Below are 60,948 nucleotides of genomic sequence, written 5' to 3'. Positions count from 1 at the left end.
CCAAAGGTACGTGAGCTGCCGCAGAATGGACATGACAAACTATTTCACCAAAGATGCTACCCCTCCCTGGACATCCCATATATGGCAGATATATGGCAGATATATTTGTTTTCTTATATGGCAGCACCTTAAAACTTTTCATTAAGAAAGTGGGCTGTGATTTCATTTTGCACTTTTATTCAATGCAGATTAACATTATTCACTCCTACAAAGAGCCCACTAGCTGCTTCTAAAACTTGAAATAATTCATGGCATTACATTATTTAGTATTTCATTGGATTAACACTGAGGCCATAATGCATCTTTTAAAATAAGTAGGTGTTTTCTCCCAACATGATACTGTGTGTATTTAAGAACAATTTTCAAGTACCTTGATTCAATTTGAAGCTTTTTATATAAGGGAATAATAAACAGACAACTGTGTAAATCAGAACATGTTTAAACCACATTATAATGATTTAGTTATAATCTTATTGCCCAAATGCACTTCTGAAAAATGTGATTTTAGAATATACATTAAGCATGTACAAAAAATTAATTATGCAAGAGGTTAAGAATACACTAGTAGAAACATCTGTTGCCTTAGAATATAAATAATGCCAAACCTACATCTAGATTTTCAATAAAGCAACTGAAATCAAGTGCCACACAACATCCAGAGCAGAAACATTACTATTTTCATAAAAATTGGACAATTTTTACTTGTATCCTTATAAGCAAAAATAAAATGAAGAGGTAGTATTTTCAAAACTACCATACTTAACAAGTTTCTTTTTTTCTTGGCCATCATTTGTTTTTATAGCTCTAGGGTTTGCATGTTGAAACTTCTGATTTTAAATATACAAGTAATTTCTCAATTTTCTATTTAAAATTACCCTCCAGAGTTACCCAAAACACAGTCATCAGGAGGAGAATGCCGCAGATGACGTTACTTGGCAAGCTATGTACATTTTTTACAGTGCGAGCTGGATAAAATCTTCCATCATAATAAAGTGCTGTTACTGTGTGCAGTAGATGCTACTCGTTCCATGCCTGCAATTGACTGGAGGGAGTTCAAAGTGGAAAGTTCATACTGACACCTTCGCCAGAGGAACAGTATTTAGCCAGTAAAATGTGCCAAGTAAATAAACTGTCTGAATGAAGAAAGAAACTCTATTTACTGAGTTTTCCATTGAAGTCACAGACCGTGCTTAGCTGAAGATGTGCATAACCATGCAAATAAACAGTACAACTACTGCACCTGTAGAATGGTGATATCTCACTGATCCATTGTTGGACTGTTTGCTTTGATTGCTACCTTCCAATGACTCATCCAATCCATCTACAGATACAGCACACTGGATTAAAGGAGCTTGATAAGATGTAGCCCTTCTTTCTGGTCTGTCTGGACTGGATCCATCACTAGGTCTCTGTCCATTGAAGAGCAGGTATCGACCTTTAGTATCCTGTTCCATCTTAAAGAGTTCGTATTCTGTATGGGGAAGACCTATCCCCAGGGCCACACAGCCATTGGTGTGCGTAACGTCTTGCTCTACTCCAATGTGCCATGATCCCTCAGCCCCACATGCATTGCCACTAAAAACGTTCAAGAGTGACACAGTAGCTGCATCCATTGGAGTCACCTTCATGTGGTTCACTGAAACAAGATTTTAAATAGTTATAATGAACATTTACTATTAAACAATATCCCTCCATATTCACATCTATCCATGTTACATTAGCTGGCAACTCTTTTCAAATACTTTTCAAAAACTTAAAAAAAACTTTTCAAATAGTGTCATAAATATTTTCTTAGATGTATTTTTGTGCTCATCAAAATAAGGAATTTTAAGTGAGAATTGAAATTATTTCCTTTACAGGCTGACCCAGTAATGAACATCTGACCTATGGAACTTGTGATCAAGCTCCTTTCATATTATTAAATTCAAAAATCTCATGTACATTCAATACTATGAATGGAAAACCTAGCTTTCTCACACTCTACTTTTAGTAATTCTTCTTTCTTATCAGTTTTATGTGTTTTTGATGCCATTTCTTGCAAAATGTTGAGGTATGGTTACCTTACAGAGTGATTTTTGTATATTTTTGACATACAGATGACCATCAATATGAACATTTATATAAATGGAACCCATTGCTTACTGGGCTGTATTGAGTCAGCCTCAAGGAATACTATGATTCAGTTTTCAATTAAAATTGTGTAGGCAACGTCCTAATAATGGCAGTGAAGTGAGAATGCTTTAAATGGGAGGTTTTCCCCCTCAAGAATGTACATCTTTATTCTACATGCAAAGGCCAAAGCAAATGATATTCTGCAGATGGCCAGGAATAAAGCACAGTAGAATGTCTGTCTTTTCAAGCACAGAATGAGCAAACATCTTGTTTCACTTTTAGAAATATATTGCACTACAGGTAAATTTACGTTGTTAGCGATTGTGCATTCCTTAGCCTTCCTGAATGCAGACCCTCATCAACTATTAAGGCAGTGACTGACACAGAACAAACTCAAAAGTTGGGAGATGAAATAACACATCTCAGGAGTGCATTAAGGACATAAAACTTAACAATGCCAAATATAAAAATGGTGTCTTGCACAACTGGACACAAAATGATATTTTTATTGTAAGTAGGAAAATGGATAAGTTAGCAGTAAAGAATATAAATACTGCAAATAATGGAAATCTCAAATAAAAACAGGAAGTGCTGAAAAAACACACCTGCTAAGTCCATATCTCTGTAGAGAGAAACAGTTAATGTTTCAATCAGTAATATTTCATCTCTCTCTCTTCCTCTCTTTCTTTTCAAGAGGAAGAACCCTGAACTCCCAGCCTCATCACTATCCAGAAACCTGGGACAGTCCAAACATGTAACTTGTTTGTAACTTGTTTGAAAGATGTAACTTGGCTGGAACCATGCCTCCGTGTAAAGACTAAGCACTTAAGGTCCTGCCTAGTACTGGGAATGTTGTGATTGTCTACATTCAGGTAAAACAACAGTTCACTAGCTAGGATGAATGTCCATGGAGTATAAGTTTTCCTCTTCACCACAATCTTTGCAATACCTTGTTCAAGGATTCTATCAGAATACCTCGTGATCTTGATTTTCCATCCAGGCCATCTCAAAAAATACCAATGAGTCCACCTTATTGATGGGTGGATATGGCATCACACCATAATCTAACTGTGCAATAAGAAATTTTCTTTCCTGGCAGCCTTTACACAGCTAGGTGTACTTTTATAAATCTCAGATATTTTCATGATCATTAGTTACACTTGTTATTTTACTCGCTTGTTTTTTAGAATACCCTTCATAATGGTTGGATATGAAGTCAAGATACAAAACCAGTAACAACCAAACCACGCTGCTCCTGAATCCAGCAGATGGATTGTTCACCCAATTTATAGAACCCAACTTATTTTGAATTGATTTTATGACAGATGGGAAACCAGTTAACTTGTAAAGTGGTAAAAATTTAAAAAAACTTGGATCAAAATCTTGGAGGGTATTACTGAGACCTGCTGTTTTGTCTTTTTTCTTAAGTTCATGAAAAGATAGAGGCAAGAGAGCAATAGATGTCTGAAGCAGGTAACCCTGGGCTGGTTGACCTCTATCATCAATTCAAGACATTTACTGCCTTGCGTTTGCACATTATGAAGCAAATTAATTCACCAGATTTAGTTTCCTTAATCAAAAAAAAGTTGCTAGTTAATCAGTTCTGCCTTGATATTTTAACTTAGTTTTACCAGGTCATAGCTGTTTTAACAAAAGATAGAGCAAATAATAACTACATCAAATTCTATATCAAGGATGGAATGGTGACAGCTGTGTCATGAATGGGGGTTCAACAGATTCCATTAATTTCACAGAGTTATCCAGCACAGCAGCCGGCCCTTTGGCCCATCAAGTACAATCTGACCATCAACATTCATCTATACTAATCCATTCACCAGCACTTGGTCCAAAGCCTTCCATTTAAATGGCAGCTCAAGTGCTTGTCTCAAATAGTTCTTAAGTTTAATGAGAGTAGCAGCTTCAAATTACCTTTAAACACAAATTCTGTTCCTCCCATTACTTTTGTAGATGGAATTCCATGGCTGTATCGGCCTCTGGCATAGATGGTGAAAGTTGGGTGCTTGCACACCGGGTCTGAGAAATGATAGTAATGTCCTTCCCATGTGTTGTTGTTGTCATGAAATATGAAGTGACGGGTGAGAAAGAGCACCTCAGGCCGCACCTCACAACGTTGACTCACCCAATGGCCGTGTAGTCCCACAGGCAGGTCTGCCTTCGGGGGTAAAATAGGAGGGTGAAACTCATTGGATCGGTAAATTATGCGGCAGGCCACACAGGTATGGTCATGGTTCTGAAACGAGAGAAGCAGAAATGTCAAGCTGCATGTAGAGGAACAGAATTATGTATATATTAAATTACTGTGCACAAATGCAAATAGAAAAACATGTCTGGTAATTTTAAAATAAATCTGGATAAAAAAGAGGGTAGATAATACTATTCTTGATACAAATGTTGACTGTTTACTATTTGATAAATGCAGATGTTTTATTTTTGTTAAGTTTACCTTTAATGTTTTAAACTAAATAGCTTTAGTTCAATACATCACAACCTGACAACAGTTCTCCAGTATTTTCCAGTTAAGATAGAGTTAAGACACGGTTTTTGTTTACTGGGTGGCCTGGGTGTCTACAGAGTATTTGTCTGTCAGCTTGTCTTGCTGTAAGAATATACACATTTCAATTTAATCATAGACCCCATGTTTCATAGATGACAGAAGACCATTTGATCAATCAAAATTCTTTTTTTTCCCTTTTTCAATCTTTTTATTAGTATTAATAATATTATGAACAAAATACAATTGATATATTAATAAAGGGATTACAAACATACAAATTCCCATTACACATGAAAGAATACATAAGCAATGATTACAGTATAAATAAGTTTCCCCAAAACATGAACCATACAGTATATGTATGAACAAGGTAAATCTAGATATTTCATAATATATAATATAAAAAAAAGAAAAAAATATATTTGCAAAATTGACTAAACTACTAATCTAATATCTAAAGAAGAAAAAAAAGAAGCAAAAAAAGAAAAACTAAAAAAAAGAAAAAAAAGGGCTGTTTATAATATCTCACAAGAATACATAAACATCAGTGTCGTCAACTCCGATCCTCTCAACATAAATAAGATTAAAGCTGAAAAATCCAATAAGCTTGGAACAGGGTCATATTACATCATATGAAAATATTGAATAAATGGTCTCCATATCTTTTCAAATTTAATAGAAGTATCGAATACACCACTTATAATTTTTTCTAAATTTAAACATAACATAGTTTGAGAAAGCCAATGAAATACAGTGGGGGGATTAATTTCCTTCCAATTCAACAAAATAGATCTTCTAGCCATCAAAGTGAGAAAAGCAATCATTCGACAGGCGGAAGGAGATAAATGAAGTGAGTCCATCATCGGTAAACCAAAAATTGCGGTAATAGGACGGGGTTGTAAATCGATGTTCAATACCGCAGAGATAATATCAAAAATATCTTACCAATATTTTTTCAAAAGCGGACGTGACCAAAACATATGAGTTAAAGACGCGATTTCCAATTGACATCTATCATAAATAGGGTTTATATAAGAATAAAAATGAGCTAATTTATCCTTGGACATATGGGCCCTCTGTACGACCTTAAATTGTGTTAATGAATGTTTGGCACATATAGATGATGTATTAACTAATTGAAGAATTCTATCCCAATTCTCAATAGGAATAATAAGATTAAGCTCTCTTTCCCCATCATTTTTGGTCTTATCAAGGGGCACTGAACGTATCTTCATAATTATATTATAAAGTTTTGATATAAGCCCTTTTTGAAAAGGGTTTAATTCAAACAAACTCTCCAAAATATCTGAAGACACAAAATTTGGAAACGTAGGAAGTACCGTACTTAAAAAATGCCTAACCTGTAAATATCTAAAAAAATGAAATCTAGGCAAATTATATTTATTAGATAATTGCTCAAAAGACATAAAACAATTGTCCGAAAATAAATCAGAAAATCTTAATAAACCCTTAGTTTTCCAAGCCAAAAAGGCTTGATCTATAATTGAAGGCTCTGGCCTGTATTCACTGGAATCCAGAAGAACGAGGGGTGACCTCACTGAGACCTATCGAATGGTGAAAGGCCTTGATAGAGTGGACGTGGAGAGGATATTTACCATGGTGGGAGAGTCTAAGACCAGAGGACATAGCTTCAGAATAGAGGGGCATCCTTTTAGAATGTAGATGAGGAAGAATTTCTAAAGCCTAAAAGTGGTAAATCTGCAGAATTCTTTGCCTCAGGCAGCTATGGAGACTGTCTTTATGTATATTTAAGGCAGAGGCTGATAGATTCTTGTTTGGCTGGGGCATGAGGGGATACAGGGATAAGGCAGGAGAATGGGGCTGAGAGGAAAATTGGATTAACCATGATGAAATAATGGAACAGACGTGATGGGCCAAATGGCCTAATTCTAATTATGGTCTTATGAAAGGCATAGCCAGAATCTTTGTCCCAAGGTTGAAATGTCTGAAAGCAAAGGGCACATGTTTAAGGTGAGAGGGGCAGTTTCAAAGGAGATGTATGGGGCAAGATTTTTTTCACCAAGAGTGGTGCATGCCTGGAATGTGCTGCCAAAGTCTGTACTGGAGGTAGATATGATGCTTTTAAGAGGTTGTTAGATAGATGAATATACAGGGAATGGTGGGATAGAGACCATGTGCAGGCAAAAGTACTGTATTTAGTGTAATTAGGGGTGTGTGTGTGGGTGTGTGTGCTCGCTCTTAACTCCTGATGGAGTCGTCAGGGCGCTGTCATGACAATCTTTTTGGTGATTTCTCATCGTACAGTGTGTCTTGGGCATCTGATGGAGCCCATCCCTCTCCAGGTGTTTTTTTACAAGGTCGAGTTGCTAGCTTGACACTCAACCCAGCGAGCCGGCCGGATTCGAACTTGGGACCTCTCGCCCCACAGTCCTGTGCTGATGCTACTGCGCCACCAGCCTGTAATTAGGTGTCATTACCTTAATTAGTCGGGCACAACATTATGGACTGGTGGGCCCATTCCTGTGCTGTGTTCTTCTATGTTCTATGTCTAATGGCAGCTGATGAGGCTCCTTCCCCAGGTCATCAGCTGTCAACGCCACCATTAAACGTTACAACTAATTCAAAACATTGAAGCCAATGTTCCTCATTCGTTATTATGTATCAGATTTAAGTTGGAACAGGCCCAGTGCAGCTTGTGAGCTGGAAAGCCGGCAGAAGTCTATACTGACCCATGACCAGACCACATATATAGTGAATAAGGATCAAGTTTGTTATCACTGACAATGTCCTGAAATTTGTTGTTTTGTTGCAGCAGTGTAGCTCAGGACTTCAACATTACTATCATTTACAATAAAAAAATGTAGTGCAAAAAATAAATAGCGAGTTAATGTTCAGGAGTTCATGGACTGTTCAGAAATCTGATGGTAGAGCAGAAAAAGCTGTTGCTAAAATATAGAATGTAGATCTTCAGGCTCCAGTACCACCTTCCTGATGATAGTAATGAAAAGAGGGCATGGCCCTAAACATGAAGTCCCGTGATGGTGGTACCGCCTTCCTGAGGCACTGCCATTTGAAGGTGTTCTCGATGGTGGGGAGAACTGGCTGAGTTTACAAGCCTCTGCAGCCTCCTTCAATCCTGTGCAATGGAGCCTCCATTGCAGATGGTGGTGCAACACATCATAATGTTCTCTACTGTACATCTGTAGAATTTTGCTACTATCTTGGTAACATACCAAATCTCCTCAAACTCCTAATGAAGTATAGCTGCTGGCGTACCTTCTTCACAATTGCATCAATGTGTTGGGCCCAGGATAGATCCTCTGAGATGTAATGCAGGAAAAATTGGCATGACGGGCGACAGATTGGAAGATTGTGCCCGTGCTTGGAACTGGGCTTCCATTAAGAAACATGGGTGACTCCCAGCATTAATTCTCACATGGCAGAGGAAGTCCCTTAGCAATCCGATTGACCCTTGCTAATCGGAGCTATGATGTTTCCTCAGATACCCTACAAGCAAAGTTAAACACCAATGCAAAAAAAAATTCTATCTGTTTTAATCCAATGATTCAAATTATCAGTTGAGGCTTTTCACTTAACAAAAATTGACTTTGCTTGGAAATGTATCGCTGCTGATTGAAGCAAACGTATGAATGTGGGAGAGGCAACTGTTTGAACCTGCCTCCAAAATTAATTTCTACTGAAATCAATTAAATGACTTTCTCAGCCTACATACTAAGTGCCTCTGTCTGGTCAGATGAATTTGGAGGCAAGTATATCAAACCTAGATGCCGTTGAGTCACCACCCAACCTCTTCACCCTTCACCCCCACTCTCAATCTCCAATGCTAATAGACTGTGGGAAACAGCAAGAATCACTGGCTTTGAAGAGTTCTTTTCTTATCTAAATTAAAGCCTTTTTCTTGTGCACTTATGTTTATAAGAAACATTTTATCACAGGGTCTGCAGTGCACTGGATCTGGGAATAAGTTAGCATTCCATGTCCATAACTCACTCTGCTAAAGACCAGACTAACTAATGGCAGAACTTCAAAGTTGTGTGCCGGAGAATGTCAAAGGATTCACATGAGAATTTATGATGCCAGCTGTACTTAATGTTCATCCTCTGATTAATTCAGGATTTCCCAAAAGTTTTGCTCTTTCTTTATCCTGCTCATTTTCCTTCTATCAGTGAACCGATTGATAATTCAAGCCTATTTCTGAACTTCGTTGCACGATGCCCAGTCCTTTGGCAGCTCACCAGATTCTTCTGTGAACGGAACAAAATAAAAATACAAGAAGTGCCACAAAGTCCAGATTCTTTCACTCGATGAACACAAAGGTGAAAATTTTTGCTCCCTAATGCTGGCCTTGTATGACAGCATCTCTAACAAGGCCAGAGTTTATTTCTCACCCTAATTGCTTAGTGAGGCTGCTGATAGAGGTCACCCTGAATCCTACAGTTCTTATGAGGTTACTTCCTCTTTGTTAATGAAAACACTCAATTCTGGAAGTACTCAGCAGGTTAGGTGACATCTGTGGAAAGGGAAAGAGTATTGATGTTTCAGATCGGAGATTCTTTGCTGAAATTCTTCAACTTGAAGCCATAGCTCTTCTTTCACAGATGCTGCGTGACCTCCAGCTTTTTCTGTTTTTCTTTCAGATCTCTGAAACTGCTGGTGTTGGACTAGGAATCCCAGAATCCAGTCAAGGTGTCGATGAAGGAACAGCAATATTATTACAAGTCCAGATGGTGTGTATGACTACAAGAGAGACGCACACGTTATCTGTTACTCCTGCCCTCCTAGGTGGGGAAGATCATAGGTCTGGAAGACACTAACAGTAGCTTAAATAAGGAAAGCAATGCATTTTGTTGATGATACACATTATAGCCAGTTAGGGTGGTGAGGGAGTGAACATTGTGCATGACTATTAAGTGAATGGAGAGGGACAGTAGTGTAACCAGTAGAGCTTCTGCCTCATATCTCTAGTGATCCCAGGTTCACTCTGGACTTGGGTACTGTTTATGTGGAATTCACCATTGTCCTTGTGACTATGCGAGCTCCACCCCTCCCCCCCATCCCAAAGACTTGTAGGTTAGGAGAGGAATCAGTCACTTTAAATTGTTCCTAATGTATAGATAAGTGATTGAATCTTGGGGAATCAATTAGAATCTGGTGGGAATAAAGGATTCATACAGGATTAATATAAATGAATGCTTGAATTCAATGTGCCAAAAGGCTGTATGGACGAGTATACGAATTAGGAACAGGAATTGATCTCTCAGATCCTATGTTTGTCATTTAATGAACTCATGATTCATCTGATTATAATCTAAAGTCCAAATTCCTGTAAACCATGATAATATTTCATCCTTGCTTCAAAAACAATCTATCTAACACTGCTTTAAAATATCTAAAGGCATTTGTATCCTTAGAATCTCTTTCCTCGAGTCAAGATGTCAGATACTAGAGGGCATAGCTTGCAGGTGAGAGAGGAAGGTTGAAGGGAGATATGCAGGCAAGTTCTTTTACACAAAGAGAAGTAATAATTGAAGTAGTAATGCCACATTCAGTTTGCTGACGACACCACTGTCAATGGCCGAAGCAAAGGTGGTGACGAATCTGCATACAGGAGGGAGATTGAAAATCTAAATGAGTGGCGCCACAACAGCAACCTCTCACTCAGTATCAGCAAGGCCAAGGAGCTGATTATTGACTTCAGGAGGAGAAAACCAGGGATCCAAGAGCCAGTTCTCATCAGGGATTAGAGGTGGAGGGGGTCAGCAACTTTAAATTCCTTGGTGTTATTATTTCAGAGGACCAGTCCTGGACCCAGCATGTAGGGTCAATTACAAAGAAAGCAAGATAGTACCTCTACCTGCTTAGAAGTTTGTGAAGATTTGGCATGACATCAAAAACTTTGACAAACTTCTACAGATATGTGGTGGAGAGTATATTGAGTGGGTGCATTGCTGTCTTGTATGGAAACACTATTGCCCTTGAATGGAAAAGCCTACAAATAAAAAATAGTGGATTTGGCCCAGTACATCACGAGTAAAGCCCTCCCGCCCATTGAGCACATCTACATGGAGCACTGTTGCATGAAACCAGCATCTGTCAACAGAGTCCCCCTCTAACAAGGTCATGCTCTTTTCTCACTGCTGCCATCAGGCGGAAAGTAAAGAAACCTTAGGACCCACACCACCAGATTCAGGAACAGTTATTACCCCTCAACCATCAGGATTTTGAACTGGGGGGGGGGATAACTTCTCTCAGTTTCACTCGCCCCATCACTGAACTATTCCCACAACCTATGGACTTACATTCAAGGACTCTTCATCTCATGTTCTTGATATTCACTGCTTAATTACTTATTATTATTTCTATTTAGTATTTGCACAGTTTGTTGTCTATCGCACATTGATTGCTTGTCTCACTAGTTAGTGTGGTCTTTCATTGAATCTATTATGATTATTGGATTTACTGAGTATGCCGGCAAGAAAATGAATATCAGGGCTGTATATGGTGACATATGTACTTTGATAATAAATTTACTTTGTAAATTTTGAAGTGGCTGGAATGCGCTGTCATGAATGGTGAAGGAAACAGAGATGATAGAGGTGCTTAACCAGACACATGAACATGAAGGAAAAGCAGGGATATGGATGATGTGCAGGTAGATGGGATAAGTTTCATTCAATATTGCAGTCAGCACAGACACTGTGGAATGAAGGGCCTGTTCCATGTCCTAAATTCCTAAATCACATCTCATTTCTATTTTAGCAACAACTTATTTTTAAATACTTACTCTTCATTCTGGCCATGCCCACAATATAAACCACCCTCTCTAGAATGACCCTGTTAAGTCCACTTGGGATCTCATGTGAGTAAATGAAATCTCTTTACTTTTCTAAATTCTGCTGCTACAATCCTAGCCATTATTGGACAATCCTCCTTCTCCAGGTGTTTGTCCCTTAGAACTGCTTCCAAAATAGTAATATCCTTCTTTAAATAAATGGAACAATATTAAACCCAGCACCTGAAGTGGTCTTATCGATGCACTATATAACTGAAGTTTAATCTTATTTTTGTATTAATTTCCTCTAGCAATAAATAATAACATTTTGTTAGCTTTCCTCACTGCTTTCCATAGACTTTTGCAAATTATGCACCAGCACCCCAATGCCTCTGCACCTCTGAGTTCTGCATTCTCTCATCACTTAGATAATATGCTGTTTTACTTTATAACTTATTTTTTATTTTCATTTGGAATTTCACTTCTATACAAGTTCAGCTGTTGAAAATATGTGGTTTGGTAGCTTCTCTAAGATAACAGGGAGGAATGTTAGATGAAGGTATCAGTTTTGGTCTCCCATTCCTTCACACAGCATAATTTCAAAGCCACTTCTTCATATCTCTTGCAAGTAGAATTAAGAGCCACCACTGTTCACTTTGATGCGTTCACAATATACTTCATGTACTGATATCCACATTCTTGTTCTTATTTATTTAGGCCTGATGTGGAACTTTATCTCTTCAAAGCATCAGTGTTTCCTCTTTGATGTCTCTGCTTTCCCTTAATTCTTAACTCCTCTGTATGTGAAGAGTATTGTTATATTTGGACAAGCTTCTGGGACACGGCTTGTCTACAGCATAGTGACTACGCTGTGCTTTCCTTAACTCTTAACTCTACCCGTATGTGAAAAGTATTATTATATTTGGAAAAGTTTCTGGGATACTGCTTGTCCACTAGAGCAGAGTTGTGTTTTGTTTGTGGGGAGTGTTATACCTTCTGTGGTACATCTATAAAAATATCTCTGAGCTAGCATAGACTTGATAAGCCAGATGTATACATAGTATATACATTGCATATGGAAATATTGAACTTCGCTGCTTGTCCAGTTACCCAGCTCCTTATTGCATGTCTTTACATAGCAGTAAAGTTAAATGTAAATTTATTATCAAAGTACATATATGCCACCATATACAACCATGAGATTTATTTTCTTGCCAACGTACTCAATAAATCCATAATAGAATAGTAACTGTAACAGGATCAATGAAAGACCGCACAAATGTAGGCATTGAATCAGTATGCAAAGGACTACAAACTGCAAACACAAAAAGAAATAATAATGATAATAATAAATAAGCAATAAATATTGACACCATGAGAAAGAAAAGTGAGTCAACAGGTTGTGGGAACATTTCAATGATGGGAAGTTATCCTCTTTAGATAACACCAACATTCCTATAGTCCAGATCAATAAGCTATGGAACCTGGGCCTCTGTACCACCCTCTGCAATTGGATCCTAAACTTTGTAACTGGAAGACCACAATCTGTGTGTAATAATATCTCCTTGTTGACGATCAACACTGGCGCACCTCAGGGGTGTGTGCTTAGCCCACTGCTCTACTCTCTGTATACACATGACTGTGTGGCTAGCCATAGCTCAAATGCGATCTATAAATTTGCTGATGATACAACCATTATTTGCAGTATCTCAGATGGAGATGAGACGGCATATGGGAGTGAGATATAACAGCTAGTTGAGTGGTGTCACAGCAATGACCTTGAACTCAATGTCAGTAAGATCAGAGATCTGATTGTGGACTTCAGGAGGGGTAAGATGAGGGAACACAAACCAATCCTCTTAGAGGGATCAGAAGTGGAGAGAGTAAGCAATTTCAAGGTCCTGGGTGTTAAGATCTCTGTGTAACCTGGTCCAAACATATCAATTCAGTTATAAAGAAGGCAAGACAGTGGCTAGATCTAATGAGGAGTTTGAAGACATTTGGTTTGTCTAAGACACTTCAAAACTTCTACAGATGTACCATGGAGAGCATTCTGACATGCTGCATCACTTTCTGGTATGGGGGGGGGGGGGGTGGTGTGGCTACTGCACGGGATCGAAAGAAGCTGCAGAAAGTTATAAAATTAGTCAGCTCCATCTTGGGTACTAGCTTTTGTAGTATTCAAAACAGTGACGTCCATCATTAAGAAACTGCATCACACAGGACATGCCCTCTTCTCATTGTTACCGTCAGTACAAAACCCTGAGGCATATACTCAGCAGTTCAGAAACAGCTTCTTCCCCTATGCCTAAATGGACATGGAATGCTACCTCCCTTTTTAAAAATACTATTTCTGTTTTTGCACTATTTAAATAATATATACATACACACACACACACACACTTACTGCAATTTAATTTACTTATTTATTTATTTTTCTATATTATCATGTATTGCATTGTACTGCTGACACTAAATTAACAGATTTCATGACATATGCCGGTGATATTACACCTGATTCTGATTCTGGTTCAAGAAGCTGATGATTGAGGAGTAATAACTGTTTCTGAACCTAGTGGTGTGAGTCCTCAGCCTCCTGTACCTTCTTCCTGATGGCAGCAGTGGGAAGAGGCTTGAACTAGTGGGTGGGGTCCCTGATGATGGATGCTGCTCTCATGTGACAGCACTCTGTGAAAATGTGCTCATGGCTTTACCCGTGATGGACTGCCATCTCCACAACTTTTTGTAGGGTTTCCCATTCAAGAGCATTGGTGTTTCCATACAAGTCAAGTCAAGTCACTTTTATTGTCATTTCGACCATAACTGCTGGTACAGTACATAGTAAAAATGAGACAATGTTTTTCGGGACCATGGTGTTACGTGACACAGTACAAAAACTAGACTGAACTACATACAAAAAAACAACACAAGAAAGCTACACTAGACTACAGACCTACACAGGACTGCATAAAGTGCACAAAAACAGTGCAGGCATTACAATAAATAATAAACAGGACAATAGGGCAAGGTGTTCAGTCCAGGCTTCGGGTATTGAGGAGTCTGATAGCTTGGGGGAAGAAACTGTTACATAGTCTGGTCGTGAGAGCCCAAATGTTTCGGAGCCTTTTCCCAGACGGCAGGAGGGAGCAGAGATTGTATGAGGGGTGCATGGGGTCCTTCATACTGTTGTTTCCTTTGCGGATGCAGCGTGTAGTGTAAATGTCCATGATGGCGACCAGGCTGTTATGCAGCGAGTCAATATACTCTCCACCACACATTTATAGAGTTTTAGATTTCATGTCAAATCTTTGCAAACTTGTAAAGAAGTAGAGATGCTGTCATGCTTTCTTTGTAAGTGCATTAACATGCTGAGTCCAGGACAGGTCGTCCGAAAGGATAACCTCGAAGAATTTAAAGTTGCTTACCCTCTCCACCTGTGATCCTGTGACGAGGTCTAGTTCATGGACCTCAGATTTCCAAGCTGTTGAGGTTGTTTCATGATGCTTATAATTTGTGGCCTTGAACTCCAATTTCTATTGTTGTGATCAACGGACTGCATATTGGGATGTAGGACTGGGGAGAATGCATCATATGTAAAAATACTTGGAGCAAATTTGCAATTGCTTTATTTTCAATCAGAAATGATCACTTGTGTAATTTGCTCTGGGTAAAGTCAAAATAGGACTGTCTCCCCCGCAAAAGAAATAGGCATTCAGTGATCCAGGTTTCGGGTTCATAGGGTTGACTATTTGAATGGAGAGAAAATACGAAAAACTGAGGTGCAAAGGGACTTGTGCAGGATTCCCTAAAGGTTAATTTGCAGGTTGAATCTTTGGTGAGGAAGGCAAATGCAATATTAGCTATCATTTCAAGAGGACCGGAATATAAAAGCAAGGATGTAATGTTGAAAGTTTATAGAGCTCTGGTGAAGCCTCAATTGGGAGTATTGTGAACAGGTTTGGACCCCTTATCTTAGAAAGGATGTGCTGAAACTAGAGAGGGTTTGAAGGAGGTTCATGAAAATGTTTCCAGGATTGTCATTTGCAGAGCTTTTGATGGCTCTGGGCCTGTATACACTTCAGAATTCAGGAGAATGAGGGGTGACCTCATTGAAACCTCTGGAATGGTGAAAGGCCTTGATAGAGTGGATGTGGAGAGGATGGTGGGAGTACAAGACCAGAGGACACAGCCTCATAATAGAGGGGTGTCCTTTGAGAAAGGAGATGAGGAGGAATTTCTTTAGCCAGAGAGTGGTAAATCTGTGGAATTCTTTAACAAAAACAGCTGTGGAGGCCAAGCTTTTATGTATATTTAAGGCAGAGGTTGATAGATTCTTGATGGGTCAGGGCATGAAGGGATACGGGGGTGAGGCAAGAGATTGGGGCTGAGAGGAAAATTGGATCAGCCATGATGAAATGGTGGAGCAGACTTGATGGTCTAATTCTGCACCTACATCTTCTGGTGTTATGGCTGCTTTCAGAGTAACTGTTCTCCAGTGTATTCTTCTGAAGCGAACATGTAAATGGGAAGGCTGAATCATTTTTGGGCATAGTTCCACAACCATTACCCTCTCCTACTAAACCTCCTTTAAATGTGAAATTCAATGTTCTGTTCCACAGTAGAGAGAGACGGGTATGAGTGGAGAAATGGCATGTGTCTAATTCTGTCCTGACCCGCTATCTGGAAGCATACATTTTCCATGGAGGTAATTAGACAATGCTTAGGAATGAGATGTCTAGTTATTTTCTAATACAAAATCCACAACTTTGAAGTGTATCCAATTTTGAAGATAATGACAAGCGGCCCGTTTATGTTTTCACTGCCAGGGACTTACCGAACAGATGATACATGGAGTCACCACATTCTGTTCCCTGATGTTAATGGAATCAACTAGCTCATTGAAAAGATCTGAGCTTCTCATTCAATGTTTTGCTCATTATGACTCATAGAATGGATGGCTTCATGGAGGAGAAAATTTCCAATGATCAGAAAGCATTTATACCATATGTATTTGTCGTGCTGAATTTGAAAATACCCGTTGCTATGGGGATAGTCTTTGTTTGAATTTTATACAGAATGACTACAGGCAATGTGAATGCAGTACACCTGTCTGCAGAGTGGAAAGAACTTACTTCCTTGAAAGCACTCACAATGTTTCATTTCCAATCTCTGGCCAGCATTGGGGACTAGGATCTAATTAGTGCCATGTCATGTTGATGCTGTTTTCTGATCAAACCTCTACAGTTTTGGGGGTTTGTAAAAGTTATCAGCATTGAAAGAGTCCTTATCCTAGAGTCATACTCCATGGAAACAAGCCCTTCAGCACACCATCTCCATGATGACTATCCATAAAACAGAAACAAAGAAAACAGCTCCAAGAGTGCAAGGAATTGTCGAAGTCCAAGTCCTGTCCCGAGCCTTTCTGGCTCGTCAGGCCGGTGCTTCTGCTGGTTTCTGCGGCGCGAAGCGACTGAGAGTACGAGACTCTCCCCTGGATAGGATGCCAGCCTATCACAATATCCCAGCATTTTTTTGCCGGTACCCATTTTTCAGCTGGGTAGACCGGAGCATTGTGTGGTTAAGTGCTGTCTTGGCTGGGCTCGAACTCACGACCTTCAGGTTGCTAGTCAAACACCCTAACCACACGCCAAATGCAAGGAATTGTAGGAAGTTGTAATAGAACTCACTCAATCACATAAACAAGGCTGCCCTCCATTTACTCCATCTAAACTACATATGTATTGGGGAAACAGCCAACATAATTAAGGACCCTTTCCCACCGTGGCCTCTTCTACCCTCTCCTGTCAGGCAGACACAAAATCCTGAAAGCACGAGCCACTAATCTCAAGGACAGCTTCCATCCTGCTGTTATCAGACTCTTGAATGAACCTTTCATATGTTAAAAGGTGAAATCTTGATCTCCCTTCTACCTCGTCGTGATCGTTGCAGCTGCTTTGCGCTTCCTCCGTAACAGCAACACAACAATTTGTATTCTGATTTACTTTAGAATCACAATGTACCTATATATAGCACACAAAGCAAAACCTTTTCACTGCATTTCAGTATATGTGGCCATGGTAAACAAATGCCAGATTCTAAAAAGTGGTTCTGAGGACTGTAACATTTAAACATTGGACATTTGACTGGGAGTTCCAAAGAGAAAGGGCAAAGTTTAAAAGCTCTGTCACCAAAGGTGGGCAAAGGCTGCATCTGTCTAGATCTAGGAAAATTAAGCACGCAAGGAAGGGGTAAGAAGAGGTGGGACAAGCCTCCTTATTAAATATCCATAATAGGTCTCAAACTGAACAGCTTGTTAAGCAAATCGCTGTGCTGTGTCTAAGGTCACATATACGTATGATATTCTGGACAATGTAAGGGTAGCAGATTCCATAAAGGACATGAATAAAGCAAATGGGTTTTGCACACCCACCTTTTAACTCCAGATTTAATTATGTGAATTAAAATACCCAGCTGTAGTGTAGGGTTGTAAATTTACCTCATTAGATATTTAGTATTGTAATTTTATCATAATGCTACCCTTCTGGGAGATCAAAAGGTTGATTGTTAATTATAAGTTAGTGTTTCAGCTTCAGAACACTTTAGTAGATTATTTGTTGTTAAGATGATTGTCAGTGAACAATATTTATAAATAATTAGAAACAAGCTAGTCAGCCCAGGAGATCTCAGTCCCTCACCCAGACTGCCTGTAGATAACACCAGATCCTTAACAATGTGGTTGATTCTTATGTATCCTCTGAAATGGCTCTATTACCCTCTCATTTTAAAAGACAGGCAATAAATGTCTGCTCATATCCCATAAATTAATTATCACTCCCTTTAAAATAAGGACAAGGCAACTGCATTGGGGCATGGAGCTTTGCTAAGGAAATCTCTCAGAGCCTTCAGTGTGCTAAAACGTCATGTAGTGTTGTTAACTTGCTGGACTTCAATCAAGATAAAAGGCTTTGTACTAGCTTGAGGTTCTACACTGAAATTGGAAGTCAGATGGCATAATGTTTGCATTTGCAAGAAATCCATAAGCCAAATCAAATATTTGTTATAGAGATTCAAAGCAGAATTCTTGCTCAGTTGTTGAATGTATAACTGACGTTGACAGAAAGAATCCACAGATGTACGTTTCTTTGTTTATGTATCACACATTTCTAACAAGAGAAATATTAATGAATCCCCAGTCCATTCAGCGATTCCCAGACAAACCCAGATTCAGCTCAGTTATATGCCAGGCAAGGAACTTAGGATTTTCCTGTTCGGAAACAGAACAGAAGATGCTAAATATGCTCAGCAGGGCAGGCAGCATCTGTTGAGAAGGAACTGGATTTCATATCTGAGATCCATGACTCTTCATCAGAACTGGATAGGTAAGAAAACCAGCATACTTTAAGTTGCAGAGAGGGCGAGGTGGAGAGAACAGAGGGATGCACAGGATAAGGCACAAAGTTACAATTACTTTGAAAACATTTGGTTGAGGAGCAGAAGAGATAAAAGCAACAAATTGATACAGAAGGTTACAGCCATGAAGAATGAAAAATAAAAATTCAAAAAGATGATCCTTTAAAACTTAGATGAGGAGGGTAGTGAATCTGTGGAATTCATTGCTACGGAAGGATGTGGAGTCCAAGTCATTGGCTATATTTACAACAGAGATTGATAGCTTCCTTTTTGGGATTAAAGGATTACAAGGAGATGGTGGAGAATGGGGTTGAAAAAAATTAGCCGTGATTGAATAGCAGTGCAGACTTAATGGGCTGAATAGCCTATTCCTGGTCTTCCATCTATGGCAAGCAAGAAAAGATTTGCTTGAAATTGTTACATTCAAAATTGAATTATGAAGGTATCAACATGCCCAGCTGTGAGTTGAGTTGTTGATTCCCAAGTCCATACTGGGCATTGCCAGAGCCACAACATAGGAGCCTGAAGAGAGGTCAGAGCAGAACTAAGTGACAGAGGACTGGAAGCCTAGTGCCACCTCAGAGGCTGAAAGGGAATGCCTAGTAAATAAGTCAGCTACTCTGGTCACTCCAGGAACACTGAATGCAATATGGTTTCACCATACACATCTTCCTCTTTCATACTTCTGAGGGGACTGACTTGTCCACTCCCTCATCTCCATGCAGCACCTACCCCTCCAACTGCATATTGTGTTACACTGTGGGCTCCACTGCATTGAAGGGCAGAGTGTGAATTTGATTATTACTTACCACTGTTTTGTCTGTGAAATTGGGCTTCCAGTCACCCATTTGAACTCCCTATTTGACCTTCTGCAGTTTTAAGTGGTATTCAATATAAGCTCAAGGACCAGCACATTATCTTCTATCTGGGCATGTTACAATGCTTGAGACAGAACAATAAGTTTAACTATTTCAGATTATTACACTTTTCCTTGTTATCACAGTTGTGGCTGTGCTATTCTGCTTAAGTACATTCTTTTTCCTCTTCTGTTTATAAATGGAATGTTACAACAGTAACATTGATCTACATCCAGTCAAACACATTCTCCCTGCTGCCTCCCTTTCCCTCTCTGTAAATTAAAACATGCTTGCCATTTTCTTTTCCAGTTCCGATGAGTGATCTTTGAATGTTGTTTCTGTTTTTCTCCACATTGATGCTGCCTGATCTGAGCATTTCTATTTCCTATTTCTATTTTTTTTTATCATTTCCAGCATCTGCAGTTTTTTTGCTCCAACTTTCTTGCTCCATGTGTCTCACATCATGGATTCTTCCAATTCAATTATAAATTAAAGGTGCCCCTGGAAATATCAGTCGCAACGAGATGCAGATGGAGATCTGCCTTCTTAAAGGGCTGGAGCCCTTGTGGTACGGCTGCTCTCACAGGCAGAGAGCTTCAGGGTTTGACCCAGTGATGATTAGGGGCTAGCAGTACATTCCTAGGTAGGATGGAGTGTGATTGTGAGGTGGTGGTCTTCCCATCTACCTGCTGTCCTCACTGTAGGTGCTGGGAATCATGGGTTTGGGAGGTGCTTTCTGAGATGTTAATCTGACCACAATTACAATTTGCTGCTGTCCTTCGGCACCAGACATCTTAAAGGATCATTAGCATGGAATCTGACCAGCAAATGTCGAAATGCTTATTCATGTCAGCAGCAGAAATCCTTTGACTGGTGATAGAATCTACATGATTAATGCTGCTGAACTTCAGTTAATATTCGCCTAATATGATCCTTAAACCACAATGCACTGTATTAAAGTAAAAAATTGGCACCTAACTGTTTAAGAATGGAAAAGTAAGTAAGGAATGTCCTTGTAGTGGAATGCTATACCCTGGGACAACACCGGCAGAGTTGGAAATTGAGAGATTCCTGATAATTCATTAGATTCATTTAATTGGCCACATTTGATGCGTTAATCGGAAACTAGAACTTACTGAAATAAATCAAAGACATTACAGTATTAATCAAGTACAAATCATTTGGACAAACACATCAACTATTGCCATATATTGAATATTTGGTCAGGGTAACAAATGGAATGTGCAGATGGAGCTGGGTGGTGATGGTGCTGGAGGGAGTATAAAGCTGAGAGAGGTACCTTTGAAAGTACAGAAGATGCCTGACGTGTGAAGGAAAGGTCAGTTCATGGAGACAATCACTTTGTATTGGTGGACAAGACTGACTCATAATAGAACACCCACATATTGTTACTGATTTTCCATTTCCCCCACATCCTGCACTCCCTCAAATCCTTCCAGCTCCCGTCCTCCTCATTTCCTTCCCTCCCCCAGCCCCCTGGACCCCCTGGACCTGCTGCCTCCTCTCTCACTCCACCTCTGCCATGACCTCACCTGCCTTATGCTAATCGGACCTGACACATCATGGTAGTGCCACATTATGGCATTCCAAATCTTTGCTCTAATATTTGAAACTGAAGAAAAACATCTAAGGAAGCTAACTTTTCATGATGTATTTTGGAATCACTTTGAGTGCCAATGGTTTTTCAAGACTTATTTCTATCTTAGAGAGCTGGTTTCCAGCATTACCTGCTTTGAATGTTACCAGGAAGCGAGATTTACCTTAGCGTCCTGCAGTGGGGGCTGGTAGCTGGAGGGTCGGCTGTACATCCTCTGCGACCAGTTAGTGTGGATGTCCCCCAGGAACAACTCTTGCACCACTTGCTCGGGATTGTGGTGGAGGTGTTGCTTTTCCACCCGAAGGAGCTGCAGTTCATGCATGGCGAAATTCAGAGCTCGGAAACAATCGCAGCCACCTTCCTCACCCTCCAGGTCATATCGCACGTTGGGCTCCCACGTCTTCTGTCCTGGCAAGAAACCCGGGCACGACCTGTTCAACCCGTGGCTCAGTTCCTCTGCCTTCTGCTTACTGTGGCAGATGACCTGGACCCTGTGGAGTTGATAGTCTGCTTCAGTTGCCCCTCGAATGATCCAGGAAGCCTGGCGCAGTCGGAGATTTCCCATGATCACCAGTGTGTAGGTCGGTTGCGTACAGTGATTGTCTCCGTAATTAAACTGATAAGCTTTGAAGGTATTATTGGAGTAAAATCTATAGGATCTGGTAATGAATTCTGGGCCAGGCCTTACCTCACAGCTGTGGAGAGAGATATTTAATTAGCTTCACAATAAAGCTATAATATTTGGTTTTGCAACACTATTTCCAATCTTTTCAGCATGGGATGTTTAGATAAAAATTAGTAAGAAGTCACAAAAATCCGTCATCATATAATCTGTTATTATATCATTACTTTCCAGCAAACAATCACCCGTTTGAGATGGTGGAAATTCTGGAGAATTATGTGGTGGATGCGGAGGTTGTTGGGTTGGTAGGTTAGGAAAAGAGGAGCCCTATCCCTGGTAGACTGGCAGGAGGATGGGGTAAAAGCAGACATACATGAAATGGAAGAGTTGTGGTTGAGGGCAGCATTGATGGTGGAGGAAGGGAAGCTCCTTTTGAAGGAGGAGGACATCTCCTTCATTCTGGAATGAAAGGCCTCATCCTGAGAGCAACTGCGGAGGAAATGAGAGAAGGGGATGTTGTTTTTACCGGTAACAGAGTATAGTCCAGGTAGCTGTGAGAGTCTGTGGGTTTATAGTAGAGATCAGTAGATAAGCTGTCTCCAGAGATAGAGACAGCGAGATGAAGAAAGTAGAGGGAGGTGTCAGAAATGGACAAGGTAAATTTGACGGCAGGGTGGAAGTTAGAGGCAAAGTTAATGAATTCAATGAGCTCTGCATTGGTGCAGGAAGCAGCACCAATGCAGTAATTAATGTAGTGTAGGAAGAGTGGGGACAGACATCAGTGTAGGCTTGGAACACAGACTGTTCACAAGACGGCAAGCATAGATGGGACCCATGCGAGTGCTCATGGCTACACCTTTTGTTTGAAGGAAGTGGGAGGAGTCAAAGGAGAAATTATTAAGAGTGAGGACAAGTTCTGCTAGACAGTGGAGAACTGATTGGGCCTGGTGTCCAGAAAGAAACGGAGAGCTTTGAAGCCTTCATGGTAGGGGATAGAGGTGTATATGGACTGGACATCCATAATCCCCTTTATCTTCCTGTAGTGAAGCATTCTATTTTACTTTTTCCTTAGCTCTAGGGTCACCCATTAGGTGCCACAATTCTATTTTAATAACTCAAATCATCACAGATTTACACAAGAACATTAATTGTTTCAATCAGAACTTCTGGCTGCAGCTTGTGGTCTGATTGGAGGACTGTCAAGTTTAATAAGCTTTCTAACGTATGTTATGTAATTTATTATAATCTGCTAGGATATAGTTGACAAACTCATAGATGTTCCCAATGTGGTCATCAGTCAGTAAGGTTCTTCTAAACGAAGTGTCGCCCCATTGTAAAATTGCAACACATCAGATTCCCACAAGCACCAGATGATCTGTTTTATTTCCAGTAGGCTTGACAGAGAATTTGTATTAAGCAGAACACCAGAGTTAACTCTCCAGTGTTTCAAAATGGTGCCTTGAGCTCATTCATCTACGAGTATGTTTGATGCAAAATGATGTTTCTGAGCATCGATAGTTTATATTTGTCTGCATTAAACTTGACTTTTGATTTTGCTTCCCACCTGCATATTTTACCTAAATAAATTCTACACCCCCTCAGTAGTCCCTTCTGTCTCTTAATAGGTGGTGTTATGTAGCAAGGAGACTGACTTCTGTACTTTTATTTACTCAGGGAATTCTTTGTGTACTAGTAAAGTTGTCAGTTGTACAGTTCTTTTCATTTTATTGATAACTAAAAATACCAGGGAACACAAAAAAGGGCAAATGCTAGTGAAAGAACTTTTTTATGTGGCCTTTATAAACTTCTTTCTCCGTGAATTTGTTCCTCTGCTGAAAAAGGTCAGGGAGGAATTTGGTGATGGATAATTAAATGGTTGCACAAAAAATAATTGACAGTTACTTCAACAGAAGGTATTCGGACTTACATTGCTAGAGTAGGATTTTAGTAAAAAATAAATAATAAGACATGCATTGACCAATTTAAAGCACCTTAAAGCCCGTGAATAATTTGTGTACACAGAACTGAAGTGCTATGAATGTAGTAGCCAATTTGCACACATTAATTACTTGAAAATGGCAAATCTGATAATATTGGCATTGGCAAAGAGACAAATATTAACCAGGATAACTCACCCTCTATCTTCAAAATAGCAACTGGATATTTTATGTTCAGAGGTAAGCAAGCATTTGAAAGACCAGCCACTGTGGGGCTGCAGGCATCTTCTGCCATGTAGGAAATTGGTTCAAGGTCATGTTTCTGACTTGGGAACTCTTTGTGTTAATAAACATTTCTCAGGAAGAGAGTCTTGCCCTAGCCTGCAGTCCGCTGGTATTGCCAACAGAGAGCTGTCAGTCTAGATTTTTTGAGAGATGTCTGAAGAGATTTTAACTCAAAAAGCTTCTGAGTCAAGAGGGCTAAATCTGGCACAAACAACATAAATCCAGGCACAGGTAGCTTTGTATAACCTGAGCTGCACGATAAATAGTGAGTGATCCCATTAACTGAACATCCGTATAATGCTGGCCAGGTTCTAAGCTATTCTGAATTATTCTAAATTGGATGAAAGACTATGTGTCCAAGTCAACAAGTTTGAAAGAGTTAGTGCAAAATCTTCAAAAGCTGCATGTAATTTTAAGACTTAATTGACTGTAAAGGGTAAGAAAAACAGATGCTCAACAGCTTAAGAGTATTGTAAATAAAGGAATAAAGAAAATTAAAGGCAACATTTTGAGGGGATGCTAAAAGAGAGAGATACAATATATTTAGATATTTACAGGACCAATGCAAGAAGTAATTGATGATAGAGATAATGGACAGTGCTTGGGGACAAGGTTATGTTTTTGTTAACCCTCTAGAAATAAAATGGATCGTGAATGGAAAAGGACCGTAATATTCATTCACTTAGCAGAAATACTTGATCATCAGATTTTCATATAAACATTATCAACTTGGGCTGTAATTGGTGTTTACTCACCTTGTGGAGACCCAGTGGCTCTCCACTTGGGGTGGCATTTGTACAGTGATCCTAGCTCCATTGTACAGGTGCTTTAACATATGGTGACATTGAAAATCTTTGCTAAACTTCCCAAGGATCTTCTCAATGGGTTTGTTGAGCGCTCCTTCCGAGTAGTGTAGAGATGAAGCATCATACAGTTCTGGAAAGAAACACAATGCAACAGATCAACAGAAGTGAACCCAGGCTAAACATGGCAAATACTGACTTCTTGGTTGAATTCCTTAATATGCACTCCATGGGGAATCATGGGAAGAAATTCCAGGAATCAATTCAAGTTTACAAATTTAATAAAGAATGCCACAAACCATTCACAAATAGAATGATTTGGTGCCATAATCTCCTTAATCTAGCCAATTTTCAAGATCTTCAGTTTCAAGTTGTATGAGCCACTTTTTTTATTCTAAACTATTGGACTTTTAAAACATGTGTTTAGAAATAAGAAAAGATCATGACTGACCTTTTACCCCAGCAATACTTTCCCGCAGTTACTCCTTTGTGCTGTAACCTTGTGGACCAGTCTATCATGCAGGACCTTATCAAATATCTTACTAACATTGACATCTTCCACCCTCCCTTCCTCCTTCTTTGTTATCTCCCCAAAGAACTCAATCCCATTAGTAAGACATATATCCTTAATATCTTTCTTCATATATGATTTGGAAATGAACAAGTGTATTAAAAGCTATATAATTAAAATGCTGCTATTTAAGTATATTCTTAAGAAAAATCTCTTTAGTTGACTCAATAAGCACTATAACAAAACTGATGCAAATCTGAAATAAAAATAGAAAATACTGAAAATGCTCAACAAGCCAGGCAGTTGCTGTTAAAAAAGAAAAACAGAGTTAACATTTCTGGTCCAACCTGCTGGTTAATCTGTTGAGTTTTTTGTAACCTTTTATATATTACACTGGACAACAAAAATTTTGCTTCCTAAATACTTTTGGGTGTATCTTATGGATTTTGGGCTGCTGATCATGACAATCCCCATGAAATTTCGCTATCACACACCAATTTTTTAAACCGCCTTTATTTGTCATTTCAATTCATAATGCAAGTTAATTAAAATGTTGCCCACAATGTAAACTGAAAAATCTGTTCATCCTGTTCAGGCATGCTTAGGCATGGTGGATGCTGCATGGCAGGAAAAGTTTTAGAAAGGCTGTAAATTTCCATAAAGGATTTCAATATTTGAGAAAGATGTTTCCCAGAATAACTGATGCCATTAAGGAAGGCATTTTTGTTGGTCCAAAAATCAAACAGATTATCAAAGACAGGCAAATTGGAGACCTTCTATTGGGACCTGAGAAAGTTGCATGGAAGGCATTCAAGGATGTTGTTGAAAATTTTCTTGGCAACTACAGAGCACCAGATTACGTGCAGCCGGTTGACAACATGCTTCAAGCATACAAAAGCATGAAGTGCAACATGTCCCTAAGGATTCATTTTCTGCCTTCCCATTTAGACTTCTTCCCTGCAGATCTCGGTGCTGTCAGTGACAAGCACAGTGAGTGGCTTCACCAAGACATTGTAGTCATGGAGAAATGGTATCAGGACAATTGGAATCCATCAATGCTGTCTGATTATTGCTGGACACTCAAGCGAGAAGCCTGAGACACAGAGTACCAAGAAAACCATCACAAAACATTTTTAGCTTGGTTGAACTATTGCAAAGTGTCAGTGTCGTTATGTAATTAAATGCATTATATTCAATAAAAGTTAATTTTTTGTTTCTCCAAGTTCCTACATGTTACAAACAATCTGAAATTATATTTGAGTTCAGCTTCAACTGGTCTATCATAAGCAAAAAAAAATTCTGAGGAAGCAACACTTCTGAAAAAAAAAAGTTGTCCAGCGTTATCATTGCTTAGACGTGGGTGTTGTTTGCAAGATCAGCATTTATCATCCACCCCTAATAACCGTTGGGAGGCCGATGGAACCACTGCATTCCTGACCCGATCACAAAGGACTGGCGATGGGATGCAGTTCACAGATTGATCTGCAGGTGGCAGCGTTCCCATGAAGCTGTTCCTCTTGACCTTGTTGGTGGAAAAGGTGGGTTCGGAGTTGTGGGAGAAGCTTGGGCAAGTTACAACAGTGCATTGTGTATATGGCACACACTGCAATCACTTTGCACCAGCAGTGAAGGAAGTAATTGTTCGGTGTGATTGATGGGTTTGCCTATCAGTGAGCTGCTTTATCCTGAAAGATGGTGAGGACCTCAAAAAGAGCAACCGCTTGGATTACATCAAATAGGATATCACAGTATCCCCCAATTACAATGAGCCTGGGAATGGAATTAATTTTTGATAGATTAATTAACCACCCATTCCCACCATCCAGGACATGCCCTTTTCTAATTAGTGCCATCAAGGAAAAGGTACAGGAGCCAGAAGACACACACCCAATGTTTTAGGAGCAGCTTCTTTCCCTCTGCCTTCAGAATTCTGAATGCTACCTCACGATTGTACAGTTGGCCCTCCTTATCTGCGGGGGATTGGTTCCGGGACCCCCCGTGGATACCAAAAATGCGGATGCTCAAGTCCCTTATTTAAACTGTCTCAATCTTATGGTCTTTAGGACCAGCGGAACCCCGGACCTTATTTACCCTGTATCAGTGCGGTGGACTTTAGGACCTGGCGCAGATCTGAATCCGCAGTGTTTCTGTCCACGAAAATAATCACGATCACCATTGAAAATAAAGTGGAAGTAATAAAGCGATTGGTAAGAAGTGAAACACCATCAGTCATTGGAAAAGTATTAGGCTACATCGGTCAACAATTGGAAAAATTTTAATGGAGCATTTGAAAGGCCCTGCCCTGATGAAAGCTACAATTATTACTAAGCAAGGCAGTGGTTTAATTATTGAAATATGTATGTTTCTTAAGTGTTTTATATGCATAGAAAGGTAAAATATATACTATATACTAAGACAAACGTTTTACTATCTGAGGCAAAATAATACCGGATGTACCCATTCCGACTTAAAATCCGAATTAAAGACGGACTCAGGAATGGAACTCGTTCATAACCCGGGGACTGCCTGTACTTTTAAATCATCTCTAGATTACTTATAATACCTAATACAATGCAAATGCTAAGTAAATAGTTGTTATACTGTATTGTTTAGGGAAAAATGACAAGAAAATATAGTCTGTACATGCTCAAACAACGAGTGCTGGAGAGAGAACTTCTGGGTTTTTCCAATCCGCGGTTGGTTGAATCCACGCATGCGGAACGCATGGATAAGGAGGGCCAACTGTACTCTCTTTTTACACTACTTATTTATTATAAACTTCTTAATGTAGCATAGTTTTTTTACGTCTTGCACTGTACTGCTGCTGCAACACAACAAATTTCATGACAAACGTCAGTGATAAAAAACCTGATTCTGATTCTAGTAACACACTTGCCTTCATTTGAGCTCAGAAAGGAAATGCTTTCTCCCCAGATGAACTTGCCTGTTGCTTCTTTTCTAAGTTACCATTGAAAGCACCCTGATAACTGATATCGGTCTCAATGCCTAAACTAATTATCCTCAGCTGACCTTTCCCCCAAACACCTCTGTAACACCGCCTGGCTAGCGCCTTAATGACCTACTTAACTGGTTGTCTTCATTCTTACCACAAGGAAATACTTGCCCCTAATCATTTGCTCTATATGGTAACCACATTACACTACAATGGTTGGTCCAAGAACTGAATAGTTGAAGCAACGTAGCTGTTCCTGAAGTTGGTGGTGTGGAACGTCAAGCTTCTGTACCTCCTGCCTGATGGTAGCTGTGAAAAGATGGCATGGCCCAGAAGGTGTGGATCATTGACAGTGGATGTATCCCTCAATCACAGTCGGAAGAATTAACCTAACAACTTGCATGCCATTGGGCTGTGGGAGGAAAGCAAGGCACTTGGTGGAATTGGAATTGGTTTATTCTTGTCACATGTACTGAGGTACAGAGAAAAGCTTGTCTTGCATATTGTTTTACAGATCAGATCATCACACAGGGCATTGAAGTAGAACAAGGTAAAACAATAATACAGATTAAAGTGTAACAGCTACAGAGAAAGTGCCACCAAACAATAAGGTGCAATATCATAATGAGATCGTTGTGAGGTCAAGATTCCAACTCATCATACTAGGGAACTATTCAACAGTCTTATAACAGTGGGTAGAAGCTATCCTTGAGCCTAGTTCTATATTCTTTCACAAACAAGAGAAAATCTGCAGGTGCTGGAAGTCAAAGCAATACACATCAAATTCTGGAGGGACTCAGCAGGCCAGGCAACATCTATGGAAAAGAGTAAACAGTCGACATTCTGAGAAGGGTCTCGTCCCAAAACATTGACCGTTTATTCTCTTCCCATCGATGCTGCCTGGCCTGCTGAGTTCCTCAAGTCTCTTTAGTCCCAAAAAGAGTAGTGGCAGACCAGCCACGATGCACCTAGATAGGTGCTTTCTATGGTCAATCACTCGTAAAGAGTGATGATACTCGAAAGGGATGTGCTAATTTCTTTAGCCTCCTGAGGACGTAGAGGCTTTGGTGAACTGTCACAGACAAAGGGAGAACATGCAAACTCCACATAGATAATGCCTGAAATCTGGATCGAACCTGGAATGTTGGGGCTGTGAGACAGAACCTCTACCAGCTGCATCACCGCACTGCCAAAATGTGTCAAAAGCATATGCCAGGATCTGGAGCAAGAATCAAGCTGCTGGAGGAGCTCGGGGGGTTAGGCAGCAGCTCTGGAGGCATTATTGCAAGTTGAGATAATGAATCAGGATTCTTGATCGACTTTATTATTACACAAGTGTTTCAGCACAAGGGCGGATTGACTGAGAGGTTAAAATTGACTGCACTGACAGTGGCAATGTCCTACTCACTTACTACAGCAGCTAGATTAAGATTGCTTTAACTGTGCAATTTAAGAAAAAAAATTATAATTTTGTAACTGTTTGGAGATGCTCTGCGGCAACAATGTGGCAATGCCTAATTTTGCAATAATATGTGCTGCCGTGTTTTCTGACAGCATGTAGTGAAATAATCTCAGCAGCATTTCACTTCAAATCCTGCCATACAATGGCTGTTCTGTTCAAGTCCAGTTATTTGATTATGCGAGTTACTAGTGCATCACTGATGCCGTGGCGCTTATTCTGAGCCAGCCAAGAAAAACTGGAGTATAATAGAAGGCAATTAACATTAACCCTTCATAGGCCACAGAGTGGAGTGTGTTTCAAAGCAGTCGTGTAACTTGAGGCAGAAGTGCAACAAAATAAACTCCTGTTTTCCAAATTCAACTACGTAAATGATGTACAACACATTACAAATAGCAGCTTCCCCACAGGCTTGTCACCCAATTGAAACTAGCTGGTTGCCAGGTGCAGAAATGAAGATAAAATCCTCACAATGATCTTTACCATTGAACAGGTCAGTCAGGAATTTCCTCCATTGCTCCAATACGTTTAATGAAACTGAGGGGACGGGACCTCTCTGCCTCTGCCTCGTTGATACTGAAGGCCAGAGGGAAGAAGGTGATATCTGGTGGGCTGGGGCAGCAAGAGTCAAGCTGAATGATTTTCCGGTTCAAGAGGTTGAAATAATTTCCGCTGCTTTCCATCTGCCCAGTCGTTTCCTGACAAACATTCAAAGGCTTTTAGGAATTGTTGGGCTGATGCTAGAATTCTTGATCTCTCAATCTATCCTGTCGTGGTTTGCATTTCAGCTGTTTACCTGCACTGCACTGCGTAGCTACAATATTATATTCTGTTTTCTTTTTCAACCTTACACAGGACTTTATCCTTTTCCCTCCTCTGGCACAGTTAATGTTGACAAAATTGATATTAGTTTTGCTTCAATCACTAACACTGAATTCCACAACCTTTGAGGCAATGATGTCTTTTCTGCTTTTTGCTCTAAGTCCCTTTTGGATCTGCTTGCTCAGTTTAGATTCTGAACTAGCAGAACCCGTCTGCTTCAATCAGCCCTATCCCATCTATTCAGCATTTCAAACACTTGACAAATACCCTTATGTTAAAGAGAACTAGCCTCATATTTCAATGTTGTTACTGGGTTATAAAGTTTAAGCAAAAAAACAAGAGAAAGTCTGCAGATGCTGGAAATCCGAGCAACACACACGAAATGCTGGAGGAACTCAGCAGGTCAGGCAGCATCTATGGAAAAGAGTACACTCGAGGTTTCAGGCCAAGATGTCGACTGAACCCTTTTCCATAGATGCTGCCTGGCCTGCTGAGTTCCTCCAGCATTTTATGTGTGTTCCTTTTTAACCAATTTATTGCTTATTTATTATTATTACTTTCTTTTTGTACTTGCACACTGGTTGTCTGTCCTATTGGTGGTGTCTTTCATTGGTTCTATTATGGTTATTGGATTTATTGAGTATGCCTGCAAGAAAATGAATCTCACTGTTGTACTTTGATAATAAATTTGGCCCACCATGTCTATCCTGACATTTAAAGTACCCACTTCTACTAATTCAATTTGCCAGCACTTGCTTGTTTAACAGCACTTATTATGCCTTGCCAGTTCGAGTGTTGTGAGTCTCAGTGCTGACAACCACGCCCTGGGTTAAGAAATTATTTCTCAGCTTGCCTCATTTGTATCCTCTAGTTTTAGACCACCCATAAATGGAGTTATTTTGTCTTCATGATTACGTTTGTGTTGCACAGAGCGACTGCGGAGAACCCAAGTGCAGGACACAGTCACGGAGATTGAGTTGGGGATGCTGGTGCAGACGTGAATGTTGAACAGCAAACAGGAGGAGTCTTGACACGGAGATGGAGTTTTCATGGAATATCTTGAAACTGGAGCTGAACTTGGAACTAACAGTTCTAAGCAGTCGAGAAACCAAGTTATCACTTGGGAATAGATCAGTACTGTCATGATCCGGTCGGTGAAGTCCGCGTTCTGGGTCCCTGTCCAGTCTCTGGCTCGGAGTCCTTGTCCAGGTTCCACTTTTCTAGTCTAGTCCTAGTCCAGGCCCTGTATCTTAGTCTCGTTCAGGGTCTGTGTCTTGTCCAGCATCATTTCTTCCCCACTTCCCTTGCTTTCTTGACACACCCAGTCCTGTTCCTAGTACTTCAGTGTCTATGCCTTGCATTTGGGTCCGTTCCCAACACCCACCTTATGACAGTTTGATCACATTAGGCATCAACTTATTTATTGGTAGTGTCTTTATAACCTCAATAGCTCTCCACCAGTACTGAATGTGATCCTGCAAAGAGTACTCTTGGCAAATGGTCTCGGTCTGAAACAGCGACTGTACTTTTTTCCATAGATACGGACTGGCCTGCTGAGGTCCTGCAGCCTTTTGGATTTCCAGCATCTGCAGATTTTCTTCTGTTTGTGATTACAGTACTCTTGGCCCAAGTCTTGTACAAACTCACTGTTACATTTTGAACATAAGACTTTCCGGCCAGTAACAATGCCTTTAATGCTTTAATGGAAGTTCTCGAGTAACATGCAAATTACCCTGATGCAATTATCAGAGGAATAAGAACCAAACAATCTCATTGGGCTGGGGGTGCAGTAGACATTTTAACTCATTAACTCAACATTAAAAGAAAATGCTAATGATACTCAGCAGGTCAGGCAGCAGCTGTTGTGTTTGTGGTTTGAACATTTCATCAGAAATGAAAAAGTCATCGCCTAAAACTTTTAACTTCCCTTCTCTTCCGATCTGCTGCTTTGTCAAATATTTCTAGTATTCCATCAGGATTTCCAGCATCTTTGGTTGAATATAATTTTGATACTGAGACGCCAAAGGGTGATATAGCCCTTGATAATATTTACTGAGGCTTTGTTGAACCCATTGTAAACAGTAATTCTCCCACCGCAGTGTTTCATACAATCCATAATGGGAACAAGGCAAGTCTTATCCTCAGTAATGATAATGTACCTCCACTCCCAAATGAAGAGGCCATCAACTAGACTGGTATTCAAATATGCATCAACAGCTCCAATGTTCAATAAATAAACCTATCTAAAGATGAGTCATTCAGAAATTAATCAAATCTCCTGTCAATGAAGTATCATACAAACTGGGGTTCTATAGAGAGGTGGGAAGGACAGGTTCAGGACAAAAACTGATGTTATTTGGGTTTATAAATTGTTGCGTGATAATATGTTTATTTAGCTGAAAACTATTGATCTCAATATGACTCATTGGAACTACTCTCACTGCTAGATTACTTTCAGTGAAGCTCAATTACATTGAATGAACCCTGAAAAAGACTGCTTCCAAGGTCCTACCCACCTTCCACTCATTAGCTCTGTAATTGTTTGCAACTGCTCAATGCATTAGTTAAGATATGGTTAAAGTGCAAGTTTACCAATGCTGAACTTGCAGTCACAAGGTGGAGCATAGAGCAAAGTGAAGTGAATTTCTCTGGAGACTGCAATCTCACACAGCTTTAGTTTGACATGCATGGGTTGTAAATTCAGTGTAGCAGCAAACCGACTTTTAAAATGAACCACTAGAGCCTTGAGCAAAGTTGAAACTTGCTTCACCTCACCTAAAATAATTGGAGAGAAGTGGCTCTCCGCTTCTAAATATGACTGATGGGTATATGGGTCATAGAAGTGTGAATTCTCTCTGGTCTATATGTGTCAGCTAAAGGATTTCAGCTAGACTGAACTTATGTTAAACTGCTAGCATCAATTTCACATTTATTAAATGGATTATCAAATATTTTTCTCAGAACCATGAAGGCAGTTGGCACAGAAGGAAATCATTCAGCTCTGTGTTTAGCTGCACTTTGATGGAATTATCCAAGACTAATTCCACTTCCCTGACTCTCCCAGCAAAACATTCTGCCTCAATATTTATCCTCTTCTCTAATGATTTCTGTCACAACCAACCTCCCACTGGTAGAGTATTGCAACAGCCTGAATAAAGACATTTCCTTCGTCCCTTTAGCAACACGTTTTTGTGATGACTCCTTCATCGTTGCCTCCAGAGACGGAGAAAGAAGAATCATATGGAGAGCATTATTTTGCTGAGCCTCATGTGCCTTAGGATTCTAATTCACCTGAAGTGATAAAATGCAATGACAGTACTTACACTCAATCCTTGCTGTTTTGTTGGCATTTTCATGAAGTGCTTTGGGATTAACCTTTACTCAATGTGTGCAACATAGAGCCTTAGAAAAATATAGTAGGAACCAGGCCCTTCAGCCCATCAATTCCATGCTGACCATTAACTGTCCACTATGTAAAGCAATTTCATTTTTATTGTCTCCCTGTCTCCTTCAACTCGCAGCAGGGTCCACCACTCTCTTACATACCGGGGATGTTTCACAGTGACCAATTAATTTACTTTGGGATGTGGCTGAAAACACGAGTATCCAGAGGAGATCTATGTGGACGCAGACATCACACTAAAGGCCACAATAGAACCCAGCTCTCATCAGTGACTCTACCAGCTCTGATACTGTGCTGTCCAATATGCATTTGGATTGTAGCAGAAGTTGCCAAAGCAAAGATTTGTGCTTGTGTTGAGGTGATATTCTCTGAATGGTGGATGTGAGTGGATGACCTGGATATGGCTGGGGATAGAATGGAGCCTGGCTTCGTTAAGCACATATCACAACAGGTAGCTCGAACACATTAAAAAAGCATCAACATAAGCCTCCTCATCCCGATTCTTCTGAGGAGACACAAAAGAATGCAGATACTGGAAACTGGAGCAATCTACTCGGCAGGTCAGGTGAATCCTATGGGATGAAAGTAACTGTCAATGTTTCAGTTTGAAATCCTGCATTAGTACTTTACTCCCATTTCTTCCAAGGGCTAAACACAGCTTAGCAGAGATCACACACATTCCAAACTCCTATCTCATTATTCCTTCTCCTCAGTACTACCATCCAGGGAGGAGGTACAGGAACTCAAAGAGACATTCAATGTTTTAAAAACAGTTTCTTCCCTCTGCCTTCAGATTTCCGAATGGTCCGTGGACACGACCTTACTATTCCTCTCTGCACTATTTATTATTTTTTCATTGCAAGTTATAATATTTAGTTATGCCTGCACTGTACTGCTGCCACAAAACAACAAGTTTCTCGAGGTACGTCAGTGATAATAAACCTGATTCTGATTCTCACCAGGCAACACCACATACACACAGCCCTACTCTATTTTCACTGTTCATTCTAGAACTGCTTCACGCACTAATCCATCCAAGAGAGGAACAAATGGGGAACAAGGCAGGATGGAGTTAGAAGTGAGGGGGCTGGGAGATTGGTGAGGGTGGATCAGTGCTCTAGAGTCAGGTTTATATTAAAAAAAAATGCACTTATTTGTGGAGATGGAGCAGGTCCCAGGAAATCAGTCTGTTCTGGCACCAGTCCAGCTTCCTGATATCTGGTCAGGGACATTAATGCACAAATAATCTGTCTAGGGACAAACAGCAGGGGCTGCCAACTGAACTGAAGACCTAATTAAAATTCAAGTGGTGGAGTTTATGAGAAACTGTTCATTATTTTCCTTGCACAGCTAATATCATCCCACTGAAAGCTTTCTCATCTGTATCCATGAAAGAGATGATTATTCAATGAACTATTTTGTGCACTTGTGCACAATAAAGCCAGTTAAATTTTACGTAGAATCTAGGAAAGGATAGGTCCTATGGCCCACGATGTTTGCGCCGAACATGATGTCAAATTAAACTAAATCTGTTCTGCCTGCATATACTCCGTATCCACATCTATCAGAAAGCAACTTAAATCCATTATCCTATCTGTTTCCACCACTAACCCGGCTGCCCGTTCCAGGTACATGTGTGTAAAAAAAACCTTATCCAGCACATCTTTAAACTTTCCACCGGGGGTTGGATTTACCCAGAATCGTTAAAGGTAAAGGACCGTTGCGTGGGACGTCTTGCCGCACCTTGCTCTAGGACCGAGCGAACCAAGTCAGCAACTGTGCATTCTTTTCATCATCCTCAATGTGGGGCGGGAGAGAGGGAGATGATTTATCACATCAAACAGATGAAGTCTGGACCCCAGTGACTCGCTGCTAGTATCCCGGTAGAACTTTCAGTGCCCTGCATTGAAATCTGTCGTGCTAAGAGGGTTGTCTTTCTTAGATGCCGCGGCACTTCATTAAGTGAATGAAAGAGGCACGACATTGATAATCGGCCGCTGGGTAAAGTTATGGTGCGGTTTAACCAACAAGATCTCCAACTTTTAAATCGCTAAATAAAATGCCGACTCTTTAGAATCTGCGCTCAACATATTTAAGTACATTTAAAAATAACTTCAGAAACAGGGTTATTAGCACTGATATATGTCGTGAAATTCGCCTCAGCGCTGTGCAAGACATAAAAATACTGTAACAATAATACAAATAAATAAATAATGCGGAAGAGAACTTCCTGAGTAACTTCATTTCAGCAGGGATTCGGAAAGGTAATATAAACTATATATATTTTTTCAGAAACAAAGTCCCCGCACCAATGACCTTCACATTTAGTCATGAATTTATTGACCTGCTCCTCGCCACTTGTCTTTCCAGCTTTGATGTTCTGCGCCGAGCTTTCCAATCTGTGCCCGCCGTGCGATCCTGACGGTTCGGCCGGGCGCACTGAAACTCGCGGGGACTAACGCTAAGATGAATGATCCGTGAAGAAAGCACACTAATTGCCAGACGCGGTCACCACTAAGACCTCCAACAACCTGGGATACAGCGTTTCACTGAGAACTCTCAGTGTCCCATGCCACTGAATCCAATCCCACTTGGACAGAATATATAATCAAACCCTCAACGAATTATTATGATGCGGTTATTACAGCATTTTAACAGAGTGTGGACCCGAAACGCCAGCTGTCCACTCTCCTCATAGATGCTGCCTGTCTTGCTAAGTTCCTCCGGCAGCTTGCATCGTTTTTGGAAGAAAAGAGAGGTGTCCTGTTGCATGGTCTTGACCCTGAGTGCTGACAAATCCTTTACCCCCACAGATGCTGCCCGACCCGCTGAGTTCCTCCAGCATTTTGTTGCTCCAGATTCCAGCATCTGTAATTTCTTGTTATCAACAGGTTTATTAATGTTGATGCACAGTGTTGAGCCGTAAGTTTATATCTATGTGCGTAAACGCAACACACACACACACACAGACACACACACAATGGATAACTCACCAGGAAAGAATAGTGTCAGTACCAGGTAAGAGAAGGCTGGTTTCAGGAGGTGTAAAGCCACCATTTCCCTTCGGACACACACCGCAAACTCCGCTGAAACTCTGTCCGCCCAACCGATTCAGTTCTCGAATCAAGGCCCCGCTTTGAACCGCCTTGAGACAGACTCGTGAAGAGCAAGTTCAGTTCGCATCGGCGTGTGAGGCTAGCAAGCACCCAAGAAGAGGACGCAAGAATGCCCCCTTTCGCAGGCTGACTTGTTTACCGCGTTGATCTCTTTCCAGTGGCGGCGCAGTTAAAAGTCCGCGCGAGTTCGTTGAGATAAGATTGTGCGGATGTTCAAAAGAAACGTTTCGAGAAACTTTCTGTGTGTGATGTAAGGGGATTAAGAACTCGCCCCACCCCCTTTGCTTTGTACAAAAGTGTCCTCGTTAGAAGCACCACTTGCAGAGACACCAGGAACCGTGCGAATTCTCCGCGGGCTCGCTGCTACTCTGCTCGGCTGCCCAGTTTGTCAGCGAGTATACCCGCCGTGGTGCGGGAGGCCTCTGTGTTCCTCAGCACATCAACACTGGCTGCGGGTCGGGAGGTGGAGACTCGCTGCTTCTTCAGCGCCGCTTCAAAGGAATGCGTTTATGACCCTCGTTCCGGCGTCTCAGGAACAAATAAGAGTGTTCTTTTATTGGTTTTTAAGAGCTTCCAACCTCTGTCGGTGCAGAGGAAGATCACGACCACGCCCCTCCCAAAACGTCCCCTCTAGGTACTTCTTGATAAATGAACCATCTCTTCAAAGTGAGTTTTCGCTTTAGACGGGGAAGGGAAATTAGTTTACAAGTCGCTGCCTTATACTTGCTCAGACAGCAAATTATACTTGCTACTTTAACACACTCCGAATAAAACAAACTATGATCTGTTCACCTGACACTAAATTGCAGCGACAAACTTACATTGATATTCGTTGGTGCATTTATCATTCTCATGCGTTGGTATAAGCTTCATATCAACAATAAATGTCATTGTTCACGGAGCTAATAAACTCATCTGCAACAACATGCTTCTCTAATCAATGAGCAGGAATGTACAAATTAATAAGAGGACGGCCACCAAAAGCTTGAGGTTTAAAGTGTATCTTCAAGGAGCCATGGTTGGAGGGAGCCCCAGACACTTGGCAAGAAGCCAGTGGTAGAGCAATTAAAACCATGATCAGGTCAGATCTGGAGGAGCAGATTTCTGTAGGTCAGAGAGAGACAAGGAGGGGGTTGACAAGGACAGAGTTTTACAAGGGAGGCATTGTGTAATGGGGAGTCAGAGTACGTGATTATAACTTCTTAGAGGATCAAATGTAATAAAATGATTTCAGTTCAGTCTGTTAGTACAATCCTTATTATCAGCATGAGCATGGAAGACGGGATGGCACGTGTGTGCAGGGGTGAGAACTGGATCAATTTCACCCTGTGTGATTTGGGGCATAGTTATTCTGCTTGCTGTTGATGGTCACCCCTGAAGTTCAAAGTTCAAAATAAATTTACTATCAAAAGATCACCATGAGATTCATTTTATTGTGGGCATTCCCAATAATTCAAATAATGGAATCAATGAGAGACCTCAGCAACTGAGCGTAAATCAGCGTGCAAAACTGCGGAAATACAAAAAGAAAGACATAATAACGATCAGCAAGTAATAAGTATTGAGAATACGAGATGAAGAGTCCTTGGAAGTGAGTCCACAGGCTGTGGGAACATTTTCAGTGACAGAGTGAGTGAAGTTATCCCCTGATGGTTGAAGGGTAATAACTGTTCCTGAACCTGGTGTTGTGAGTCCTGTGGCTCCTGTACCTTCCTGATATTAGCAGTGAGAACAGAGGATGTCCTGGGTGGTGGGGGTCTTTGATGATGGACGCTGCATTCCTGTGACAGTGCTCCATGTAGAAGTACTCAGTGGTGGGGAGGGCTTTACCCCTGTTGGACTATACATGCTTACCCATAAGTGTTTGTTTTAATGGAAAACCCAACATCATTCAGGAGCCCGTTCCTAATCTGACTCTGATCATACCTAACCAGGGGCAGCTAGCCGAGCCACTGCCTTCCCACTCCAGTGAGCCTGACTCAGTTCTGAGCAAGGGTCCTGTCTGTGTGGTGCTTGCACGTCCTGTCTGTGACAGCGTGGGCTTGCACCAGGTGCTCAGCTCTCCTTTCACATCCAAAGCAAGTCCTGGTTGGAAGTTAATTGCCACGGGTGCGAGGGTAAGAAAAGAAAAGGAATCTGTAGTGTGTTGACGTGAATGTGGACAGGATATGAATGGTTGGTTGGTGGATGAGGTAGTGTCATTGAGCCAAAGGTTCGGTTTCAAGGCTGTAACTCCATGACTCTAAAAGCAGGGAATGAGGACCTTTGTTCTATGAAGCATCCTTACATTGGTTTGATTTATAATCTCCCAAGTTAATTGCAAAGCTACTGTACAAAGTTTCTGCAGCATATTGGAATATTCATTGCTTGGATACACAAGACACATGGCAAGTCCATCAGGAGCTCCATCTGATGATGAATCATTTGCTGGGTGTGGGGATCCTGTCTGAGGAAATTTCTCACAGGATCTCTCAGACCAGTGCTGTGGCGCTTTGTCTTTGGAGATGCAGAGTAAACGTACACTTGTAGGGAGCCCTTCACACCCTCCAAACATACTTCAACTTCATTTGTACCTTTGCATTGTCTCTAAGGCAAGGTTGGTACTGGAGGTACATATCTACTGTTAAAGATTTAGATATTTTCCATTACTGGTCCCTCACGACCATTTAAGTCTGACACAATGGATCTGACTGACAGTCTTTTTTGGAATCTGCACTAACTATTTTCAGGTGGTTTCTCAGGCCTTGGTGCTTAAAGCATAAAGTCGTAAAGTCATACAGGCCAGAGCCAGGCCATTCAGTCCATCATATTTATACAGACCTTCAAGTACCCATCTGTACTAATCCCATCAACCAGCACTTGGTCTGTAGCCTTTTCATTCCCTGGCAATTCAAGTGCTCGTCTGGATGCTTGTTAAATGTTATGAGAGCCTCTGCCCCCACAACCCTCTCAGACATGAACTACAAACTCCAGCCGCTCTCTGGAAGAAAAAAATCTCCCTTAATTCTGCTGTAAATCTCTTACTCCTCACAGATTCTGAGTCGGGTTAGTTTACAGCAGAGTGAAATGAAATTCCTTGCTTGCATAAAGTTCAGAGAGAAAGCAGGACGGATGGTGATAATAAATTAACAATAACCCCAGCAATGAGCACAAGAACATCAGAATGATGCAAATCTGAAGTAATGCTGAAAGAAATGTAAAAATAACAATAATGAAATAATAAAGGGTTCCTGTCCTCTGGTTACTGATATCTCTGCCATGGGAAAAAGTTTTCCAGGACCTACCCCATTCTTAAGAATCCCCTTCATGATTTCAAATCCCTTCATACTCCGAACCCCTTTTTAAAAATCTGCTCCAGTTTGAAATCACTGTGAAATAGCCATACCTCTCTTGTTCTGGACACAGAATATTGATATTAACTGCTCTACATATATGGCTATGCCCTATGAGGAGAGCTCTGAAAACTTTGATGAGCTCAACAAATAATATTAGTATCAAAATATAACTGTTTTTAAGTATGTGGACTATAATTCATTAAACTACAAATTTTTCAATTTGTTTTATTTTTCATGCAGCTTATTTACGGTTTTCATTTTCTGCCATAATCTTAAGAGTTCCTGTCTTTATTTAGCACCTTTTGTACAAGTTAAAATTGAAAATGGTCTTTTATCAAAGGATAAGTAAAAAACTATATTTTGGTTCCATGCCAGCTTGTTGTCAGGGAATATTCTTTAAAGTGGTTGACTGCTCAGTGAGTTTGAGGAGATCTCTGGTGTTGGGTGCCAGGGATCCTGTTGAACATATGTCTGATGCAATTAGAAGCGAGTAAAGAGAATTTCACATTGCAGATCTTTGTGGGGAGCTTCCTTTGGGAGCTGTTGCTTAAACTCTTTACAGTCTTGTTAAAGGGAATTCACTTTGCATTGATTAACCATCCTTTCATATGACACTGCAGCACAGGATCAATAGCTATAAAAAGCTATGGAATATCCCGAGACCACAAAAAAGCTACACTTCATATCAGTTCTCATTGATGGGTTAGAAATGGGGAGTGGTAGCAGCTTCAAATTCCAGGGAGTTAACATCCCAGGTGACCTGTCCTGGGTCCAGAACATCCATGCAATCATGAGGAAGGCATGCTGTTGTCTCTATTGACTGTGAACCTTAAGGAGATTTGGCATGTTATCAAATTCTCTAACAGATTCTGCAGATGAACTGCTGAAACTATCCCGACTGGTTGCATCATGGCCTGGTATGGCAATTCCAGTACACAGGAATGCAGGAGGCTGCAGAAAGTAGTGGGCACAGCCCATTCCATTACAGGCATAGCCCTCCTCACCACTGAAAACAACCACAGGAGGCACTGCCCTCAAGAAGGTGGTATCTATCTTCAAGGAGTCCTACCTCCTGTGTGGCTGATACCACCAGCCAGGAAGTACAGAACTCTGAAATCTCACAGCACTAGGTTCAGGAACAGCTACTTTTCAATAACCACCTGGTTCTTGAACTGACCTGCTTAACCCTAACCTACCTTAGAAATGGAATCCTATGAACCACCTCTTACACTAACATGGACTGTCTCTGATTGTGTCATTTTGCACTAAGGTCTTGATTTTCAAGTTTTTTTCCTTTTACTATCATAAAGGATGCTCATCACCCAGGATATGCTCCTTTCTTATCCCTACCATCAGAGGGGAGGTGCAGGAGCCTGAAGACACACACTCAACATTTTAGGAACAGCTTCATCCCCTCTGCCATCAGATTTATGAATGGACAATGAACCAACCAATGAACATTACCTCACCACTTTTGCACTCTTTTTGCACTACTTAATTTAATTTAATTTTTAAAATATGTATAATTCTTATTGTAATTTATAGTACTTTTTATGTATTGCATTGTTCTACTGCTGCAAAGCAACACATTTCACAACATATGCCAGTGATATGAAGCCTGACAGATTCTGGTTCTTTTATAATTTATGTTCTGTGTGCTGTCTGAATCTAAGTGCCTGTGATGCCACTGCAAACAAGTTTTTCATTGTATCTGTATCTCATCGTACTTTTGCACACATGCCAATGTATACTCAGCGGCCACTTTATTAGGTACAAATGTACAACTGCTTGTTAATGCAAATATCTAATCAGCCAATTATGTGGCAGCAACTCAATGCGTTAAAGCATTCAGTCATGGTCAAGGGGTTCAGTTATTGTTGGACCAAACATCAGAATGGGGAAGAAATGTGATCTAAGAGACCTTGACTGTGAAATGTTTGTTGATGCAAGAAGGGGTGGCTTTGGTATCTCAGAAACTCCAGATCTCCTGGGATTTTCATGCACCATTCACTAGAGTTTACAGAGAATGGTGAAAGAAACAAAAATAATCTTAGTGAGCTGTAATTCTGTGGGCAAAACTACCTTGTAAATGAGAGAGGTCAGAGGAGAATGGCCAGACTGGTTCAAGCTGACAGGAAGGTGACAGTAACTCAAATAGCCGGGTGTTACAAGAATGCTGTGCACGAGAGTCTCTCTGAATGCATGACCTTCAAGTGGATGGGCTGCAGCAGCAGAGGACCACGGCTACACCTAATAAAGTGGGCACTGTGTGTACTGACCCTGAGCTGACTATTTAACAGCTAGTCACTCATATCGGTAGGCCGGTAGTGTAATGGTGTCAGCACCGGACTGCGAGGTGAGTGGTCCTGGCTTTCCATTCATGCTGGGTTGAGCATTGAGCTAGCAATTTGCCCTCTTAAAAACAGACAATATGCTAAAGAAACGGCAAGGTGCCCTGGAATGCATAGAGCGAATTAACATAGTGTATCTCATATCAATAAATGTTTTAACATATTCTAATGGAAGAGATAGGCACAATAGGTGAGAGGTGGAAATTCTATTAATCCTGCTCCATCCATCCTGGATACAATTACTCAAATAAATTCTACTCAACCGAGAGTGGAGCAACCTTTGAATACTCTTTAGTCATGTTCTTAGTATCATTAATTTTTTTACTTGCACAATTTGTCTTTTGCACATTGGTTGTTTGTTAGTCTTCATTTATAAATAATTTTTCTTAAATTCTATAGAATTATTTTCCTGTAAATGACTTCAAGAAAATGAATCTCAAGGTAGTATATGGTAACATGCATGCACTTGAATAATAAATTTACTTTGCCTTTGACTTTGAATTACCTGCCCCCATAATATTGCTGTCATTAAAGAAAACACTTGCATCAGTTTTTTAACACCACTCTCCAAAATTACAGCCTCTGTTTAACTCACTTTTTTATAAACATAAACAGACACTACTTTCCTCATCAGTCACATCAAGGGCTACCTCCCAGATATGATGCAAATTTTAGAATAGGAGGTTGAAGAAAGGTACAGGAAGTTGAGCCACTGCTTCAGATCCCCCACTGACCTGGGTTCAGTCCTAACCCCTGGAGCTGCCAGTCTGGAGTCTGTATCTTCTCCCTGTGGTTGCATGGCCTTCCCACCCTGGGTGCTCCTGTTTCATCCCACCTCCCAAAAGCGTGAAGGTTGATGGGTTAATTGCTGCTAGTTAGAATGAGTGATTGAATTTAGGAGGCTGGGCATTATTGGGATGTAAGAGAGTAAAAAGGGATAGCATTGAATAACTTAGTGTGCGGGTTCAAGTTTCTGGTGATAGACATACAGTACATACACGGGTATAAATGTGATGTTAATGAGCTTCTTGCTGCAGCAGCAGAGTACAAACATAAACTTAATTTAACAGTAATTATACTTAACTTAGAATTAGTGTAAGTGGTTCTGGATGGTTGGCACAGACTCAATGGCTCACACAGCATGTTTGCGTTCAGTATTTCTTGATGATTAGTTTGTGAATAATTGAAATTCCTCTTTTTGATCATTTAACTGAAAAGGCCTGTGGAGATACAGAGTAAGGAGAGAGGAGCAAACTGATTCTTATCAAAATAATGAGAAGGGTCGGGTAATTCATGCATGGGGATGGTAACTGGCTGAAGTTCTTCCAGTAGAACAGTGAATTGACCAATTCAAGTCACCTTACTATTCAGTTGTTGACATCTTTAAGCATCGAGCACATTTGACATCAAATGAAAACTCCAGGCAATGCTTGCCAGTTGAAGCAAACAATCTGAAAAAATTGGACACGTCATTAGTGTCTGAATGAAAATGACACATTCATATTTTAGGCATATTCCCAGTATCTTCTCAATTCATTTCAGATTTCAAAGACTTACAATGTTCTATTTATTTGAGATAAATAGGACTTCCTCTCAGAACTAAGGAAGGAATTGTCCACAATTTACAATCTTTTAACACTTAAACTGTATCAGTAGTAATTATTCTGATTGTTTTCCTGCTTGAATGATTTCACTGTAAATGACTGCTGGTTATGGCTTTTCTTTTTGTGCATCACAGTGATACAACGAGTGGAGATTTTGCCTTAGTGAGTCAGTGCTACAGAACCGGTTTCAGTCCTGACCCATGCCCTATTGGCATGGAGTTTGTTAGTGCTAACAGTGCTATTGTCAGGAGGTACCGAAGCCTGAAGTCTGACTGAGGTAGATCAGTCATCCATTTAGAGTGCTCATATCGTGATCCCATCACCAAAGCAAGTCAGAGGAAGGATGTCACATTAAGGTGAAGTCCTCTACTCTCCCACCTCCACTGCTCAACACATTAATCAAAACCCACAAGGACGACCCGGAAAATACAGGTCACCTTTTCTACCCTGAGAGCCATTCCTCAGCTGGGTAGACATGGGCAATAAAAGCCATTACTACATCCAACTTACCAATATAACCTTCAGACAACCGAGAGAAAGAATTTCAAAGACCAGGAGCTCACATTTCACACTATGGTCCTGGTGTACAAGGAGCAACAACCTCTCTACAGTTGATACCAAAGCAATGGCGGAAAAGCCATGCAAACCCACACATTTCAGGCCAACGCTCCAGCATTGAAACTTGATCACACTGAAATACTTCCAATAAGCAGGCTACATCATTAATAGAATCAAGCACCAGATACCCTAAACAGGAACTTGATTCATTACTCATTGTTTTGTATTTTATACTGTCCTCATGATAAATTATAAGGTTTTTCAGCCCATGGAGCCTATGCTAGATCTCTGAGCCATCCCATCAACCCTGGTTTCCCTCTTTATTTCCCATCAACCCATTTTCTTCCCCTTGAGGTCTGGATTAAACCCTTGTTCCTGAAGCTGTGAACCAGCTACCCCATTTGTACCATTGAGCTGCCCACAGACTCCGAGCCCAAGAGCAGGAGTGCAAGACCGCCAACCCAAAGCACTCCAGAAGAAAATTCCCCACAGGAAGTTCTGTCATTTCTGTGAATCTGCCTTTGGGATGTGGACCTCATGGATGATGCCAGCTTCTTTTCCCATTTCTACCTGCCCAGGAACTGAATGGCTACAGAAGCCATGTCAGAATGACAGTGATGGCTATTCTCCTCTGGAATGGTGGAGGCTGAGGTGAGATCTGATAGAGGTTTGTAAAATTATGAAAGTAGATAGCTGATGTCTTTTTCCCAGTGTAGAAATGTTTATTGCTAGAGGGCATGCATTTAAGGTGAGAGGGGGAAAATTCAAAGAAGATATTTTGTCAAGTTTTGTTTTACACAGAGAATGTTGGGAGCCCGGAATACACTGCCAGGATTGGCAGATCCTCTTAAGGGACTCTTAGATAGGCTTATGAATCTGCAGACAATGTTGTGGGTGGGGGGATATGGATCACACATTGGCAGAATGGATTAGCACAATTAGGCATCACAGCTTGATTAGTTTGACACAGCATCACGGGTTGAAAGGTCTGTTCCCATTCTATTTTCTATGCTCTATGAAGTCACATTCATACAGCCAATTAATTATGCCAGATTTCATAAAATTCCTTCTCTCAATAAGTAATGAATCCTTTTGGGTAAAGCTATATTAATAGAAATATTTAAGGTGAAGGTGGATAAATAATTGAAAGACTGTTTTTTTTTGAGAGTTTGGAGGAACTGGTGTTGAGGCCTGAAGCAAAGTGACAATGTTCATATTGAACAGTGTAATGGGCTTGATAGGCGTGGTGACTTGTTGCTACTTTCTTGCATCCTTGTGCGCTTTGTATTTCATCCTCAAGGGCATTAGTGAATCAAAATGATTATAGACAAGCCTTTAATTCCATGATCAGCATCATCACTCACAGCTTCTTCATTCCAGAATTAAACACGCTTAAATTTCCTGATTGCTCTGTTAAGATTTGAACTTCAGCCACTCAGTCCTAAAGCAGTGATATTACTATGCTACTGTACCCCACAACCCGCCTTATCTCTCTGTAAATATAATGTGTCGAGTTGACACAGAGGCCGTACCGAATATGGTTGCTTTTATCAACATGACAAGGAATGGGTAGAAATAAAAAAACATAAAATGCTGGCAGAACTCAGCAGGCCAGACAGCATCTATGGGAGGAGGTAATAATGATGTTTCGGGCCAAAACCCTTCATCAAATGGGTAGAAATGTTGCTTTCATAAATTGGCAGGAAAACTAAGTTGTGGAATATGTTCATAACTCTACAAAGAGAACTTATCACAGCACTGTTGTTTGACAAATTCTGTACTACAGCTGTAGAAGATCTGTGTATGGCAGATTTACAGTTGCTTGAAGGAAGAAATAGTTCTTGTCATGTTGTTTTCCCACCATCTAATAAATTTCAAGTCAGCATGGAGTAAGTGATTATTATTTTTATGTTCTGGCCCATATGAAACACCTCTGATGAAGATAATACTGGAGTGTATGGAATGCAGAAAAAATAAACTGTGTGAAGAAATTTGTACGTGCAGCAACAGTAAATTTTATCTATGACTAAAATGACTTAATCTCTGTAAACCCAGGCTAGAGAAAGATAAATGTAGAGTGTAGAGCAGAGCAGAAGACAGATTTATGTAATTCATGGGTAACTAAAAATATACTTATGCTTCACTTTAACATTAACCTTCATCAGTGAGGATGGTACAAAACAGGAGAAAGACAGACAGACTCAGTTTTTTATAAAGTAGATGGATAAAAATTTCTAATGCAAATTTCACAAATTTAAGTTAACTTGGTAAATTGGTTTAGTATTGTCACATTCACTGAGGTACAGCAACAATCTTTGTTTTGTATGTCACCCATACTGATCACTTCATTGTAGTACAGGGGAAAGGCAAAAACAGAATGCAGAATAATAAAGTGTTGCAGTTACAGAGAAAGTGCAGTGCAAACAGACAACAGGTTCAAGGTTATATTGAGGTAGATTGTGAGGTCAAGACTACATCATGCTAAAGGACCATTCAACAATGGGACAGAAGCTGTCCTTCAGCTTGGTGGTAAATGCTTTCAGTTTTTGCATCTGCTGCTGGATGGGAGGGGGAGAAAAGAGAATGTTTGGAGTAGGTGTTGTCTTTGACAAAGCTGTTTTTTTTTAATCCAGGCATTAAGAAATATAAACAGAATCTATGGAGCAGAGGTTAGTTTCTGTGATGTGCTATCCTGCGCCCACAGCTCACTGCAGTTTCTTGTGGGAATGGGCAGTTGCCATGCCAATAACACTCTGCTGATGTAACTCTGATTTTTTTCAGTTTAAAGCACTACATTTTGGACATCATAGTAACCAAAGATTAACAAGATGGAACAGTGAAGAAATGATAAGCAGTGATAATTTTCATTAAAATTTGAGCAGTCTCAAAGGGCTGCAGGCCATACTTATTCCCATAGTTCTCATATATTCTTAAACTCTAGAAAGAATATCTTTATGACATCATGAATAATTTAACTATTGTGTTACCTTTCGTCAGACTGCTATGGTTAATTGTAAGAATAGTGCAGTGGTAATCAAAAGCTCTGCTTCTCTCTCCACAAGTACTGCCTGATCTGCTGACTCTTTCAAGCATTCTCTGCTTTTATTTCTCATTTAAAATATTATAACAAGAACATACAGTATAGTGGTTGTAAAGCAGAATGCAATGTCTTTTACATTTATGGGGATCTTACAATTCACTCCGTTTACATTTTTCTGTCCTGAATTTCTCTGTAAAGATGTTGAATCTTTGCTTGGGTGGAGGAGGACTACCATTAGTGTCGTCCATTTGCTGCTTCCACTGTCTTCATGGCCCCCAAAATAGTAAATTCTAGATCCCTATTTTCTATTGAAAATCTCTCCATGGGCTCAGTCAGTCTTGTGTTTATGCAGATTGTGGAGTGGCATGTTGGAAATGTTAGTAATTAAGAAAGAATGGACTAGGGTTGATAGAAACAGCAGACTTCCTGTCTCATTTACCAACTTATCTGGGGTAATGGATACTGAGAAACAAATGATTTAGAATAAAGATCAAGGAAGCTTTAGGCCAAATTTTGTCTCTGTTGAAACTTTTCCCCCTGCACTCTCCTACTAACTTGGTATAGGAGAAGACTCCTATCTTCCTGATCCCAGAGTTAGAAAGTGAGGTGCAATGATGAGTGGGGTTCAGCTGGTGCATTGGGACTTTGCCAAGGATGGCAGTAGAAGCCAAATCAATGGCAGCATTCATGAGCTTGTAGAACAAGTGGACAAGAAGACAGAAGCTAAAGGGTATGGATAAAAACATTTAGAACTATGGATAAAAGCAATTCGAACTGATAGTTTCTGTGAATGCTAAATAGCCTGGTTGGACTGACTAGGTTGCTTCTGTGCTTTCCTCATATTCTGTTTACAAAGCCACATTCTATCTCGGGGACCATCACCCTCAGCATTCCTGTGTTCTTATACCCTCTACCAAGGCTCCTAAATTTTACAGGAAACAATGGTGTCACTCACTTCCTGCATGACTGACCTCTTTCTGTCCTTTTTGAACTTTTTATATCAGTTTTCACCCTTAAAGCCTCAATATTCTTTACCATACTTTGGCTTATCTCTTCAAATTATTCTATTGATCCTCAGGGTATTTTGTGATGCTGTAAAAATACAAATTTATTTTTGATGTTTTGATGTGGAGTTTGTGCCCTAACCCTTCCTCACTCTACTCCTCTCTTAGAGGCCTAGAGTACTATAGCACAGAAGTGGGCCATTTTGCCCAGTTAGATCATGTTAACGTGATCTTCTGCCTAGTCCCATCTACCTGCACCCAGACCATAGCCTTCCATACTTCTCTCATACATGTACCTATCCAAGCTTGTCTTAAATACTACAATTGAACCTGCATCTATCACTTCTACAGGTAGCTCATTCTGCACCCACACCAACCTCTGAGTGAAGAATTTTCCCCTCAGGTTTCACCCTAAACTCATGACATCTAGTTTTATTCTAACCTGACCTGAGCAGAAAAAGCATGCATTCATTCATCTTATCTATGCTGTACACCTGATTATTTTGTATGTCTTTAATTCTCATTCTCCTGTGCTTCAGGGAATAAAAGTCCTAAACTATTCAACATTTTCCTGTAATTCAGTTCCTCATGTCCTGGCAGCATCTTAGTAAATATTCTCTGCACTCTTTCAAGCTTATTAATAGCTTCTTTGAATTCACCTCTGGTAACTTACCTCTTTGACCAAACCTTTAGTCATCTGCTCTAATACCTTTGTATGATTAGGTGTCAGATTTTGACAGGTAATTTTCTGTGAAGTACCCCATGAAGCACTTCTGTTTAAGGGAGCTATTTAAGTGAAAGATGATGCTGTTATTGTATGACCAGTGTACAAGAGGGCTTATTCTTTGTAACCACTATTGCCAACTCTTGCTTTGTACTAATGTGAAGCACTTCAGAATCAGGTTTATTATCACCGAAATGTCATGAAATTTGTTGTTTTGTGGAAATAATTCAGTGCAAGACAAAAATTACTATCAAGTTATAAAATTGTATAAATAAGTAGTGCAAAAGAGGTAGGAACAATGGGTTCATGAATAATTCAGAAATTTGATGGTAGAGGATAGAAACTTTTCCTAAAACATCGACTACAGATCTTCAGGCTCCTGTACCTCCTCCTTGATGGTAGTATTGAGAAGAGGGCTTGACCCCATGGTGAAGGTCCCTATGATCGAGGATTCCTTCTTGAGGTACTGTTGAAGATGCCCCTGAATTTCAACATAGACCTAAAATTATATAGAAGTATTTTACAAATACAGAGCAACAATTTATTAGCTCCAGACATATAAACTACATTACATAACATGCTAATATAAAATTTTAATGCTTGAAGTAGTGGTGGAAGAAGATACTATCATGACTTTTAAGAAATATCTGCACACATTCTTGAACAAGAGACAGGAGTTGTAGATAATATTTCCCACTGCTGCTGTTGTGGTATAGATGTTTAGATGGATACGCTAGGGGGAGCTGTGCACAGAATGTCTGCTCCTTGACGGCTTTACACTGGCAGTATGAAAATAACCTCACAATGTGACCAATGGATAATGAAAATTTGAGTACCTTCACTTATGCCATGCACAGTTATGTGGCAGTTTTGTAGAATATGTATTTATCTCTTTAAGGGTGCATAATTTAGGAAAGCATTTGAGCAAATTCTTTTCAGGAGCGGTCGGTTTAAAAAAGTAATTCCTTACAGCCATGTTATATACTGAGGAAATATTGCCGAGGATAATCTGGTACTATGGTAGTAAATAGCATTAAAGTTACAGCTGATGCACAACGAACTATTTCATGCTAATGTAAAACTTTAATGTTTGAAGTAGTGGTGGAAGAAGATACTATCATGACATTTAATAAATATCTGAACACTTTCTTGAATTATTAAGGTGTAGAATCTACAGATATAAAGTGGTAAATGGGATTAGCGTAGATGTGTACAGCAGGTGACTGGACGTGGCAGAAGCGGATATTTTCCTGCATGACTCTATACATTCAGCAGAATGTGACTCAGTCAAAGTGAATGATGACTGAATGAAAATATCGTTCAATATTCTCATCATTCAGCTCTGCTGCCAGGGCAACAGAAGGTACTTATAGTGGCAAAAGTTCATTAATGAAGTTTGTTCTAGTATTGGCTGGACTGGAGCATTTTACTTATGGGAAGGATTGGATAGGCTGGGCTATTTTTCCCAGGAGAAAATGAGGCTGAGGGGTGACCTGACAGAAGTGTGTAAAATTATGAGAGGCACTGGTAGGGTAGACGGTTCAAATCTTCTTCCATGTATCAAAAACAATAGGGCACAATTTTAAGGTGAGAGGAAGGAGTTTTAAAGGGAATCTGAGGAGAAAGGGTTTTACATGGAGAGTGGTTGATATCTAGACCAGGCGCTGGAATCAGATAAAAACACTATGTTTCAGAGGCATTTAGACAGACAGGCTACATCCGGCTTCTGTTTATTAATTACAGTTCGGCTTTCAACACCATCATCCTTCAGTACTTCAACAAGCTTCAAAACTCAGTCTTTGTACCAGCCGTTGCAACTGGATCTTTGACTTCCTCATCGGGAGACCACAGTCAGTGCAGATCAAAAATAACCTCGCTGACAATCAACACAATGTGTGCTTAGCCCACTGCTCTGCTCTCTCTACACTCATGACTGTGTGGCTAGGCACAGCTCAAACACCATCCATAAATTCACCAATGAAGCAACTGTTGTTGGTAGAATCTCAAATAGCTACAAAGAGGCATACAGGTGTAAGATAGATCAGCTGGTTGAATGGTTCATAACAACAACCTTGTACACAACATAAGTAAGACCAAGAAATTGACTGTGGACTTCAGAAATGGCTAATCGGGAGATGACACAGCAGTTCTCATCAAGGAGTCAGCAGCTTCAGGTTCCTGGGTGTCCACATCTCTGAAGATCCATCCTGGGCTCAGCATATTGAGATGATTACAAAGAAGACACACCAGCAGCCATTTTTCATCTGGAGTTTGTGTATATCACCAAATATTCCAACAGATTTCTACAGATGTAGAGTGAAGAGCATTCTGATTGGTTGTATCACCGAGGAGTGAATACACAGGATTGGGAAAAGCTGCAGGAGGTTGTAAACTCAGCCAGCTCCTTCATGGACACTAGATTCCCACCATCGAGGACATCTTCAAAAGGTGATGACTCAAGAAGATGACTCACTATACACAACATGCCCTCTTCTCATTTCTATTATCAATGGGAGGTACAGGAGCCTGACGAGGTGTACTCATAACTGCTTTTTATAAACAGCTTCTTCTTCTTGTTTAGTTATTTATTGTAACTCATAGTAACTTCTATGTCTTGCTTTGTACTGCTGCTGCAAAATGATAAGTTTCACGACATACTGTACGTCAGTGACAATAAACCTGATTCTGATGGTCCAGGCTTGTTTACTAAAAGTTGGGAAGGTGACAATAACCTCAGTAAACAACACGAGAGGTCAAAGATCAAAGAGGTAAACTCAAAGTTTAATGAACGTATCCATGAACATCCTGTAAATCTAATGTTGCCACGTCTATTTTTGTCATGTTAATTATGTATAATTTATGCTAATTTAAGTAAATATAACTTATATTTGTAACGTACAGTGCTGCTGCTATGAAAAGCACCTGTTCACGGCATTTATACTCTAGGCATGAATCAACTTGAACTTGTTCTGCACCCTTTGAAAGACGTTGAGATTATTCTTGTAGTGCAGAGCCTAAATATCATGTTTGCAAACTCTGGCTGTTAGTTCATTCGACTTTATAACCAACCTCCACATTCATGCTGCAAATCTGGCACCTCTGGCCTCCCGCTGGTGAGGCACTGTGGTAATTACAGAGTGGAGTTCACACAGGCAGCCTCCTTCTGAAAGAGCCACGCATGTGTGTAATTGCAAACATAAGAAGAAACTCAGAGGGTATAATTTTCGAATTCTGTATGATTACAGTTATGTCCTGTCCATTACTTATTGCCTGATAGGCTCCTGGAAGAGTTAAAATAAATATGCAGCAGGAATTTATTTCTGGATCAACATGACAAAAACGGATTATGTGGCCATGATCACGCTAATATTTGTTTGTGGTTGCTGCAGAGAAGTGGGGGGGGGGGGTGGGTGTGGTACATCATACAATGATCAAACTTCAGAACAATTATTTGGCTCTATAATGCATTGTGACTTCCTGAGGTCAAGAAAGCTTTTCTTCTTTTGTCTCTAACTGACTGCTTAGGCCATTGTTCAGTGGCACAGCCCAGGAGGATGCCTTACAATAGACCTTCCACTGTGTTCCAGGTGCTATATGTTTTGGATGCAAGATGTTGGGTGCTGCCCTCATAACCTTCAGCTTGTAGCATAGTCTGAGGTAGCAGAATGTCGTGCTTTTGAGACAGGCCTTGTAGCGTTTAGAATTATTCGTCCTGTATGCGCATTATATCACTCATGGAAACAGGAACAATATAGTGAGGTAGTCTGAAGTATTGGGACAACCTCGCTGTGGTTCTAAGGAAAAGAGAATATTATTGTAGATTAAATCTCTGTAACATGGCTATTTGAAATGTACCTTAACACACAAGATGTTCTGCAGTTGCTGGAAATCCAGAGCCAACACACACAAAATGCTAGAGTAACTCAGCAGGTCAGGCAGCATGTATGGAAATCAACAAAACCATTGATGTTTCAGGCCGAGACCTTTCTTCAGGGCTGGAAAGGAAAGGGGAAGATGCTAGAATAAAAAATGTGGGGGGAAGGGAAGGCGGACAGCTAGAAGGTGAAAGGTGAAGCCAGGTGGCTGGGAAAGATAAAGAGGTGGAGGAGAAGGAATTTGATAGGAGAGGAGCGAGGACCATAGGAGAAAGGGAAGAAAGAGGGGCAATAGGCAGATGAGGAGAGGTAAGAGACGAGAGTGAGGAATAGGATAAGAAGGGAGGGGGAGGGAATTTTTTTGCCAGAAGGAGAAATGGTATCTCATGCCACCAGGATGGAGGTCGCCCAAATGGAATATAAAGTGTTGCTTCTCTATCCTGAGCTTGGCACAAGAGGAGGCCATGGACCAACATGTCGGAACAGAAATGGGAATTGGAATTAAAACATTGGGCCATCGGGAAGTTCCACTTCTGGCTGATGCTGCTGGGCTCAAGAAAGATTATTGAATTTAAAAACCTGATCCTAAAAATTCCATGCTCCCCAGTTTTCAGCAGTAATTTGCATGTATGTACCACCCACTCCATAACCAGACAATTATTAGTAAGGCAATTCATGGGATGGAATTTAAAACCATTACTTAACAAAATATTAGAAAAAAGTGATCAAAGATGTAGATTGATGTGTGGGGTGGGAGGGGGGAGAGTGGTGGAGAGACAGAGAAATTTAGAAGTGAATTTCAGAGAATGACAGTTGAACAGCTATAAGTTTAGGAAACCTTAAGATGTACTCTTTATATGTGGAGAACATAAAACTATCAGATCTTATTTATCATCTGCAAGTTTGTACTCCCCCTACCCCCACCTCTTATTCTGGCTTCTGCCTTCTTCCTTTCCAGTCCTGATTAAGGGTCTTGGCCCAAAACATCAGCGGCTGATTTCCCTCCATAGATGCTGCCTGACCTGTTGAGTTCCTTCAGCATTTTGCACTTGTTACTCAAGATTTCCAGCATTTGCAGACTCCCTTGTGTCTAAACCATAAAAATGCTTTTCTTTGGTGAGAGGAATTTCAGATTTGTAATCTCTACACTAACACTGTTGACAAAATAAGTATAAGTAAAAGCAGAAAATGTTGGAAATGGTCTGTAGATGAGGCAGCATCTGCGAACAGACCTTTCAGTTCAATGATTATCTATCTGTTCTGAAAGGAACCTGCCTAAATCATTAACATAGCACATTGCCCTTTAGTGAATATATTATTCCAATGTAAGCACCTTACTACGTAGCAAATCTATGCCACTTTCTCTATATTAAAACTTTAAAAATATTTCAAAAGCACATAAATGGCTGTAAAACATTGCAATATTTTGGGATTTTGAAAGGTGCAGTATAATTTTAGAGTTTTCTGTGGGAAAATAAGTTGAATATTTCTACTAAAGGCTGGTTATTAAAGAGATTGCTTATTTACAGAATCAAGGGAAGGCCAGGGCCTGGAAAACAGCCACTTGGCCCAGTGGGTCCATGCCAATTCTATCTATGAGCAATGCAACTAGCCCACTCTTCCAACCTCTGTTCACAATGTTTCAAACAGTTTTCTTTCAGATATTTATCCAATTCCCTTTTGCACCTGCCTCTGGAATGGAGAGTTTTAGTTACAAGCAGAGATGGAATAAGCTTGGGATGTTCTGACTGGAGCACAGGACTTTGAGAGGCAATCTCATATAGCTTCATAAAATGACATAGAACATAGAACTTGTCAGCATAGTCCAGGCCCTACAGCCATGATGCTGCGCTGACTGACCCCAAGGTCAATCTAACCATTCCCTCTCATACAGCCCCCCATTTCTTTTAGCTGGGGTAGCTGGCCACAAGATAGTCACTGTCTTTTTCCAAGGGTAGGGGTGTCTAACAGGCATTTACTTAAGGCAAGAACTAAAAGATTTAAAAGGGAACTGAGGGGCAAGTTTTTCACACTGGGGTTGGTGGGAATATGGAACAAGCTGCCAGAGGAAATGGTCGAGTCAGGTCCAAAGACAGAATTTTAAAAAACTGCCTATCCAGGTAAATAAACTCTTTTATCCACAGAACCTTAATAGTAAATCTTTTCTGCAGCTAAAGGGTAGTGACTAGAACTGGATGTCATACTCTGATATAGCGGAAACAATGTTTTGTAAAGGTTCCTAGTTTGTGTCCATAGCTTCAAAGTGTTTTTAAAAACTTCTTCCTCAAGATACCTGGCTCTTTAAGGACACTGCTAGGTCCCGATGTTCCTTGCATCTTTATATTTGCTTTGTACTTCCTTGTCATTGGAAATTCAGAGAACTAATAGGAAAATGTTGGTTGTCCATCGATTAACCAAGGCACGACAACCAGTTTTGTCCCATGCCCAATGTTCCAGATGCCGGGGAAGAAACCCACTGTAAGTAATGCTGCCTTCCACACAGTCTTATGTATGAGGACTACCACGGTTTCTGCTTCCCTGTGATAACTGGCCGTACAGCAGCTGCTTAGGGAGTCTGGAGACCTCCATGCATATAACGTGTCTGGTCCAATGAAGTTGTGCTTTCAAGATCATAGCTTCAATACTGGTCGTCATTGCCCTGTCGAGGACTTAGAAGTTTCAGATATGATCGTGCCAGCGAATACCAATGATGGACATGGAGGCGTTCCAGCAGTTTGATTTTCCTTTTGTAAATGGTCCATGGTTCACAACCTCACAGGAAGCCAGTGAGGACAACAGCCTTGTACAAGTTGATCATAGTGAACTTCTGGATACTGTGCTGGCTTAGCACATGTGATCACAGGTGGCCCAGGCTCTGACTAGCCTTGCAAATCCAGGCATTGAGCTCTTTATCCATGGAAGCATCACTGGAGAAGACAGTGCTGAAGAATTTGAATTCCTTTACTACCCTCAGTGCTGTGCCTTCAATGGTGACGGAAGGCAGCACAGCAGTGGCTCCAGGAGCAGGCTGAAATACGGCCTCCGTTTTGTCCTGGCTGATGGCGAGATTTCTGCCAACCTGTCAATAACCAGTTACAGATCAGACTCTGCAGAGAGCAGTCACTTGCGTAGAGTGCTTCGTATTCAATCACGCACTCAAGGACCTTGGTGCTGACAGTACAGACTTGATGGATCATTGTTTGATCTTCCTTCTTAAAAGCCAAATCTAAGCTGGTTCAAGGAATCATCCTCAAAGCACGCTAAGAGGAAAACATGTGCTTCCTTTTATAACACAGTCATTAATCTTCTTATATATTTGGTAGTAAAAATGTACAACTATACAAAATGCTCATAACAAAATATCAGATATCATGCTTCATATTCAATAACATAGGTAGAAAGGGGGAAGCAACAGTGGCCGCGCCTCTGGCACAGAGTCTGGCCCTGTGGCTCAGAAGGGTAGGGAAAGGAAGAAGGCAGCAGTGATAGGGGACTCCATAGTTAGATGGTCAGATAAACGATTCTGTGGATGCAGGAAAGAAACGCAGATGGTAGTTTGCCTCCCAGGTGCCAGGGACCGGGATGTTTCTGATTGTGCCCATGATATCCTGAAGTGGGAAGCAGAACAGCCAGAGGTCGTGGTACATATTGGTACCAACGACATAGGCAGGAAAAGGGAGGAGGTCCTGAAAGAAGACAACAGGGAGTTAGGAAGGAAGCTGAGAAGCAGAACCTCAAAGGCAGTAATCTCAGGATTACTTCCTGTGTCACGTGACGGTGAGTATAGGAATAGAATGAGGTGGAGGATAAATGCGTGGCTGAGGAATTGGAGCGGGGGCAGGGATTCAGATTTCTGGATCATTGGGACCTCTTTTGGGGCTGGCATGACCTATACAAAAAGGACTGGTTGCACTTGAATCCCAAGGGGACCAATATCCTGGCAGGGAGGTTTGCTAAGGCTATTGGGGAGAGTTTAAACTAGGATTGCTGGGGGGTGGAAACCGAACTGAAGAGATGGTTGGCTCACATTTAGAAAAAGCTTAGAGACAGTGCGAGAGGGAGGATAGACAGGTGATAGAGAATGGATATGCTAAGACCAATGGTTTGAGATGTGTCTATTTTAATGCAAGATGCATCATGAAGAAAGTGGATGAGCTTAGAGCGTGGATCAGTAATTGGAGCTATGATGTTGTGGCCATTACAGAGACTTGGATGGCTCAGGGGCAGGAATGGTTAATTTGAGTGCCAGGCTTTAGATGTTTCTGAAAGGACAGGGAGGGAGGCAAAAGAAGTGGGGGGCGTGGCACTGTAAATCAGAGATAGTGTCATGGCTGCAGGAAAGGAGGAAGACACGGAGGGATTGTCTATGGAGTCTCTGTGGGTGGAAGTTAGAAACAGTAAGGGATTGTGACCCCTTCCTGCAGCCAGCCTGCATGGGCACTCAGACCCATGGCAGAGTCCATGATTGTGATGCGTTAGGAGGCTGCTGTGATCATAATACGATAGAATTCACTCTTCAGTTTCTGGGAGAAGATAAAATCAGATGTATTCAAGTGGACTAAAGGGAATTACAGGGGCTTGAGAGAGGAACAGGCCAAAGTTGATTGGAAGTGGGCACTAGCAGGTTGATAGCAGAACAGCAATAACTTGAGTTTCTGGGAGCAATTCAGAAGGCACAGGATGGATACATTCCAAAGAAGAAGAAGTATTCTAAAGGGAGGATGAGGCAACCGTGGCTGACAAGGGAGTCGAAGATATGCCAGTATTGGAGAAGGTCCAGAGGAGGCTCACGAGAATGATTCTGGAATGAAAAGGTTAAGGTTTCCTGAGGAGACTGAGGTCCTTTAACACCTGCCGGACGATGCTGAGGATGTTCTACGAGGCTGTGGTGGCCAGTGCTATCATGTTTGCTGGTGTGTGCTGGGGCAGCAGGCTGAGGGTAGCAGACACCAACAGAATCAACAAACTCATTCGTAAGGCCAGAGATGTTGTGGGTGTGGAACTGGACTCTCTGACGGTGGTGTCTGAAAAGAGGATGCTGTCCAAGTTGCATGCCATCTTGGACAATGACTCCCATCCACTCCATAATGTACTGGTTAGGCACAGGAGTACATTCAGCCAGAGACTCATTCCACCGAGATATAACACTGAGCGTCATAGGAAATCATTCCTACCTGTGGCCATCAAACTTTACAACTCCTCCCTTGGAGTGTCAGACACCCTGAGCCAATAGGCTGGTCCTGGACTTATTTCCACTTGGCATGATTAACTTATTTTTATTTAATTATTTATGGTTTTATATTGCTATATTTCTTCACTATTCACAAAACCCAATTTCCCTCAGGATCAATAAAGTATGTCTGTCTGTCTGTATGTATGAGGAGAGTTAGATGGTTCTGGGCCTATACTCGCTGGAGTTTAGGAGGATCTAACGAATGCTTCCTATAGTAGATGAGTCTAGAACCAGAGGGCACAGCCTCAGAATAGAAGGATGTCCCTTTAGAACAAAGATGAGGGTAGATTTCATTAACCAGTGCAACTGGAGCAGCCCGGAATAGGCCCAAAGCCTTTGTATTCAGTTCATCATATTAGTGGGGCAAATTGCCGCAAGGTTTGCAGACACAAAGCACAGCAGTATTACAGCCTTAGCATCATGAAGAAAGAAGCCCCCAGGCTCTCTGGGCCGGTGTTTATATAGTCTGAGCAGTGAATCGTATTCCTCAGTAGGACCCAGGCACCACCGCTGGAAATCACTCCAGGCCTAGATTCCGCTGCTGAAGAAGCTGTTCTTGACCTCTCCAAATTGGCCGGGCACTTAGAGTGATCCACCTTTGCCCCTGGGTTAGTTGGATGGGCAACTGACCTCCTCTGCCTCATCTTCTCCTCTCTGAGTCATTCACTCCAACCAGCATGGCTCAACTCCAAATGTGTTGATTTTGCAGTGCACATCTTGGAAATTCGCTTTGTCTTCACTCACCTCCCCATTGCTTGCGGTGATAGTTTACCACAATTTACTTCAATAAAAGTGTTATTAGTGATGTTTTTGGTCAAATTCCTTTGCTTTCGAATGACAAGTAACCTGCAGCCTCTCTTCAGTATTGCCTTCTTAAACCAGAAGTTTGTTTCACGTGGTGCGGTTTGAGTATCACAAAAACTGCTGATGTCCTGGGATTTTCATGCACACCAGTCTCTGGAGTTTGCAGAGAATGGTGCAAAATACACAAAAAAAATCTAGTGAGTGGCAGTTCTGTGGGCGAAAATGCTTTGTTAATGAGAAAGGCCAGACTGGCTCAAGCTGGCAGGAGGGCAACAGTAACTCAAATAACAACACATTACAGCCCTCGTGTGCAGAAGCAGGTCTCTGAATGCACAAGTTGAACCTTAAAGTGAATGGTCTACAACATACACTAAGTGGCCACTTTATTAGGTACAGGAGGTATGTAAGTAATATGAATTGTTAAACTCCAAGGTTAAAAATCAGACCAATATATACATTAAAAGAAATTAGTCCAGGGCTATATCTACTTAAACATATTAAAATGCATTTTATAATCCTCCTCCAGTCTTTTAATTTTTGCATTATATTGTTATGAAGAATGTACTGTTGAACTGTTAAAATATTTAGTGTATCTCATTTTCATCTCCTGTATTAAGTGCTATTAGCAGGAAAGTGGCCAAATAAATCAAGTCTACTCTTCTATATTAAACTTTATATCCAACATATGCCTGATATTTATGTTTCAAAGTGTTAAATTTTGTGTTGAAAATGTTATAATGGGAAATAATATCTATTTTGCTTGTCAAATGAAGTCCAAAGGCTCTCGCAGTTGATTAACTGAGCATACGAGTTTGCAGTGACAATTACCTGGATTTGTCTATTTGGACTATGCTATTTAGCAGGTTAACTGCTGGCTATACTGACGTATTTTATATTAAGTACCTTGCATGTGGAAATAGGGCTCGGCTAATTACTTGTTTGATGTACAACATTTTTGTCCACATGTTACTGGGAATGAGATTACATTGAGTTTTATAATACAGAAATACTTAATAATGGTGAGCTCTCACTTTCTGTGTCTATGGACAATCCCTGTTGCTGGGAAATGTCATGTATTTTTGCTGTCTCTTAAAGCACAGAACAGGGAAGACAATAAACAATAGAGTGGATATCTGCCTGTCTGCAAGATCCTAAGCAGAAAGCAAGGATAAAGGTACAGAGCAGAAGGTGAGATTCCACAAGTCTGGTTTTCTTAGCAGAT

General features: G+C 40.7%; 1 protein-coding gene across 1 annotated transcript; it reads right to left on the bottom strand.

The window, feature by feature from the left end:
• Window positions 1-375: 375 nt before the first annotated feature.
• LOC140728459 (protein APCDD1-like) lies at window positions 376-37,698 on the bottom strand. Its single transcript, XM_073047208.1, has 5 exons — window positions 37,076-37,698; window positions 24,887-25,067; window positions 21,451-21,982; window positions 4,042-4,363; window positions 376-1,636 (listed from the first exon to the last, which is right to left on the bottom strand). The coding sequence occupies exons 1-5, from the start codon at window positions 37,137-37,139 to the stop codon at window positions 1,191-1,193; spliced, it is 1,545 nt and encodes a 514-aa protein (XP_072903309.1). The 5' UTR covers window positions 37,140-37,698; the 3' UTR covers window positions 376-1,190.
• Between the last annotated feature and the right edge of the window lie 23,250 nt (window positions 37,699-60,948).

The sequence above is a fragment of the Hemitrygon akajei genome, chromosome 1 (assembly GCF_048418815.1).
Source record: "Hemitrygon akajei chromosome 1, sHemAka1.3, whole genome shotgun sequence".
Classification (NCBI taxonomy): domain Eukaryota; kingdom Metazoa; phylum Chordata; class Chondrichthyes; order Myliobatiformes; family Dasyatidae; genus Hemitrygon; species Hemitrygon akajei.
This window is presented reverse-complemented; position numbering and strand designations above follow the sequence as displayed.

Bases quoted from the DNA above. Each gene is read 5' to 3' on its own strand.
- LOC140728459 (XM_073047208.1), bottom strand. From the start codon at position 37,139: ATGGTGGCTTTACACCTCCTGAAACCAGCCTTCTCTTACCTGGTACTG. The intron at 21,983-24,886 runs GTGAGTAAACAC...CTCTCTCCACAG, and splicing joins AGCCACTGGGTCTCCACAAG to CTGTGAGGTAAGGCCTGGCC. The intron at 1,637-4,041 runs GTAATTTGAAGC...ATCTTGTTTCAG, and splicing joins AACAGAATTTGTGTTTAAAG to TGAACCACATGAAGGTGACT.